Source organism: Oncorhynchus kisutch, linkage group LG5 (assembly GCF_002021735.2).
Source record: "Oncorhynchus kisutch isolate 150728-3 linkage group LG5, Okis_V2, whole genome shotgun sequence".
Lineage (NCBI taxonomy): Eukaryota > Metazoa > Chordata > Actinopteri > Salmoniformes > Salmonidae > Oncorhynchus > Oncorhynchus kisutch.
Window position 1 is genome coordinate 23,052,056 of NC_034178.2, and position 72,089 is coordinate 23,124,144.

The 72,089-nt window shown below is 42.2% G+C and overlaps 2 protein-coding genes across 2 annotated transcripts; both read right to left on the reverse strand.

Moving 5' to 3' along the window:
• Window positions 1-4,179: 4,179 nt before the first annotated feature.
• fam83c (family with sequence similarity 83 member C) lies at window positions 4,180-12,977 on the reverse strand. Its single transcript, XM_020482804.2, has 4 exons — window positions 12,103-12,977; window positions 10,718-10,885; window positions 10,269-10,393; window positions 4,180-7,204 (listed from the first exon to the last, which is right to left on the reverse strand). Exons 1-4 carry the CDS (start codon window positions 12,610-12,612, stop codon window positions 6,220-6,222), a joined length of 1,788 nt encoding a protein of 595 aa, XP_020338393.1. The 5' UTR covers window positions 12,613-12,977; the 3' UTR covers window positions 4,180-6,219.
• A 9,929-nt stretch (window positions 12,978-22,906) lies between these two features.
• uqcc1 (ubiquinol-cytochrome c reductase complex assembly factor 1) lies at window positions 22,907-59,214 on the reverse strand. Its single transcript, XM_020482805.1, has 9 exons — window positions 59,008-59,214; window positions 54,270-54,377; window positions 51,028-51,138; window positions 48,394-48,466; window positions 47,865-47,922; window positions 42,991-43,099; window positions 34,378-34,455; window positions 33,984-34,097; window positions 22,907-23,471 (listed from the first exon to the last, which is right to left on the reverse strand). The coding sequence occupies exons 1-9, from the start codon at window positions 59,080-59,082 to the stop codon at window positions 23,337-23,339; spliced, it is 861 nt and encodes a 286-aa protein (XP_020338394.1). The 5' UTR covers window positions 59,083-59,214; the 3' UTR covers window positions 22,907-23,336.
• Window positions 59,215-72,089: the final 12,875 nt, after the last annotated feature.

Below are 72,089 nucleotides of genomic sequence, written 5' to 3' on the forward strand. Positions count from 1 at the left end.
TACATACACTTAGGTTGGAGTCAATAAAACTTGTTTTCAACCACTCCACAAATTTCTTGTTAACTGTAGTTTTGGCAAGTCAGTTAGGACATCTACTTTGTGCATGACACAAGTAATTTTTCCAACAATTGTGTACAGACTGATTATTTCACTTATAATTCACTGTAGCACAATTCCAGAAGGTCAGAAGTTTACATACACTAAATTGACTGTGTCTTTAAACAGCTTGGAAAATTCCAGAAAATTATGTCATGGCTTTAGAAGATTCTGATAGGCTAATTGACATCATTTGAGTCAATTGGAGGTGTACCCGTGGATGTATTTCAAGGCCTACCTTCAAACTCACTGCCTCTTTGCTTGACATCATGAGAAAATCAAAAGAAATCAGCCAAGACCTCAGAAAAAAATGGTGGACCTCCACAAGTCTGGTTCATCCTTGGGAGCAATTCCCAAACGCCAAACTTCCAAAGTTGTGGCAAAATGGCTTAAGGACAACAAAGTCAAGGTATTGGAGTGGCCCTTACCTCAATCCCATAGAACATTTGTGGGCAGAACTGAAAAAGCGTGTGCGAGCAAGGAGGCCTACAAACCTGACTCAGTTACACCAGATCTGTCAGGAGGAATGGGCCAAATTCACCCAACTTATTGTGGGACACTTGTGGAAGGCTACCCGAAACGTTTGACCCAAGTTAAACAATGTAAAGGCAATGCTACCAATTACTAATTGAGTGTATGTAAACTTCTGACCCACTGGGAATGTGATAACAGAAATAAAAGCTGAAATAAATCATAATTTATAAGTCATCTCTATTATTCTGACATTTCATATTCATAAAATAAAGTGGTGATCCTAACTGGAAAAATTACTTGTGTCATGCACAAAGTAGATGTCCTAACAGACTTGCCAAAACTAAAGTTTGTTAACAAGAAATTTGTGGAGTGGTTGAAAAACAAGTTTTAATGACTCCAACCTAAGTGTATGTAAACTTCTGACTTCAACTGTATATTAAAAAATAAATAATGTATTTTTACTAAATGTGGACTAAATGTACAGCTGTTGGTGTACAGTCACACCGGTACACTTATATAATTGACATTGTGAAAACTTAAAGAACGACAGTCAGGTCTGAAACACGACCAGTAGAGATAGTTACCCATTCTGCCCTACAAAGGACCACTGAACCAGGTCAATGTTCCCCCAAAACTAGAGTAATCCCCTGACTGGTAGTGACGGGGTCACTCCTGGACAGCTTGCCAATTGGTAGTGGCCTTTGAAAATTATCCAAAGGGATGCAAGCCAGCAAATTCATGGGTAACAAGGACATACTGTAATTATATGTCAGGGCACACGGCTTGGACAAATTCAATTTCTGGCTCATGTCAATCGTGCATCAGAGGGTACCCTATCCAACTCTAGGGCCATTGTGGATCTTTATGTGGCACATTGTTAAATCCATGATGGGAAATGTACAAGTGCACACTTAAGTGCACACACTTAAGAGGGCAGAGAAGTGGGCAGAGAAGTGGGGCGCAATCTATATGTGAACAATAAATGTTTTACTGAGAGTATCTGGTCATCGTCATTACCATCATCATCATCATAGTAGTGGGGTAATATTTATCATATAGCCTAAGTATATATTATATAAACACACCTCACATGTGACCCGTGATAAGACTATGCAATTTCTATATTAACAAAGCCTGTTACATTTTTTATCTGACTCCATAAAGATGATTCAGCAATATGCCAGATAGTCTAGTTGAGTTACAGATCCTCTCATGTGGCACAGTTGGTAGAGCATGGCGCTTGCAATGCTAGAGTTGTGGGTTTGATTCCCATGTGGGATCAGTATGAAAAAGAACAAAAATGTATTCACTCACTACTGTAAGTCGCTCTGGATAAGAGTGTCTGCTAAGTGACTAAAATGTAAAAATGTACAGGAATAAGAAAAGGCAAATAGATATAATTACATTGTGAAATGAAGGATTACATTATGCTTAAGTTAGAAAGCATTAACAAGCACTGCAAGGCATTATTCTAGGGATGATCAGATAGGGAGAGAAAAACAAGGTGCTAAAATCAAATCAAATTTTATTTGTCACATACACATGGTTAGCGCGAGTGTAGCGAAATGCTTGTGCTTCTAGTTCCGACAATGCAGTAATAACCAACAAGTAATCTAGCTAACAATTCCAAAACTACTACCTTATAGACACAAGTGTAAGGGGATAAAGAATATGTACATAAAGATATATGAATGAGTGATGGTACAGAGCGGCATAGGCAAGATACAGTAGATGGTATTGAATGCAGTATATACATATGAGATGAGAATGTAAACAAAGTGGCATAGTTAAAGTGGCTAGTGATACATGTATTACATAAGGATGCAGTAGATGATATAGAGTACAGTATATACGTATACATATGAGATTAATAATGTAGGGTATGTAAACATTATATTAGGTAGCATTGTTTAAAGTGGCTAGTGATATATTTTACATCATTTCCCATCAATTCCCATTATTAAAGTGGCTGGAGTTGAGTCAGTGTGTTGGCAGCAGCCACTCAATGTTAGTGGTGGCTGTTTAACAGTCTGATGGCCTTGAGATAGAAGCTGTTTTTCAGTCTCTCAGGTCCCAGCTTTGATGCACCTGTACTGACCTCGCCTTCTGGATGATAGCGGGGTGAACAGGCAGTGGCTCGGGTGGTTGTTGTCCTTGATGATCTTTATGGCCTTCCTGTGACATCGAGTGGTGTAGGTGTCCTGGAGGGCAGGTTGTTTGCACCCGGTGATGCGTTGTGCAGACCTCACTACCCTCTGGAGAGCCTTACGGTTGTGGGCGGAGCAGTTGCCGTACCAGGCGGTGATACAGCCCGACAGGATGCTCTCGATTGTGCATCTGTAGAAGTTTGTGAGTCCTTTTGGTGACAAGACGAATTTCTTCAGCCTCCTGAGGTTGAAGAGGCGCTGCTGCGCCTTCTTCACGATGCTGTCTGTGTGGGTGGACCAATTCAGTTTGTCTGTGATGTGTACGCCGAGGAACTTAAAACTTACTACCCTCTCCACTACTGTTCCATCGATGTGGATAGGGGGGTGTTCCCTCTGCTGTTTCCTGAAGTCCACAATCATCTCCTTAGTTTTGTTGACGTTGAGTGTGAGGTTATTTTCCTGACACCACACTCCGAGGGCCCTCACCTCCTCCCTGTAGGCAGTCTCGTCGTTGTTAAACACTGTTGTGTCGTCCGCAAACTTGATGATTGAGTTGGAGGCGTGCGTGGCCACGCAGTCGTGGGTGAACAGGGCGTACAGGAGAGGGCTCAGAACGCACCCTTGTGGGGCCCCAGTGTTGAGGATCAGCGGGGTGGAGATGTTGTTGCTTACCCTCACCACCTGGGGGCGGCCCGTCAGGAAGTCCAGTACCCAGTTGCACAGGGCGGGGTCGAGACCCAGGGTCTCGAGCTTGATGACGAGCTTGGAGGGCACTATGGTGTTAAATGCCGAGCTGTAGTCGATGAACAGCATTCTCACATAGGTATTCCTCTTGTCCAGATGGGCTAGGGCAGTGTGCAGTGTGGTTGAGATTGCATCGTCTGTGGACCCATTTGGGCGGTAAGCAAATTCGAGTGGGTCTAGGGTGTCAGGTAGGGTGGAGGTGATATGGTCCTTGACTAGTCTCTCAAAGCACTTCATGATGACGGAAGTGAGTGCTACGGAGCGGTAGTCGTTTAGCTCAGTTACTTTAGCTTTCTTGGGAACAGGAACAATGGTGGCCCTCTTGAAGCATGTGGGAACAACAGACTGGGATAGGGATTGACCATAGCTCATGGGAGTGAGAGAGTATCTCAACAGCGCAGGTCAGGAGCAAAGGAGAGAGACAATGAATCTAAGACTTTTATAAGCATCTGAGTTAGTCGGATTCAAAATCTGAGTGGTTGACCAATTGCATAACTGTTGAGTTAACTTCCACTCAGACTTCAGATCTACAGGATGATATCACAATAGAACCTCTGCTACCCAGAGGTGTGACATAATGGGGGTTGGTGAGATAATGCAGCATTTCTAAGACAACAAAGAGGCATCCATGCATAGTTGATAAGGATCACTTTGTGGGCTGAGGCCACCCTACATCATCAGTATTTATATTTGGTGGCATACACAGAATTAGATTAGAACCCCAATCAAAAAGAGCTTTATTGCAAATTGTTATTTTCAGTAACACTGTAATCAGTTAATCTTAGCCCTTGTAACAGTTCTAACTCTAGTTCACATATTTAATTTGCAAACTCATCTCTTTAAGCTGCAATATATAACTTTTTGGGCGACCCGACCAAATTCACATAGAAAGGTGAGTTATAGATATGTCGTTCTCATTGAAAGCAAGTCCAGGAAGCGGTAGATCTGCTCTATGTGCGCTATTTCTACGCTTCCCGTTCACCAGCTTCAAAGTGCTGAAAATACAATATATTTGGTTCTGGAAAATATATTTGACAGTGGTTTAGATGGTACAATGATTCTATACATTATGCATTGCTTGTTTTGTCACATACAAATCTATTAGTTTGCCTAATTTCAGTTTAACAATCAGGAAATTGCAGAGAGATTTTTGCATATTGCACCTTTAAAGCTGGGCGTACACTACATGATTTTGGTGCGATTTAGCTGTCCAAAACAAGTTTTTGAGATAGGAGACAAAATCCCAATGTCGTTGCCGACTCGGGGAGCGCGGCCGCCTGAGGGCTACCGAAATCTGAGAGCTACTGATACTGATCCAGTCTTTGAGCCATCCCGATATTTTCAAACGTTTAATTTTATTCGCACAAAATCTGCAATGCTCTTGTAGTGTGAGATGTGCAACGACAAGTTGAGAACAGTAATCAGCAATAGCCAATGAGAGCTTGCCAGAGAAGATGCCAGTGAGATGAAGACGTGTCGCGTTAGTGACGACTACTACTAGTATGCGTTTATACTTACCTTTAACCAAAGTTAGTGTCAAATCATTATAGCTCTGAAGTTCACAGACAATGTAAATCAATTTAAAATGTATTGGCTAGATATTTCAACTTGTATGGCAAGCGTGAATATCTGACTGAAAATGTGTTGAGGCTGCTTTGAACCACAGCTCGTTCTAGTTACGTTAATCTAAACCACATCGTTTTCACGAGACAGCGTGGCAAGTGAAGAATATTGTAGTGTTTGACCCCTACTACCGTCTGTCCCACATAGTTTAGTGTGCATAACATTACGTTGGCAAGGCAAAAAACTAGAGGAAGGACAGTTGTTTAATGTGTGCGGCTCAGCAATGTTGGAAAGTCGTGTAAGGGCACAACACAAAAACATGCTATTCTACTTTTTACACATGATTGATGGTTAAAACTCACATTGTGCTCAACAACTACATCAGAACCACAGCTACCCTGTCTAAAACAGTATTCATTTTCTCAATCAAGTATATTATTTTAATGAAATAAATAAAATATTGGAACAAAATGTCATTGCACATCTCACTATTAATATCCTCACTTTGATGAAGTCCCTCTTTTCGCACCAAATCATCCTAAAGTATGTATATATATGTATATATATATATTATATATATATATATATATATATATATATAAAAAGACTAACTTAAACTTATCGATATACAGTACCAGTCAAAAGTTTGGACACACCAACTCATTCAAGGTTTTTTCTTTATTTGTACTATTTTCTACATTAGTAAAAATAGTACATTAGAAAATAGTAAAAATAAAGAACAACCCTGGAATGAGTAGGTGTGATCAAAAGTAAAAACATCTTAAAATACCCCAGTAAAACTCCATTTACAACTCATTTCATACAGTATTAAATCATTAAAGCCATACTGGCTAGTGAAAGACACAGAAATAAGAACACAATACACATTCATTGAATGAAGGGCCGGCCCTAGCATTTTGGGGACCCTAAGCAAAATGTGTCATGTCACTTATTGGCAGGACCGCCACAGCTTCAATGTCTACATGCAAATGCTAAAAAGCTAAAAACTACAACTCAGTGTAAACAGGCTAATTCAGGCTGTACTCTACCCTCCTCTAAACTCCTATCTGGGTATTAAGGTACAAAATGCCACTCCGCTATAATGTTCTCTACAAAAGGCAAAAAGGTGTGCTCTGCTTCCTGGAGGTCCAGTGCGATGGGGGTAGGGGAGGTAAAGTACTTTCTCAGCAGAGCCTCAGTTGTTATTCTTTAACTCAAACCTGCTGTACACCTGTTTGGACTTCATCTTGTTGTAGTGGTTGACCAGGTCAAGTTTGCTGTGGCCTAAGGTCATGCGTTTCTGGTCCTTCCGGTTTATCATGGGGGGCGGTGGCGGGGGAGTCTGCTCGCTCTCCGGCTCTGTCTGGGAGAGGTCTGGCACCCCAAAGGCTGTGCTGTGAGGAGAAGACCTCCTGAAGATGTAGGTGTCCTTCTCAGTTGGGGGGAGGAAGTCTTTCTTGGTTGGGGGGAGGAAGAGGTCGGTGAGCTTGTTGAGGACGGGGTTGGAGGTAGTCCTCTGCTTGGCAGAGAGTTTGCTGTCCGGCATTGGAGACTCTGTCTTGGGGCTAATGTTGAAGAGGCTTGACTTTTGGTCGTATAAACCAAGAGTCTGAAACTTGGACGTTGTTCCGCCAACTTTTGGTTGGCGGAACTCTGTGGGGATGGACTTGGACCACTCTATCCCGACGGATTGGCCGATCCCAGAGGAAGCGTGCTCTGTAACTGGGCTGTGATTGGTCCCATTGGGGGAGCCTCTTGTGCCTTGGGCAGTCTGATTATGAAGGGAGGGAGTTAGTGCCCCTCCTCTCCTCTCAGGGCTCAGGTGAGAGTTGCTGGTCTCTTTCTTGTCATGACCTTGAGTGACCTTGTAAACCGTATTGGTCATGCCAGGTGCTGCCTTGATGCTGGACATGCTGCAACTGGATTGGCTGCTGGAGTTCTCTGAACTCAGAACCCTCTCCCTATCCCGTGACCTCTCGGGGAAGAAGTCTAACCCCATGTTGGGCGCAGTAACAGGGTAGGGGTAGTAAGGGAGACCCTCCTCATCTGGGTTATGGAAACAGTCAATGATCTGAGAGTCAGCGTACAAGCAGCGGAATTCTCGGTCGAAGCTCTCAGTGATCTGCCCAGAGAAGTGCATCACCATGTTGCTGTGGACCTGCGCTGAGAGCCAGCTGAAACTACAGGAAAGGGAACATGATCGAGAACAATGACATCAACAACAAGTAGTTGTACAGTATGTACACACAAATGTACTCAGTACATAATGGGCTAAATATGCCATACAGCATCCCTACCCAGTAATGTTCTACTTAAAAACAAATGACCTGTAGTGCATAAAAACTTTTTCAACTCACAAATGGTTTGCACACTATTTATAAACCTTCAGAAAAAGATATAAGTACATCCTGTGCAACTGGTAACTAATTCTGGTGAGAAACCAACATATCTTTTGAACAGCTTTAGACGACAAGCAGCAAGCAATATGACAGTTTAGTAACACTTTACTTAGGGCATATAGTCATAAAACATTTGTTTTAAGCATGTCTGAGGCCTTATAAAGTTTTATAAATCAACTTAATGCTGTCTTTCTATGTGGCAATTTCCAACAGGCAAAAATGACTGATAACTCCGATTCATTATAGCATGACACACATTATAACTAGTTCAAAGATACTTATGACAAGTCTTATAATTAGTGATAGGGGAAAAATTGATGGTTACATATCGCAATATTATTTTGGATGATATTATATTGATACTTTGACTCCAAGTATCGATTTGAAAAATATATAAAAAAATATATGTATTTATTTATTTGCTAGGTAGGGTTAGCTTGCGTTAGTCGGCTGTACCTGCGCCACAACTCTGGTGTTTTTCATCCTATAGCTTGTTCTCCATCTTCTTTTTAAATAGTGAGCTAACATGTTTTTCGCACTTTTTTCTTTTTATTTCACCTTTATTTAACCAGGTAGGCCAGTTGAGAACATGTTCTCACAACTGCGACCTGGCCAAGATAAAGCAAAGCAGTACAACACAGAGTTACACATGGAATAAACAAACACAGTCAACACAATAGACAAGTCTATATACAGTGTTTTAAATGAAGTAAGAAAATAAATAGGCTATAGTGGCAAAACAATTTAAATTTAGAAAATAAACACGGGAGTGATAGATGTGCAGAAGATGAATGTGCAAGTAGAGATACTGGGGTGCAAAGGAGCAAAAATAAATAAATAACAATATGGGGATGAGGTAGTTGGGTGGGCTATTTACAGATGGGCTCTACACAGGTGCAATGATCTGTAAGCTGCTCTGACAGCTGATGCTTAAAGTTAAAGTTTTATTTCCATGACTGATCATAAAATGATATTGTCTCTCCGCAGCAGACATATAGTGAGCAATATGTTTGGGACAAATCACAATAACATCTCAGTAATGAATTGCAATAAATATAGAATCGTGAGAACCATGAGAATTGCAATACATATCGTATTGGCACTTAAGTATTGTGATAATATATTGTGAGGTCCCTACTTAGAATGCACTATGACCACATAATACGTTATGCCTGTATAATAATACCCGTGTTATCAACAGTTTCTTAGGGGAAGCATGTTTTCAAAACGACCAAACAAATATGAACAGGCTAACTTTGAATTCAATTTGAATACTTAACCAGAAGAACAACTTGGGTACATAGCATCTCAGTGTTCCTCTGTATGTGAGCAATTGTTTTTGTTTGAAGTACTACTGATTTCCCTTTCGTTGTAAAGCCTGTCATACGGATGTGCTTGATAGTCAAAATAGCTACCACTTCCAAATATAAAAGTGTTTTGTTTGAATTTCAAGATGAACATAAAATGGAACTACAAATATATTTCCAGTAAACTCTACAGGTAAATGCTTTTGCATTGACTGAGGGCTTGGCACATGCGTACAAACCTCATTGTTTGCACACTCACCCCCGAGTTAAACCCTTGTAGACCTCCCTACCCAGTAATGAATCATCATCAGCTGACACTTCTATCTTCCTGTCTGAACATGAAGGCAAAATCTAAACATACAAGCTACATATTGAGACATACACTTTTCTAAGGCCAAGGAAGAAATGTACACATTAATCTCAAGTTCCTCTACACACATTCCTCTAGGCATCATCAAGCCCATAAAACGCCCGAGGGCTCTCAAGAACAAGTTTGTTCAACTGATACTAGTTTTGTTGGCAGTTGACAAAACTGCCAACACATTGCTTTTCAAAATGGAGGGTGTACGAATGTTTTGCATGAGATTAAGTGACAAGAGCAATGAGCAATACAGTGTAGATAATAAGTGCATGTATGCACTTCTTCAATTATTAAAACACACTTACTGGGACTAATTTTATAACCACTTCTATCATGGTCAAGTATTATTTGCTTGTTTCAAATGCTTCCACTTCTATCAATCGTACAAGAAAAGCACTTTACTCCAATTAGGGGAGGGGTGCTATGGTTAGGGGAAAATAAAGGAAAATATATAGATTTTTAAATATATACAGTACCAGTCAAAAGTTTGGACACACCTACTCATTCCAGATCCCCCCCCAAAAATACAAACATTTAAATAAAAGCACCATAGGCCACTAGCTTTGGGAGACATTTAATCGGCATCAAAGATAGAGTTTAACACAGTGGTTATTTAGCTGTTATAACTATTAAATAGCAGAACATTTTATTTTTTTTGCCTCTAGAGTCCCCCTGATGCCGTTGTGATAACGTTTTCCTTATTAAACCATTTATCTGTAAAAACTGCTTACAGACAACCATCAAAGTCTGCTCTCCATCTAATGGGATCACAGCTACCCAGCCTTGCCTGACATGACAAACTCTTGCTGCACAAGGTGACCTTCCTCCTAGAAGACTTATCCCATCCACTCTCCAAAGAGTTTGACCAATTGGCTTCTGGATGCCGGTACAAGGTACCAAGGTTCAACTGAGGGAGAGCACAAAGCACTTAGGAATGGGATGTTTACCTAATGACTCAAATTACAGCTATGTTTGCCTGAGTCACCTTACTAGATAATTCAGAGTGCCACCCAATGTTGGTAGACAATGTCCAAAGCAAGGCTAGCGCTTAGCTGAAGCAGCATACTGTGCAATATAGGAATTCTCAGTTCACGCTTATTATGCTTTAGATTTACTGCAAATTAATAGATAAATAACTGATATGTATTTTCCCAGGAGACATGAGTACAATCCTTACCTGTATGACCCAGCAATGACTTCCTCACAGTCTATAATCATAAACTTTTCCTGGACCTGCCCGGCGAATTTTTTCCCACTTTTAGTGCAGTACGTATCTCCACACACACTGCGGATTCTCATGTTCTGGAAAGGTAATGAAAATGTCAAATTTTGTGGAAATAGTAACACCAATGAGATTAACAATATCTAATGAATCATGATGTATGTTTGCAGGTAATAAATGGTATCAACCCATCTTCCATTTTCACACTGAAAAAGTGTACCAATGCACATTGTATAATGAATGCATGCACATGCGTGCACACACACACACAGAATAAGAGAAAAAGGGAAGCAGAAACACAGCGAGAGAGAGGGGGAGAAAAGAGGGAGCGAAATACAGAGTAGAAATAGTACATTCTATTCAGCAATCCATCAACCCATGCACCCACCACATCCCATACTTACACCCAGGTGAGAGTTCTGGATATCCAGTGCTGCACACATTTCAACAAAGTAGTTGAGATTCTTCTCATCCAGGAGAATGTACACAGGGACCTTGCGTTTGTTCGAGGCCTCCATCAAGTCACACAGCAGATCAACATCTGTGAAGAGGTCCATGACCAACGCTATGACCTGCACACACAGGGAAAAGTTGATAAATACAAACATTTAATTTTCTATTTGGTAATTTTATCTATAGGCCTATAATAATACTTTTTTTTTATCACGTCTGTATTTTGTACCAGCCAAGTATGAACGATAATTAAAACGATCATACAATTTTAGAATCAGAATCACCAAGTACATGTTTGGTATGCAAGACAGCTAGGTGTATTAAAGCAGTGGTTTTCAAACCTCTCATCAGGGACCCCCAGCTGTTCTATGTATTTTATATATTCCAGAGCTAGCACACCTGATTCAACTTGCCAATTGATCATCAAGCCTTTGACTAAGTCAATCAGGCGAGCTAGTTCAGGGCTACAACAAAATTGTGAAATCTCTGGGGGTCCCAGAGGAGAGTTTTTTTTTTTAGAAACATTGTATTAGAGGGTGTGCAGGGGAATGGGAATATACCCTTTTTAGCCTATTGAAAAAAGAGGAATATACCCTTTGATGAGCACAATATAATGCTCTCTTAATGAGGTTTACATATAGGGCATTAAAACACTTTGCTTTTTAAGGCATTATATAGTATTGGTCATAATGCTACATGAATGTAGGGATATATGATTAATACACCTATGGTGTGCATTACAATGCATTATGCAGAGGGTATTCATAGGAGATGTTAACATTTTTATCTAACACAAGTCTACATGGCTTTTTGCCAAGGATAACTAGGCAAGAGCTGCAGGCCTGTATGCCTCTGTACATGCTTTAGTAAAAAGTATTGCTATTGCACTAGGCTATATTTTCTTCAAATGAATATGAGGCACACATTACATATTACAGGCTGAAATGAATGTATGAAATATTGATGACCCTAAGAAAATTATAGCCTGGGCCTATGGATTACTGTATGGGGAGGCCTCTTGCTCCAAAACGAAACCTTAAAGGCTTGTAAATGTTGTCCCCCAATTTCCTTTAAAATACATGGAGGTAAATGAATGTGTTTTAGCGACAACACACAACTTTTCCAGATAAGATTGCAAAATATACAGTACATGGGCATGTTTAGACATGTCAAGTAGTTCAATTGTTTGTATTAAAGCAAAATAAGCCCATAGCCATACCACAGGAGTGGACAGAGGTAGGAAAATAACCCAAGTGCTTTTTGGAGGACCATAGCCATTGGCCGTTACTCTCTCTCTCTCGCTCTGTGTATATATATACACAATTCAATGACTTACCCTTTTTGCTTTATTAATTAACGACCGAATGAGGTCTTTCACATTGTGAGTCTTGTCCCTTTGGAAATAGATCTGTGTTTCTGAGGGTCCGTATCGTTGGGGGTTTTCTGGCCACCCTAGTTCCAGAATAGGTGGCTCTTCGTCGGACATCATTGGGAAATAGGTCCCCGAGGTAAGCTCCGACACCGTATCCCCCTCCCCAATGTCCGCCTCGGTGCCATTTGAGCTGATTTCGGAGCTACAGTTCTTGGCTGCATTCTCCGTAATATAATGAATCTCAAGCGGCGAGAGAAAATTTAATTCCCTTTCCTCTGTCAGAACTCGTCTGTATTCCTTCTCCCCAGACTCCAACAGAGCGTCGGTTGCCAACCTGGCCGCCTCGTTGTGGCTGAGTTCGAGCGTCGAGCCTTGTCGCCATGGGTTCTTCACTTCTTCTAACCTGCTGGCGAGTTTACCAAGCGCTTTGCGCCCAGAGTTCTGTGTCGGCCGGAGCGCGTCGGAGCTCATCATTGTGCCTACGCAGCACTAAGGTAACAGATGGCGGTGTACTCTCCTGCACCACAGTACTCTTACAGGCATATAGCAAATGTAAATCTCTAAAAACTAGTAGTCTCTTTATGAAAACGGCCTGCGCTGAAATGGACTGAACTTCTCTAGTTGCCGATTATGACAGCGACTGTAGGCTATTCCCGCGGGGGCTTTCGTATTGTTGGTCTAATAGTCTGTTCAGAAGCACACCGCCTCTTCCTCACCAGGGTGTAACCATTAGTCCAAAAAGTTGCGTTTTGCAACAAAAACAAGAGTTTCTATTGGACACATTCAGGTAGGTCTCGCCCTCGTTGCGTTTTCTTCCATTTACGAAAAGTTTTGCAACAGAATCGGTGTAATGAATACACCCCTGTATATAGCGGTCGCGGTATCTAACGTCATCTGGCTCCACCTCTCGCTCACATGATATGAAATTGAAAACCTATCCCCAGCGTCTCTTTATGGTAGCCATCATACCGTGCATTTGGAAAGTATTCAGACCCCTTAACCTTTTCCACATTTTGTTACGTTACAGCCTTATTCTAAAACGGATAAATAATAATAATTCCGTAGCAATCTACAGACATTTTTGCAAAATTATTTTAAAAATACCTTATTTACATAACTATTCAGCTCAACATTGAGCTCAGGTGCATCCTTGAGATGTTTCTACAACTTGGAGTCCACCTGTGGTAAATTTAATTGAATGGACATGATTTGGAAAGGCACACAACTGTCTGTATAAGGTCCCATAGTTGACAGTGCATGTCAGTGCAAAAACCAAGCCATGAGGTTTTAGGAATTGTCCGTAGAGCTCAGAGACAGGATTGTGTCGAGGCACAGATCTGGGGAAGGGTATCAAAACATTTCTGCAGCCCTCCACCAATCAGGCCTTTATGTAGAGTGACCAGACAGAAGCCACTCCTCAGTAAAAAGGCATATGACAGCCCACTTGGAGTTTGACAAAAGGCACCTAAAGACTCTCAGACCATGAGAAACAAGACTATCTGGTCTGATGAAACCAAGATTGAACTATTTTGCCTGAATGCCAAGCGTCACATCTGGAGGAAACCTGGCACCACCCCTACAGTGAAGTATGGTGGTGGCAGCATCATGCTGTGGGATGTTTTTCAGTGGCAGGGCCTGGGAGACTAGTCAGGATCGAGGCAAAGATGAATGGAGCAAGTACAGAGAGATCCTTGATGAAAACCTTCTCCAGAGCAGTCAGGACCTCAGACTGGGGGCGAAGGTTCACCTTCCAAAAGTACAAACGACCCTAAGCACACAGCAAAGTCAACACAGGAGTGGCTTCGGGACAAGTCTCTGAATGTCCTTGAGTGGCCCAGCCAGAGCACAAACTTGAACCTGATCTAACATCTCTGGAGAGACCTGAAAATAGTTGTGCAGCAACCTGACAGAGCTTGAGAGGATCTGCAGAGGAGAATGTGAGACACTCCCCAAATACAGGTGTGCCAAGCTTGTAGGGTCATACCCAAGAAGACTTGAGGCTGTAATCGGTCTGAATACTTTGAGGCACTTTGTGTGTCATTCAAAAGTTTGTGCTCCCTTAGAAATGTCCTTGAAAAGCACATATTTTTGTCCATTAAAATACTAAAATACCAGCAAATTGATCAGATACAGTGATCAATACAGTGTAGTAATATTGTGATCAAATTGATCACAATTACAGTGTAGACATTGTTAATGTTGTAAATGACTATTGTAGCTGGAAACGGCAGATTTTTTATGGAATATCTACATAGGCGTTCAGAGGCCCATTTTCAGCAACCATCACTCCTTTGTTTCAATGGCACGTTGTGTTAGCTAATCCAAGTTTATCATTTAAAAAAAGGCAAATAATCATTAGAAAACCCTTTTGCAATTATGTTAACACAGCTGGCTCTAACCAGAATAAAAAGAGGAGTGGGAGGACCCGATGCACAGCTGAGCAAGAGGACAAGTACATCAGTGTGTCTAGTTTAAGAAACAGACACCTCACAAGTCCTCAACCAGTCTCAATGTCAACAGTGAAGAGGCAACTCTGGGATGCTGGCCTTCTAGGCAGAATTCCTCTGTCCAGTGTCTGTGTTCTTTTGGCCATCTTAATCTTTTATTTTTATTGGCCAGTCTGAGAAATGGCTTTTTCTTTGCAACTCTGCCTAGAAGGCCAGCATTCCAGTCGCCTCTTCACTGTTAACATTGAGACTGTTGTTTTGCGGGTCCTATTTTTAGGAAAAGGGTTTTCTAATGATCAATTAGCCTTTTAAAATGATAAAACTTGGATTAGCTATCATAATGTGCCATTGGAACACAGGAATGATTGTTGCCGATAATGGGCCTCTGTACGCCTGTAGATATTCCATAAAATAAATAAAAATCTGCTGTTTCTAGCTACAATAGTCATTTACAACATTAACAATGTCTACACTGTATTTCTGATCAATTTAAACGTTATTTTACATGGACAAAAAATGTGCTTTTCTTTCAAAAACAAGGACATTTCTAAGTGACCCCAAACATTTGAACAGTAGTGTGTATATATATGTGACATTGGTGGTATTGCGTTTCAGGGAGGCCTTTATGCCTGCTACGTTAGATTAAGGGCTCTACACAGTAATGTTCCACCTCAATTCGGCTGAGAGCTCTCTCAATTCCACCCCTCCCCGTGAGTGGGATGAAGTTATTAAGTGACAATCTAGGATTAGCACTCCATTGTTTGTTTTTTGTTGTAGTCTGCATACAACAAATTAATGCATGGCTGCAACTTCTCCTAATACGCTGTTACAAACCTATACCTGATGTCACCTTTCTATTTTATTACATAGGTTATAATTAGGCAATGTAGGCCTATTATACATTGTTTATAGGCCCACCCAATTTTGTATGTAATAGATAAATGGGTCTCAAGCAGTGGCAAAGATATGGCTTCTGAGTTGTGTGTCCACCTAAATTTGACAAACGGGTCCACAAGACAAGACTATCTGGTAGTAATTTACCTCTATTTTCAACCTGGTCTCAGAGCATTTAATATTATTCTGGATGTATTCATTTGTGGATGCCATCACTCATTTCGTATGATATGTTATTATTTACAATTCGTATTATATGGTACGAATTTGCAAAACGTATGATACATTATGAATTCTAGTTAGCCAGCTATCTAACGTTAGCCACCTAACATTAGCTAGACTAGGGGTTAGGAGTCATGTTCAAGGGTTATGGTTAGGGGATGTTTTAGCTAAGGGTAAAGTTAGGGGAAGGGTTAAGGTCAGGAGAAGGATTAGGCAACATGCTAAGTAGTTGCAAAGTAGGTAAAAAGTATTAAGTAGTTGAAAATGTGCTAATTAGCTAAAATGCTAAAGTTGACCCTACTTTTGACTTATATAACCATACCATACTAATTTGAGTGTCTCGGATTTACCTTTGTTACATCTAGTATTTTGCCTTCTAGCAATGTAAGCATTTAGATCTAATAGGCTTGCTTGATCAGGCACTCATATCATACCAGCTTGGCTATGGCTGCACTGCCACTGACTGAATAGTAAATATAGGAACTAGGGAAGAGTGCATGACATTGTAGAAGTTAATTTACATGTCATCTTGCACATAAAAGGCCACAAGGCAAATTATATTTAAAAAAGCATCCACACTCAAATTAAAAGTCCTCAACAGGAAGGAAATCAGTAGCCTACATCTCAGCATCTGAGGCGCAGATATTTGTCTTTTGTTTTGTATTTCCTTTATCTTTCAGGTCAAATTGATTGATACAAAATAATGATTGAATTTTCCACAATGTGGAGGTTCTATTTCAAAAGAAGGATATTTAAAAATTAAACTGACCAGCAGTTAATACTTTTGATCACATTCACTGAAGAGATCCTTACTGGGGTAAGGCAGATGTAGGCCCACCCATGGTGGAATCTTTCTTCCCACAAAAACTCAAAACTAGTAATTGAAGGCACAGGATGGGGTACTCCATTGTGAAGTGATGCGGCAGGATGTAGAGGTAATCAATACCCATGCTTGTAGTTACTATTTCATGTTAAGCAATATTATACCTGGTTGATATCATACATACAATGCCTGACATCAAGCCCTTATCTACAATAACTTATCTCCGAATCAACTAATCGTCTGTCACTGAAGTGTTAACAGTACAAGTAGGGTTATTCTTGTTGATCACATTCATATATGCTGATCTAAAAGCTGTCAAAACAGCTCAGATGTGTTCTTTCTCTAACCACCCATTATCATGAGACCGGAATTGTCATCAGTTTGCACTACGATCACCACTGCAACTACAGTGTGTTCCTTACAAAACTAACAAATCAGGTTTAACCAGATTCTTTCAACTGAGGTGCCCATAGAAGTAATGGTGACAGCTCATCGTGATACAACAGCAAACACTTGTGTTGTGAATAGCACATTATTTTAACATATAGGAATAATGAATGTTTAAAAAAAATAAAAAATTGACGCACATCCACAATAATAACAGGAGCTGGACAAAAGTAAGGTCCAATAAACAGAAAAATATTATGTTCGCTCACTGCTTTGCTGCTCCCATTACTTTTGGGACCAGCAAAATAGTAAACAGATATTCCCTTTTTAGATATGGGTTCTCAATTTCTTTTCAACGGATCATTTTGAAATCACAATCAATAATAAATACACAGCAGGATTATCTTGCTGAGTTTGAGTGGACATATACAGTGGGGCAAAAAAGTATTTAGTCAGCCACCAATTGTGCAAGTTCTCCCACTTAAAAAGATGAGAGAGGCCTGTAATTTTCACCATAGGTACACTTCAACTATGACAGACAAAATGAGAAAAAAATCCAGAAAATCACATTGTAGGATTTTTAATGAATGTATTTGCAAATTATGGTGGAAAGTAAGTATTTGGTCAATAACAAAAGTTTCTCAATACTTTGTGATATACCCTTTGTTGGTAATGACAGAGATCAAATGTTTTCTGTAAGTCTTCACAAGGTTATCACACACTGTTGCTGGTATTTTGGCCCATTCCTCCATGCAGATATCCTCTAGAGCAGTGATGTTTTGGGGCTGTTGCTGGGCAACATGGACTTTCAACTCCCTCCAAAGATTTTGATGGGGTTGAGATCTGGAGACTGGCTAGGCCACTCCAGGACCTTGAAATGCTTCTTACGAAGCCACTCCTTCGTTGCCCGGGCGGTGTGTTTGGGATCATTGTCATGCTGAAAGACCCGGCCACGTTTCATCTTCAATGCCCTTGCTGATGGGAGGTTTTCACTCAAAATCTCACGATACATGGCCCCATTCATTCTTTCCTTTACACGGATCAGTCGTCCTGGTCCCTTTGCAGAAAAACAGACCCAAAGCATGATGTTTCCACCCCCATGCTTCACACAGTAGGTATGGTGTCCTTTGGATGCAACACTGCATTCTTTGTCCTCCAAACACGACGAGTTGAGTTTTTACCCAAAAATTATATTTTGGTTTCATCTGAACATATGACATTCTCCCAATCTTCTTCTGGATCATCGAAATGCTCTCTAGCAAACTTCAGACGGGCCTGGACATGTACTGGATTAAGCAGGGGGACACATCTAGCACTGCAGGATTTAAGTCCCTGGCGGCGTAGTGTGTTACTGATGGTAGGCTTTGTTATTTTGGTCCCAGCTCTCTGCAGGTCATTCACTAGGTCCCCCCGTGTGGTTCTGGGATTCTTATGATCATTTTGACCGCACGGGGTGAGATCTTGCGTGGAGCCCCAGATCGAGGGAGATTATCAGTGGTCTTGTATGTGTTCCATTTCCTAATAATTGCTCCCACAGTTGATTTCTTCAAACCAAGCTGCTTACCTATTGGAGATTCAGTCTTCCCAGCCTGGTGCAGGTCTACACTTTTGTTTCTGGTGTCCTTTGACAGCTCTTTGGTCTTGGCCACAGTGGAGTTTGGAGTGTGACTGTTTGAGGTTGTGGACAGGTGTCTTTTATACTGATAACAAGTTCAAACAGGTGCCATTAATACAGGTAACGAGTGGAGGACAGAGGAGCCTCTTAAAGAAGTTACAGGTCTGTGAGAGCCAGAAATCTTGCTTGTTTGTAGGTGACCAAATACTTATTTTCCACCATAATTTGCAAATAAATTCATTAAAACCCTACAATGTGATTTTCAGGATTTTTTTTTCTCATTTTGTCTGTCATAGTTGAAGTGTACCTATGATGAAAATTACAGGTCTCTCATCTTTTTAAGTGGGAGAACTTGCACAATTGGTGGCTGACTAAATACTTTTTTGCCCCACTGTATTCTCAGAAATACAAATTGGACCTTTCAAATAGGTAAAATGGCAATCGTAATAATACATTGACTACGAGCTACGTGCCAGCCTTATTTATTAATTTTTACATAAATATCCCACCAATAGTAATATGCCACCACCCATTATTCCAGTAAAAACAAAAAAAATGGAAGATGGAGCACTGCCATAGAATTGTTGAACTACCCAGACATCTGGCATCTTCTTCCTCAGCTTTTCAGACGTTTCAAGATGGAGAACTCAAATAATGGTTTTGATCTGATTGTTTGTGAAGGGTGGTGCTAAGAGGTGCTGAAGTAATGCTTAAATAACAGGAGTTACATTATAAATGGAAATGACAGCCACAGCCCTGCAGGGAGGGCAAGTACAAATTTGCAAAATTCGATTTGATTAAAAAGATGTGACCTGACTCGAACTTGTCCCAGCAACCGCTCAGTAAAAGTTGATACAAGGATGCCCCATATGACATAAGGCCAACACTCTCCTAATGAATTCATTCTTTGTGGAGAAATACTTTTGCTAATAAAACCATCAAACATGCTGTAGGGTTTTGCATACTATACATATTCGGTAAGATGTGTCAGTCCTAAACATTTTCTCTTCTCAGCTAGGGAAACATGGAACGTTTCATCAGATAACCTTCTTAGCTAGCTGGTCTCACCCTGCTAATCCAGCTTCTCCTAGATCATGTTTAACCTCCTGGGAATTGCCTGTAAAGACTGGCTGAATAAAGTGTAGTTAGATTGACAGTAGCAGATAGAGGAACGGGTTCTTAAATGAAAGGATATAGCACAACAATTAAGTGCTTGGCTTACTCTGTAGTCCTTTTCATGATTGCCTCTGTCAATAAATAACTTTGTACATGTGACTGTCTACAAACTTAACATATCTAGATGATATATTTATGGCAAATCAAGCCAACGCATTTTGTAAAGCCTTTTTTCATCAGCAGTTGACACAAAGAGAGGCGACAGGTAGCCTAGTGGTTAGAGCATTGGGCCAGTAACCAAAAGGTTGCTGTAGGGAAAAACATCCGAGAAGGCAGGAACCTAGGAAAAAACCTAAAGGAACCAGGCTCCGAGGGGTGGCCAGTCCTCTTCTGGCTGTACCGGGTAGATTTAAGAGTACAAATGCTTAAAATGACCTAATTTCATTAATACAATGGAAAGGCATTATCCCTGCAAAATTGAGAGCATAAGTTAATTCAAATTGGAAGGGCCACCTCAGATTTTCACTGAGCACTTTGTAGGGTCATTTTTGATTGATTATATGACATCCCAATTAAAACAATTTCTCTGAAATCAACGTGGGCCAGAACCCTCGTAATGTTTTCCGAGCTAAGCGAAATCAACACTCTCTCCTTAAGGGAGGAAACAATTTTTTGCATTTAAGTTAACTGACAGTACTGCTTACACCTAGAGATTATACATATCACCTGAAGCGAGCTTAGCCGTGATACCACTGGGTTTGTGAAGCCAAACCTCCTCCACCCATAGGCATGCACTAAACACTCCCTTAACACAGCAGCAGGGTGAGCGCTCCTCCAGGACTCTCATGAAGAAAACAAATAGGAAAAAACAGGGCCGTGTTTGAACCAGTTGACTCCCTGGTGCGGTGCCAGGGCCTCCATCCAGCTCATGGTAATAAATTGCAGCCTGACAACATTGCTCTAAACAGCTTAACGTCGACCTTTTCCAAGGCGCTGTTTGTCACTCTCTGGTCTGGGCCTCGGGACATTTACAGTTTACTACCATGGGAACACTGACTAAGCCGACTTGAGCCATTTCCTGTTTAAAGTCTGTTTGAGATTTAATATTTTGGGTAGGTTGTTAAATGTAGTTTGGGGGAAGGGTGTTACACTGGGGCGGCAGGGTAGCCTAGTGGTTAGAGCGTTGGACTAGTAACCGGAAGGTTGCAAGTTCAAACCCCCGAGCTGACAAGGTACAAATCTGTCGTTCTGCCCCTGAACAGGCAGTTAACCCACTGTTCCTAGGCAGTCATTGAAAATAAGAATTTGTTCTTAACTGACTTGCCTGGTTAAATAAAAGGTAAAAAAATAATTATATATATTCCTGTGTTATATTATCCTTCAGGTGTGTCACCTGGTGTTTACTTACTACACCATGATCCACACAGTCTGCTCACAGGACCAGGCAGGATTCAGTGTGCCACTTCTGTTGTGTTGTTACGTCTTGCAGTACTGGGACCCTTTTGGGTTCAGATCAGTCATCCCATTTCCTCTACTTGTTTGTGTTCAGATCGGTGCGCCACCTTTCTACAAAGATTATTTTGTGATCTGAATAGTGCTGCGGTAATCTTATCAAAGATGACCTTTGAGTTTTCTTGACCTTGTGATTCGACCAGGAAAAACTTAGGGCTCTAACCAACACTGCTATATTTCCAGTTTGGGTAAAAGTTGAGGGAAGCCTTAGTGAATATTCCCAGTGAATTGTTGGATGAGGCAGTTATTCTCCTGTTGTGAAACAAATGTGGTATTGCCCATAGTTGAAGTACAGTAGTCTCATCTAGGTCTCAGATATATATATATATATCTATCTCTCTGAGACCTAGATGAGACTACTAATCACAAGGTCAAGAAAACTCAAAGGTCATCTTTGATAAGATTACCGCAGCACTATTCAGATCACAAAATAATCTTTGTAGAAAGGTGGCGCACCGATCTGAACACAAACAAGTAGAGGAAATGGGGTGACTGATCTGAACCCAAAAGGGTCCCAGTACTGGAAGACGTAACAACACAACAGAAGTGGCACACTGAATCCTGCCTGGTCATGTGAGCAGGCTGTGTGGATCATGGTGTAGTAAGTAAACACCAGGTGACACACCTGAAGGATAATATAACACAGGAAGACTGTTAGTTTTACTGCTGTCCTGTTGACTGCTCTAAAACCACCATGCTGTAAACCTGCACATGATCTCTGTGTTAGCAGTATAGGTCAGCGCCTGGCTGCCCGCAGAGCAAATGGACATGGCCTAGAAAGGTGCACCAAACAAGATTATATGACCATGTAGTACTAACCACTAGCAACCGTATATAAAGTCCTTTTTATATAGACCTGTGGCTTAAGTGAACAATGACTTGCTGATGACTCCATCTTTGTTTATATCACTTCCCAGCATCATAAAATGACCAATACATGTTTATACCCCATCGCTAGTTTTGGATTGTTGTCTTTCATAAGATGCGTTTTCTAAACTTTCATGGGAAATGTGAAATACATCTCCCATATGAGTTTGAAGCATAGGTGAAAGACTGCATGGATGGGGTGATTTTACTGAATGAGAACTCCTGCTGTGGAAAAAAAGCCCTCAAACAAATGCAGGAGGTGGGACCTAAAAGGGCCCACTCCCTCCCTCACAGTCACAGTCAGCTGAACAGCCACACGGATGGCCAGACACTTACACACATACCCAATTCCAAAGCAAAGGTGTAAAAAAAGGAAACATACAGCTCCAGAAAATATGTACCATTATACATTTCAGATGAATTTAACAAAAAAATGAATTTGCAATTGGACAACTGTTATTCCTGAGAGGAGTCTATGTCTCTTCTCCAGACCAGAGCATAAAACTTCCCTTTCTTAAACACCCTTTAGACCTGTTCTCACACACAGGACCCAGTAGACTCTTTCCCTCTCCCAGAGCCCCTTGTGGACCAACAAGACAGTGATCTGTCAGTCAGAGGGAAACCCAACACCACCGTTTCCATGGAGAAGCCTCCATTCACTGTCAAAGACCTAAAGCAATTGGCTGAGAGCAAATGGCAAACATGTATCAACTAGCACACCTGTTATGCAAAACTGGGCTACACTCATCAGGCACTTCATTACTGGTTTACAGTTTTATTTTAACGGAGGATTCATACAAACAAAAAGAAAATATTCCTTTGAGACTTATTTCAGTTAGGGCAAAAGTCCCATTTTATACATTGATGAGTCACCAGGCAACATGTATATGTTTCCCATAACATTCGGAGAGCATTGGAAGACGGAACCGCTGCACCAGAAAAACTTAAGACAGCGGGGCATGTAACCGCAAAGGCTATGAGGAACGCTTATAAATGTTATGGCATCAGAAAAAAATAGATAACTAGAAAGGATTTCTGTATAATTCTTTTAATTAAGTGCAACATTCCAAGCGGGCATCTTCTTACTCTCAAAACTTATAGGAAATGGCAGTGGATGGTATTCCCTGCCAGTCAGTTGGTTGTTGGGACACTGGTTAGGGGGTTGTTTTGGAGGGTGGGTGGGAAGGGAGTGTGTGTGTGTGTAGATCAGGTGTGAGAGTCCCTGCATGGCTATCCTGCCGAGAGTACAGTGTTTCTGGCCACAGAGGAGTATGGGTAGAGAAGGAGGTGGAGCAGGGTGATGGGGGTGGGCGTCTTAGAGCCCAGCGTCGTTGTAGGTGGGCGTGGGGACCTTCAGGATGCTCTGTGCATTATCCTCCAGAAGGGGGCGCCAATTGACCTCCCCAGTCAGCAGGAGGTCCTCCCCGTCCAGAGCATCAATAAACTGCATCTGTGTGGAACAAGTACAGATAAAGACAAAGAAAGCACCATTAAGACTGGCACAAGGACATCATTACAGAGGCAAATGGATGCTTCATACACTGCTCAAAAAAATAAAGGGAACACTTGAACAACACAATGTAACTCCAAGTCAATCACACTTCTGTGAAATCAAACTGTCCACTTAGGAAGCAACACTTATTGACAATAAATTTCACATGCTCTTGTGCAAATGGAATAGACAACAGGTGGAAATTATAGGCAATTAGCAAGACACCCCCAATAAAGGAGTGGTTCTGCAGGTGGTAACCACAGACCACTTCACAGTTCCTATGCTTCCTGGCTGATGTTTTGGTCACTTTTGAATGCTGGCGGTGCTTTCACTCTAGTGGTAGCATGAGACGGAGTCTACAACCCACACAAGTGGCTCAGGTAGTGCAGCTCATCCAGGATAGCACATCAATGTGAGCTGTGGCAAGAAGGTTTGCTGTGTCTGTCAGTGTAGTGTCCAGAGCATGGAGGCGCTACCAGGAGACAGGCCAGTACATCAGGAGACGTGGAGGAGGCCGTAGGAGCACTGCCAGAGCCCTGCAAAATGACCTCCAGCATGCCACAAATGTGCATGTGTCTGCTCAAATGGTCAGAAACAGACTCCATGAGGGTGGTATGAGGGCCCGACGTCCACAGGTGGGGGTTGTGCTTAGAGCCCAACACTGTGCAGGACGTTTGGCATTTGCCAGAGAACACCAACATTGGCAAATTCGCCACTGGCGCCCTGTGCTCTTCACAGATGAAAGCAGTTTCACACTGAGCACATGTGACAGACGTGACAGAGTCTGGAGACACCGTGGAGAACGTTCTGCTGCCTGCAACATCCTCCAGCATGACCGGTTTGGCGGTGGGTCAGTCATGGTGTGGGGTGGCATTTCTTTGGGGGGGCCGCACAGCCCTCCATGTGCTCGCCAGAGGTAGCCTGACTGCCATTAGGTACCGAGATGAGATCCTCAGACCCCTTGTGAGACCATATGCTGGTGCGGTTGGCCCTGGGTTCCTCCTAATGCAAGACAATGCTAGACCTCATGTGGCTGGAGTGTGTCAGCAGTTCCTGCAAGAGGAAGGCATTGATGCTATGGACTGGCCCGCCCGTTCCCCAGACCTGAATCCAATTGAACACATCTGGGACATCATGTCTCGCTCCATCCACCAACACCACGTTGCACCACAGACTGTCCAGGAGTTGGCGAATGCTTTAGTCCAGGTCTGGGAGGAGATCCCTCAGGAGACCATCCGCCACCTCATCAGGAGCATGCCCAGGCCTTGTAGGGAGGTCATACAGGCACGTGGAGGCCACACACACTACGGAGCCTCATTTTGACTTGTTTTAAGGACATTACATCAAAGTTGGATCAGCCTGTAGTGTGGTTTTCCACTTTAATTTTGTGTGACTCCAAATCCAGACCTCCATGGGTTGATAAATTTGATTTCCATGGATCATTTTTGTGTGATTTTGTTGTCGGCACATTCAACTATGTAAAGAAAAAAGTATTTAATAAGAATATTTCAATCATTCAGATCTAGGATGTGTTATTTTAGTGTTCCCTTTATTTTTTTGAGCAGTGTATTTGTATTATGTACTGAATAGTTTGTGGAATATTGACATGGTGAACCAAACCAAAGCAACCTACAAGTATTTTTCTCAACATTTGTGTGTTGGACAAAAACTTAACAAGTGCTGTAAATTGTGACCCGTTTCAAGAAGCTAGGCGTATGTCACACGTCACTACTTCACAGGAGAGGCATTTTATTATTTAAATATTATATATTTTTTTGCATAAATGTCTTCTGGAACATGTGAACTTTCATGTGCCTTAATAACAAACTAGTAGGCCATCTGTAAATACAATTGTTACATTAAGCCTAGTTGGTTTAGCCACGAAAAATGGCAAGAATCTTCCCACTAGCCATGATTGGCTGAGATAATGGATGGGCTGGACATGCCAAGAGAGATGAGTTCAGATTGGTGTACCACGCGTCAGTCTATAACATGAGCTGCTCAGTATTATTGATAATCCTTTCTACCACAGCTTTAGAAAGATATGAAGAACTGCAAAAGTGTTGCTACTGCTCTCAATGTTGCTGCCCCGAATTTGACGTGTTATCGACAAAGTCAAGATCAGAGGGAAAAAGGTTGTTATGATTACTTTCTGTAGGACAATCGTGCCATGCTGACTCTCTCGGACACTGCAAATGTATCAGATGAGGAAATCCCTGATATTGTAACTGAACCAGACATTGTAGTCTTCTGATGACAGTGATGGGGAAGAAACGGCGTGTTGTCACGGAAGAAGTTTTCAACCGAGGGAGTTGAAAAGAGTCAGAAGGCTGTTGTATAAAACACCTGTCTCCGGATTACATCTTCAAACTAACGGCAACTATGGCATCCATGACAGAGTGAGAAGCGTTCATCCATGTATACGGGTAAGAGTTTAACAAGCTACATTCTCAGATATTTGTTTTGTTTTCAATGCCAGTTAAAGCATACTGTTAGCTAGCTAGCTAATGTGTATGATCTGTGTAGTAATATTATTTGTATCTCAGAAATACATTTGCATTGCTAGCTAACATTGAACCTAGTTAGTTAGATTTAGCTACATACAGATTCATACATGGTACTCATGTTATGAGTTGGTATTATGGCTAATTGTTTAGCTAGCTAGCCACATGTCTAAAAAAAAATGACTCCACTATGCAAGTAACCATTTCATTGAACCGTTAACACCGTCTGTATCCTGCGCATGTGACAAATAAACTTTGATTTTATTTGATAGTATGTGTTTACCAGAGACAGTAATGTGAACAACATGACCTGCACCAAAGTCAAATTAGGATAACTATAGGCAAACGAGACAGTCCAAATACAACAATTCTCAGGTAGAATGCCCTGCTTTTATTTCGTCACACTCACAACCGTAAGCTATTTTCTGTAATTAGCGTGCCATTAACGAGCTCTGACTGGGGAAAGTACATTTGTAGTGTCATCCAACTCGGAATCACTGGCCTCTTTCTAGAGCTCCGACCTGAAGATCATTGACGTCATGATTTTACCTCATTTCCCCCATCCACACCGCTATGATATACCTTTTCAATTACCAGAAATATTTTTTTTTCAGCTTGTAATCAAACTAAGTAAAAGACGCAAAACCAAAACTTAAATGGGAAGTATAGAAATCGCACACAGAACTTATCTACCCCTTCTTGCCTTTAATGAGAATGACAGATCGACAGTTCATTCGGAAAGTATTGAGACCCCTTCCTTTTTCCACATTTTGTTACGTTACAGACGTATTTTAAAACAAATTCAATTACTTTTAGCGCAAAAACCAAGCTGAGGTTGAAGGAATGGTCTGTAAAGCTCAGATACAAGATTGCGTCGAGGCACAGATCTGGGGAGGGTATGTTCTGCAGCATTGAAGGTCCCCAAGAGCACAGCGGCCTCCATCATTGTTAAACGGAAGAAGTTTGGAAAGACCAATAATCTTTCTAGGGCTGGCCGCCCGACCAAACTGAGCAATCGGGGGAGAAGGGCCTTGGTCAGGGAGGTGATGGTCACTCTGACAGAGCTCCAGAGTTCCTCTGTGGAGATGGGAGACCCTTCCAAAAGGACAACCATTTCTGCAGCACTCCACCAAATCAGGCCTTTATGGTTAAGTGGCCACCAGACAAAAGCCACTCCTCAGTAAAAGGCACATGACAGCCTGCCAAAAGGCACCTAAAGGACTCTCAGACCATGAGAAACAAGATTCTCTGGTCTGATGAAATCAAGATTAAACTATTTTGCCTGAATGCCAAGCGTCATGTCTGGAGGAAACCTGGCACCATCCCTATGATGAAGCATGATGGTGGCAGCATCATGCAGTGGGGATGTTTTTCAGCGACAGGGACTGGGAAACTAGTCAGGATCGAGGGAAAGATGAACAGAGCAAAGTAGAGAGATCCTTGATGAAAACCTGCTCCAGTTCGCTTAGGACCTCGGAAGGTGAACCTTCACCCCAGTCTAACAGAACAACGACCCTAAGTACACAGCCAAGACCACGCAGGAGTGGCTTCGGGACAAGCCCCAATTCCTTGAGTGGCCCAGCCAGAGCCCAGACTTAAACCTGATCAAACATCTCTGGAGAGACCTTAAAAATAAAAGTTATGTTTTTGCTTTGTCATTATAGGGTAGTGTGTGTAAACTGAGGGAAAATAAACAATTTAATCTATTTTAGAATAAGGCTGTAACATAACAAAACCTGGAAAAAGTCAAGGGGTCTGAATACTTTCCGAATGCACTGTATAACTCAAATTTCAAATGTGAATTTGGTAGGGTCACCCAAAAAGTTACATATTGAATCTTTAATTAAGTGGCTTGAGCTCATGGAAGGAGCATTTGATGAAAGTAATTAGTGTGTGTAACAATGCAGTGGCAATGCCAGTGTAGCGAGCCACCACTGTACGTGACTTGGGGAAGGGGCCTAGGGCCTGCGATTACCTCTCCTGTAGTGTGTCATCAGGCATGGCCAGGTTTTATGTGCTGCACCTGTGATTTAACAGCTCTGGCCCACTTGATTAACATACCTGTTTTCTTTGCACTGCCTTTTCTCCGTCTCTCATTTCCTCTACCTTTCAAGAGCTCGACTACACTCTTGAAATCCCTACGAGCTCAGAAAAACAGTCTCTTTTGTTTTTTCCCCTCTTGAAAAGTCCCCCCTCGTCTCATAAATTCCTGGCAGTGCCTGTAATGTAGGCTAGCTAACTGCAACCTGTGGCATGGCCCTAGGGCAGGGCCCCGCATCACTGCACACAGAGACGAGGACACCTTTAATGCAAGCAGGCAGGAGTGGGTCAGGCCCTGGACAACGTACACACCAATAACTCAGGACTACAGGACCAAGGGGGGTGCCAGTGGAGTGGCCGTCACCGCAGTCACATGTTCCCAACGCCACTTTCATATGTTTTTGTACTAACATAAGTTTCACTGTCGCCATGCCGGCTTGGGTCGAGGAAACCGGTCAAACGCTAATCCTTTAAACTCGTAGAAATAGGCCTATATGGATATGGCCAAATTTAAATGTTTCTAAACAGAATAACTATAAAAAGCATTATGTATGACCATGGTAGCAATTGAAAGAAAACATTTAGGAGATTGTTAGACCAAAAGCTCACCTGATAAGACTTGAATCCAAACAGACTTGATTTTGTGCATTTTACCAGTGGTGGAAAAAGTACCCAAGTAAAATAAAGATACCTTAAAAGAAAATGACAAGTAAAAGTCACCCAGTAAAATACTACTTGAATAAAAGTATTGGGTTTTAAATATACTTATGCGTCAAAAGTAAACGCTAGAAATAATGACAAATCCCTTATCTCAAGCAACACCAAAGGCAGTAGTGATGACTGCGTTCTTTTGATAAGTGCGTGAATTGGACATTTCCTTGTCCTGCTAAAGCATTCGAAATGTGCCAGGGAAAATGTACATTTTCTTTAGGAACATAGTGGGGTAAAAGTGGTCAAAAATACAAATAGTACTGTAGACACCCCAAAACACAATTTAAGTAGTACTTCAAAGTATTATTTTACATTTACTGTAGTTTCCACAGCATTTGTCAACAACGAAATCTGAAAATACACTGGACATTTTGGAGTAGGTGCAAGATTGGAAAAAAGGTTTGAATGAGAGGTCTAACATGATGTCTCCAAGTTGCCACTAGGGAAGAAATAAAAATAAAAAAATATTTAAAAACTTGGTCGACAGACTTCTGTTCTCGCGACCAATCGATTGATTGAAAATGTATAAATGTTTTTTATTTTTTCATATAGAGACATGCTATATGTTTTAACCAAATCAGCTACAGTCCAGGGTTTTTCTTTATTGTAGAATAATATTGAATACATCAAAACTATGAAATAACTAGAAATGTGAGATTCTTCAAAGTAGCCACCCTTCGCCTTGCACACTTTTGGCTTTCTCTCAACCAGCTTCACCTGGAATGCTTTCCCAACAGTTGTTGTTGTTGGCTGATTTTCCTTCACTTTGCGGTCCAACTCATCCCAAACCATATCAATTGTGTTGAGGTCTGGTGATTTTGGAGGCCAGGTCGTCTGATGCAGCACTCCATCACTCTCCTCCTTGGTCAAATAGCCCTTACACAGCATGGAGGTTTTTTGGGTCATTGTCCTGTTGAGAAACAAATTATAGTGGGACTAAGCGCAAACCAGATGGGATGGCATGTCGCTGCAGAATGCGGTGGTAGCCATGCTGGTTAAGTGTGCCTTGAATTCTAAATAAAATCAGACAGTGCCACCAGCAAAACACCCCCGCACCACGTCCTCCATGCTTCACGTTGGGAACCACACACGCGGAGAACATCCGTTCACCTACTCTGCGTCAAAGAAACGGCGGTTGGAACCAAAAATCTCAAATTTGGACTCAAACCAAAGGACAGATTTCCACCGGACAAATGTCCACTGCTTACGTTTCTTGGCGCAATAAATTATTTTCTTCATATCGGTGTCCTTTCAGTGGTTTCTTTGCAGCAATTCGTCCATGAAGGCCTGATTCACACGCTCTCCTCTTAACAGTTGATGTTGAGATGTGTCTGTTACTTGAACTCCGTGAAGCATTTATTTGGGCTGAAATTTCTGAGGCTGGTAACTGAACTTATCCTCTGCAGCAGATGTAACTCTGGGTCTTCCTTTCCTGTGGCAGTCATCATGAGAGCCAGTTTCATCATAGCGCTTGATAGTTTTTGCAACTGCATTTGACATTTTTCCAGATAGACTGTCGTTTCTATTTTCTTATTTGAGCTGTTCTTGCCATAATAGACTTGGCCTGTACTCTGGAGCGAGAGCGATTTAGAGGTGGAGGGTCCGTCATGGTCTGGGGCAGTGTGTCACAGCATCATCGGACTGAGCTTGTTGTCAGTGCAGGCAATCTCAACACTGTGCATTACAGGGAAAACATCCTCCTCCCTCATGTGGTACCCTTCCTGTAGGCTCATCCTGACATGACCCTCCAGCATGACAATGTCACCAGCCATTTCGCTCATTCTGTGCGTGATTTCCTGAAAGAACGGAATGTCCATGTTCTGCCATGGCCAGCGAAGGGCCCAGATCTCAATCCAATTGCGGGCAGGGCACGTGGGAGACCGGTGTTCAATTGCCCGATGGGGAGGAAGTAGTAGGCTGTCCTTGTAAATTAGAATTTGTTTTTAACGGACTTGCCTAGTTAAATAAAAGATTACACTAAGAGCATAACATTTCTGCACCCTATTTTTTTATTTTTTTATTCTAGTCTAACCAATACCCAAAACAGAGATTAAGTGAAAATAGAAATCTCATTGATTTATCAAGACCAGCCCCCATGCTTGTCTCAGAGCAGTGCGAAACTGTGCTAAAAGAGAGTTGTAGGCTTTTGCTTCAAATCCTATTGCTTCTAACGTCAATATGCTCTTTAATTAAATAAGACCTACACCACTTGTAACAGCACATTACTCAACACTAGTGAGACTCATGTTGCCTACGGTAGGCCTACAGTATATCGAAAAATATGATGTGACTCTCCACCAATAATTAGAGGATTGGAGGATATTTCTGTAATTCAGTGATTTTTATTCCCATAGTAATTCGTTATGGATCCATAACTAAATCAACATTTGCATTTTGAAAGAGTATTTTTATAATGAAAGCATAAAGATGCCATTATTAGTTACATTGTTTTAGTTTGAACCTGCAGACTGACACTAAGAACAGAACAGTGGGAACATTTCCCTAGTCAGCGCCATTATTAGTGCAATGCCCCTTAAATATTTGAGATGATTTTGCTTTGAAATGTAAAATGAGCGAGAAAAAGGCCATTCTTGAACATGGGGTGAGACATTGTTACTAATTTGTTTTTAGAGGGAAAAAAAAAAACATGTCACCATGGGTCTCCCAGTCGAGGCAGGCATGGGTATTGAACCAGCAACTTTAGCAACACAGCTTGCACTGCTATACAGTGTCTTAGACCTTTGCGCCACCCAGGCAACGTACAACGTGACCGGTCAGGAGTGGCCTACAGTATGAGCAAAATAATAATAATCCTAACAAAATAAAACCCTGAGTGTAACAGTTTCAGTAAGTATTGCTGAAGTTGTGCACAATTATCAGTTTCTATTTAGGTTTATGCCATCCACTCATTGTTAGTAGGACCCAAAAGCATAAATCGGTGCTCTAACTCCCCCTTGCGCTGGTCTGGAGCAATGAAGTGGTGATACAGGGTATCGTACTAAACCACAAATGACCTCTAAATCCCATGGTGTAAACTCACAACTTTTAAAGGAGGAACCACTGTACACTAAGCCTACTAATGATAATGACATTACTTATAATAATAGTTAAATAAATGACACTGAATAAAAACAAATGCAACAATTTCAAAGATTTCATTGAGTTACAGTTAAGGAAGATCAGTCAATTTAAATAAATAAATTTGGCCCTAATCTATGGATTTCACATGACTGGGAATAACAGTCGGTCACAGACACCTTTAAACATTTTTTTTTTTAAGTCAGTGTCGGGTGTGACCACCATTTTCCTCATGCAGCTCGATACATCTCCTTCTCATAGAGTTGATCAGGCGGTTGATTGTGGCCTGTGGAATATTGTCTCACTAATGGCTGTGCAAAGTTTCTGGGTACTGGCGGGAACTGGAACATGCTGTCGTACACGACGATTCAGAGCATCCCAAACATAATCAACGCAGGTCATGAAAGAACTTGGACATTTTCAGCTTCCAGGAATTGTGTACAGGATCCTTGGGCCGTGCATTATCATGCTGAAACAGGAGGTGGTGGTGGATGAAAGGCACAACAATGAGCCTCAGGATCTCAACACGGTATCTGTGCATTCAATTTGCCATTGATTAAATTGCAATTGTGTTCGTTGCCTGCCCATACCATAACCCCACCACCATGGGGCACACCAAACTGCTCGCCCACACGACGCCATGGCTGTTTGAGTCTGCCATCTGCCGGTACAGTTGAAACCAGGATTCATCCATGAAGAGCACACTTCTCCAGCATGCCAGTGGCCATCCAAGGTGAGAATTTTCCCACTGAAGTTGGTTACGACGCCAAGCTGCAGTCGGGTCAAGACCCTGGTGAGGACGACGAGCATGCAGATGAGGTTCCCTGAGATGGTTTCTGACAGTTTCAGCAGTAATTCTCTGGTTGTGTAGACCCACAGTTATCAGCTGTCCAGGTGGCTCATCTCAGACCATCCCTCAGGTGAAGAAGCTGGGTGTGGAGGTCCTGGGCTGGCGTGGTTACACATGATCTGCAGTTGAGGCCAGTTGGACGTACTTCCAAATTCTCTAAAATGAAGTTGGAGGTGACTTGTGGTAGAGAGATTAACATAAAATTATCTAACAACAGCTCTGGTGGACATTCCTGCAGTCAGCATTCCAATTGCATGCTCCCTCAAAACTAGAGACATCTGTGGAATGATGTTGTGTGACAAAACTGCTTATTTTAGAGTGGCCTTTTATTGTCCCCAACACAAGGTGCACCTGTGTAATGATCACACCGTTTCATCAGCTTCTTCTATGCCACAGCTGTCAGGTGGATGGATTGTCTTGGCAAAGGAAAAATGCTCACTAACAGGGATGTAATATACTTATATTTCAGTTGATGAAACATGGGACCAACACTAAGGACCAAGACAACATGTTGCTTTTATATTTCTGTATAGTAACTAGGGTTGGGAAGATATCAGTGTCGCAATATTTTTCCATGGCAACTGTCACTCACAGATTACATTTAGAAAGTTTTTATTTTAATAAAACATTGGTGATGTAAGCCTACAGTACTGTGTGCCTCTGCTGTCAAAATCAATGCCATAACCAATCTCGTTCCCCATAAACCTGCTTTTGGTCAGTCTTAAATATCCTTAGTTGTGCATATTGGCACATGTTAAGGACACACCTATACTTACATCCCTCCCACCTCAGCACAAGCGAGCTGATGTTAGACAGGTAAATTGCCGAACCTGGCATAAGGTGTGGAACATGCCGGTGTCAGTTTTAACATGACGAAATGTTAATCTTTTTTTGTGAATAATTGTCTTCAAATTCCACTCTGGAGAGCCTAGTTTTCATTATTTTTTAGTTATTTAAACATTCAGCTTAAATATCTAAAATTAATATAAACTAGGCTCCCCAGAGTGCCCTTTTCAAATATTTCCTCAGGAATCCCAGCCATTCCATGTTTTTGAACTATTCCAGAACTAGCACACCTGATTGAACTTGTCAACTAATCATCAAACCCTTGAATAGGTGAATTAGGTGAGCTAGTTCAGGGCTACAACATTGTGAAACATCTGGTGGTCCCCACGTCTTTCCAAACCCCAAACCCAAACATTGGTTCTCTTTATTTGGGGAACCACTGAGGACTAGGGTCCAAGTATCCCATCTGTGGTGATATAGAGGGTCGTCTTCCTTTCTCACCTGTTTACGGACGTACTCCACCATGAGCTCCAGCTGCCTGGGGTCCTCGCACTGGCGGTTGAACATGTTCCTCCACAGGGCGGCCGCCAGCACCCCATCGTCCGAAAGGATTCCCTTCAAATGCAATTAACAGAGGAGGTGAATCATGGTTGTCACCTTCCATCACTGCGTTGTCAAATAGCACTGAGGACTGGACCAGACCGAACACAGTGGCTCCTGCAGGACCGTTCCGCTAGAACAGCACCACGAAATACTAGCTGCGGACCTGTTCCCAAGCAGGCTTGGTCTCTGGGGCCCTTCCATTCCCAGTCATCATTTCCAGTGTGTGTTGTGTTTTATACTATCTGCCACAGCTGAGGCAAAGATAACCCTAATGGTCAAAGTGGGGTCTTACCTCATCATATCCAAAAATAGCAGCATAGAAAGTCTCTGTCATAGCCCTCATGCTTTCCTTCCGGTGAATGGCATCAATCTAGACGGGCGAAAGAGAGAAGGGAAGGAGGATGGAGGGATGTGGGTTAGCCAGCTGGAAAGCAAGGACCTAAGTTGTTATTAACACTATTTTGGGTAAACAGTCCCAATACTACTTTTTTGCTTGAGTTCCTCAAATTTGGTCACATTTTCCACATCAAGCGCATGCACGCACGCACACACACACACACACACACACTTTCCCCTCCTGAAATATAAATAACTTTTTCCTTGAGCTGTTGGAGCCAGTTTATAGTTCTGGACTAGGTTGAGAGTAGGGGATCTTTATGGCCACTCACTGAGTGTGTCCAGCAGGTGGAGTAAACTATCCTTACATAAATACACAGGTACAGCACACATGCTTACATACAGTACTGTATTATGTACACTAAGGACAATAATAACACTCAGGGAGTTGAGATAATGAATGCATTGTAATAGACTAGGGGAGTAAAACACAGAACTCAATAGGCTATGACAAGATTGAAATCAGAGGTCGCATCAAGGATTCTTCCATACAAACTCAGCAGCTTGAAAAACGGTAACCTGGAAGCGGTTTGAGAACTCAATAGACGAGGACCTAGTTTTACCGGTTCAACAAGCCCAACTTCACATTTCAGGTGTGATGAGACACGCATTGAAAATAGGTCAATTTGAAGCAGGCGTGATAAGACCGGAGTAGAACTCCCACTTAGAACAATTACAACAAGGCCTAAAAGACATTTCAGGGGAGTCCCTTAACCTCTGCGCAATTCTCCACAGTAACATACATGCTGCAATCTCTGGTGTTTTTAGATTCATTTAATAAAAGTAATCTCATTTATTAAAAATCAGTTTAAGGGCTTCCACATTTTCTTCCCCTCATGCTTTAAACTGTGGAATACTGCTGGGCAGCCGCCTTGGGCCACTTCTTTACTAAACTCAGCAAAAGTTGTCACTGTCAACTGCATTTATTATCAGCAAACTTGTTCATAAATATTTGTATGAACATTAGATACAACAACTGATACATAAACTGAACAAGTTCCACAGACATGTGATTAATAGAAATGGAATAATGTGTCCCTGAACAAAGGGGGGGAGGGGGTCAAAACAAAAAGTAACAGTCAGTATCTGGTGTGGCCACCAGCTGCATTAAGTACTGCAGTGCATCTCCTTCTCGTGGACTGCACCAGATTTGCCAGCTCTTGCTGTGAGATGTTACCCCACTCCTCCACCAAGGCACCTGCAAGTTCCCGGACATTTCTGGGGGAATGGCCCTAGCCCTCACCCTCCAATCCAAGACGTGCTCAATGGGATTGAGACCCGGGCTCGTTGCTGGCCATAGCAGAACATTGACATTCCTGTCTTTCAGGAAATCAGCCACACTGTTTGTTTTGTGCGTGGTGGCATTGTCATGCTAGAGGGTCATGTCAGGATGAGCCTGCAGGAAGGGTAACACATGAGGGAGAAGGTCTTCCCTGTAACGCACAGCATTGAGATTGCCTGCAATGAGAAGCTCAGTCCGATGATGCTGTGACATAGCCACAGACCATGACAGACCCTCCACCTCCAAATGGATCCGGCTCCAGAGTACAGGCCTCGGTGCAACGCTCATTCCTTCGACGATAAACTCGAATCAGACCACCCCCCTAGTGAGACAAAACAGCGGCTTGTCAGTGAAGAGCACTTTTTGCCAGTCCTGTCTGGTCCAGCAACAGTGGGTTTGTGCCCATAGGCGACATTGTTGCCGGTGATGTCTGGTGAGGACCTGCCTTACAACAGGCCTACAAGCCCGCAGTCCAGACTCTCGCGGACAGTCTGATCACTGATAGAGGGATTGTGTGTTCCTGGTATAACTCAGGCTGTTGTTGCCATCCTGTACCTGTCCCGCAGGTGTGATGTTCAGATGTACCAATCCTGTGCAGGTGTTGGTAGACGTGGTCTGCCACTGCGAAGACGATCAGCTGTCCGTCCTGTCTCCCTGTAGCGCTGTCTTAGGCGTCTCACAGTACGGACATTGTAATTTATTGCCCTGGCCACATCTGCAGTCCTCATGCCTCCTTGCAGCATGCCTACATTTGGGAGAAGGTATACGATTCACACAAATGAGCAGGGACCCTGGGCATCTTCTTTTGGAGTCAGTAGAAAGGCCTCTTTAGTGTCCTAAGTTTTCATAACTGTGACCTTAATTGCCTTCCGTCTGTAAGCTGTTAGTGTCTTAACGACTGTTCCACAGGTGCATGTTCATTAATTGTTTATGGTTCATTGAGCATGGGAAACAGTGTTTAAACCCTTTACAATGAAGATCTGTTATCGTTGAAAGACAGGGTCCTGAAAAAGGGACGTTTCTTTTTTTGCTGAGTTTATATACCAATGACCTTCCTTATGCCTCATCTGAAACTTAAGCTACTATATTTGCAGATTTTTTTATTTAACTAGTCAGTTAAGAACAAATTCTTATTTACAATGACAGCCTACCAAAAGGCACACACCAGTTCAAAAGTTTGGGGTCACTTAGAAATGTCCATGTTTTTGAAAGAAAATAACATTTTTTTATCCATTAAAATAACATCAAATTGATCAGAAATACAGTGTAGACTTTGTTAATGTTGTAAATGACTATTGTAGCTGGAAACGGCAGATTTTTTATGAAATAGCTACATAGCCGTACAGAGGCCCATTATCAGCAACCATCACTCATGTTTCAATGGCACGTTGTGTTAGCTAATCCAAGTTTATAATTTTAAAAGGCTAATTGATCAGTAGAAAACCCTTTTGCAATTATGTTAGCACAGCTGAAAACTGTTGTGCCGATTAAAGAAGCAATAAAACTGGCCTTCTTTAGACTACTTAAGTATCTGGAGCGTCAGCATTTGTGGGTTCGATTACCGGCTCAAAATGGGCAGAAACAAAGAACTTTCTGAAACCTGTCAGTCTATTCTTCTTCTGAGAAATGAAGGCTATTCCATGAGAGAAACTGCCAAGAAACTGAAGATCTCGTACAGCGCTGTGTACTACTCCCTTCACAGAACAGTGCAAACTGGCACTAGCCAGAATAGAAAGAGTGGGAGGCCCCGGCGCACAACTGAGCAGAAGGACAATACATTACAATGTCTAGTTTGAGAACCAGACACCTCACAAGTCCTCAACTGGCAGCTTCATTAAATAGTACCCGCAAAACACCAGTCTCAATGTCAACAGTGAAGAGACGACTCCAGGATGCTGGCCTTCTAGGCAGAGTTGCAAAGAAAAAGCCATCTCTTAGATTGGCCAATAAAATTAAAAGATTAAGATGGGCAAAAGGACACTGGACAGAGGAACTCTGCCTAGGCCAGCATCCTGGAGTCGCCTCTTCACTGTTGACGTTGAGACTGGATGTTTGCGGGTACTATTTAATGAAACAGCCTGTGTATGTCAGCCTTGTACTGGTCTGTAGCTCCATTGTCCAGGTAAAGACAGAATATGCACTCGCAGAGCCATCTGCTCAGTGCCACGTTAATGCAGTGGGGAACAAGGGATCCCTTCATTTTAGTAACCCTCTCCTCTGAAGTTACATGGGCTTGCCCCGGTGGTGCCCTCAGGCCAGTTGGGTGGAGGAGCAGGAAAATGAGGCCAGGTTGAAGCAGTGCCAAGTGGGGCTTGAGCTGCCAGGGCACAGGAGTGGTTAAAATTTGGGAGAAGGTATACGACTGAGCTTACAGCGAGGGCCCCGCTACTGTAGTCATTATCAATCTTTACAGCTTGGGTTCTCATTCCCCCGCCACTGTCGAGAATGAGGTCACGCCAACGGATGCCCAAATTCTCCATGGAAAACCGGCTTTAACGAGGCATGTTTGGGTGACCGGAGCATGGAGAGCAGCGACCTTTGACTTCAGGTGTTCCTGGCGTGGTATGGAACTACAATGTACAATATTGTACTCCTATACACAGGACACACAAAGATGCTTCATGTTTCGGGATGGCTCTATCAGCTGATTCCAACTATTTAATAGGGGCATTTACAGTATGTCGTGGTGATTATTCAGGGCCCTGTAAAAGCTAGCCCACTCACAGAGGATTACTCTAAATAGCTGGCAGCAGCTCGCCCGCCCCAGTTGGGCTAAATAATACTGATAATGGCCAAATACATTTTCCCTAGACACCTGAAAATGTGAGGATATTCTTATAAAATCCAATGCTGAAACCTTTCCTTCTTGATTTACAGTCTGCTTGGAAGGAAATCATGAAAATGGGCGAAGATAGCGGCGGCCTCAGACGTTAGTGTGAGCGCAGTAAAAGATATACGAGGGCATGGCCTTTGAAAATGGAGACATTGACATTTGTTTTACAAGGAAGGCATTCTTTTGTCAGACATCTTTCTCTATTACAAGTTAACCATAAATACATTTTGAAGACTTCAACATGAAAGTTATAGAAAAGTATTACTTAAAGCTCCAAGGGGGAATCTTGACTTGATAACCAGGCAAATCATTCCTTAAAATGAATAGACGGTGGGGGACAGGACATTTGACTTTCCTACTGTGCATATAGCTGGTGAAACTGTTGGCCAACATCCAACTCTGTACATGTTGACATGACTGACAGCCAAAGCTGGTCTGGTTCAAGAGAACTGGTTCAGGGGTGATGCAATAACACTATGAAAGTAGGCTATACAGAAGTAATCTATCCCATAAAACAATGTATTGCATTTAAACAAGTTCACAGATAGATAAATGTAAATCAGGTATGAAATAAGAATTCTGTGTTTTTCTGGGTCTTGAGACACAAAGGGTTCAGAGATGAGGAATGACAGTCACGTTTAAAGTTTGTGGTGGGGGGCAGAGTAAGGCACCGACTGTTTTCACAGTTTATCATGACAGCGGAAACTTTAAAAAGCCCTTCAAACACTATTCAAGCCCCTGCTTTGGTAATGTTAATAGCGACACTACCGGGGGCTGCAACATCAGGACCCAATAGCATTTGACTTGGACATATACAGGTAACTGCAAAAATAAAGGAAACAAAGTGCTTAAATATGGCATTAGGCCACCACATTACATTTTAGTAATTTAGCAGACAATCTTACCCAGAGCAATTTACAGTGCATTCATCTTAAAATAGTAAGTACATTTTTCCTCAAATTATTTTATTTAAGCCTTATTTTACCAGGTAAGTTGACTGAGAACACATTTGAAGGCCAGATTGGGAATTTAGCCAGGACACCGGGATTAACACCCCTACTTACTACGATAAGTGCCATGAGATCTTTAGTGCCACAGAGAGTCAGGATACCCGTTTACCGTCCCATCCGAAAGACAGCACCCTACACAGGGCAATGTCCCCAATCACTGCCCAGGGGCATTGGGATATGTTTTTAGACCAGAGGAAAAAGGGTGCCTCTTACTGGCCCTCCAACACCACTTCCAGCAGCATCTGGTCTCCCATCCAGGGACTGACCCAGACCAACCCTGCTAAGCTTGAGAAGCAAGCCAGCAGTGGGATGCAGGGTGGCAGGGGTTTAGATGTTTTCAGAAGATTTGCAGGGACTCTGCCATCCTAGCTTCAGGGGGCTGGTCCCACCATTGGGGCTTTGACTGGGCTGAGTAGGAGCTACCCTCCTGTATGGGTAGAGAGAGACCAGAAATTACAGAACAGAGTACTCGGGTTGGAGTGTAGGGTTTGAGCATTGTCTGAAGGTAGGGAGGGGAAGTTCCTCTCGCTGCTCCTTAGGCAAGTACCATGGTGTTGTAGTGGATGCAAGGTTCAACTGGAAGCCAGTTGAGTATGAGGAGGAGCGGAGTGACATGGGAGAACTTGGGAAGGTTGAACACCAGTCGGCCTGCGGCGTTTTGGGTAAGTTGCAGGGGTTTGATGACACAAGCGGGGAGCCCAGCCAACAGCAAGTTGTAGTAGTCCAGACAGGAGATGACAAATGCCTGGATTAGGACCTGCACCGCTTCCTATGTGCGATAGGAGCTGTTGTAGAGCATGAACCTTCAGGAGCAAGTCACTGCTTTGATGTTTGCAGAGAACGGCAGGATGTTGTCCAGGGTCACACCAATGTTCTTTGCACTCTGGGAAGTGGACACTGGAGTAGTCACCATGATGGAGAGGGCAGGCTTTCTCCGGGAGGAAGAGCAGCGCAGTCTTGTCGAGGTTGAGCTTGAGGTGGTGGGCCTTAGACTGCTAAGCCACTCAGCAGTGGGTCTGCTGTTTCCAAGGGTTATAGGCAGAAGCTTGACATTTTGAGTGAAAGAAAGTGGCTGTACCAGCAGATAGAGGAAGAAAAGGTATAGAGCCAGAACAGTTCAATCTACACAATATCTCACCAATTGGATGAAAAAAGCAAAAACAGTAAAAAAAAAAAAAAAAAAAAATACCTTATTTACATAAGTATTCAGACCCTTTGCTATGAGACTCGAAATTGAGCTCAGGTACATCCTTGATATGTTTCTACAACTTGGAGTGAACCTGTGGTGAAATTCAATTGATTGGACATGATTTAGAAAGGCCCACACCTGTCTGTGTAAGGTCCCACAGTGCAAAAACCAAGCCTTGAGGATGAAGGAATTATCCGTAGAGCTCTGAGACAGGATTGTGTCAAGGCACAGATCTGGGGAATGGTACCAAAACATTTCTGCAGCATTGAAGGTCCCCAAGAACATAGTGGCCTCCATCATTCTTAAATGGAAGAAGCTAGGAACCACCAAGACTCGTCCCAGAGCTGCCCGCCTGGCCAAACTGAGCAATCGGGGGAGAAGGGCCTTGATCAGGGAGGTGACCAAGAACCCGATGGTCACTCTGACAGAGCTCCAGAATTCCTCTGTGGAGATGGGAGAATCTCCAGAAGGACTACCATCTCTGCAGCACTCCACCAAATCAGGCCTTCATGGTAGAGTGGCCAGACGGAAGTCGCTCCCCAGTAAAAGGCACATGACAGCCCACTTGGATTTAGCTAAAAGGCACCTAAAGGACACTGACTATGAGAAGCAAGAGTCTCTGGTCTGATGAAACCAAGATTGAACTATTTTGCCTGAATGCCAAGCATCACATCTAGAGGAAACCTGGCACCATACCTACATTGAAGCATGGTGGTGGCAGCATCATGCTGTGGGATGTTTTTCAGTGACAGGGAGACTAGTCAGGATTGAGGGAAAGCTGAATGGAGCAAGTACAGAGAGATCCTTGATGAAAACCTGCACCAGAGCACTCAGGAGCTCAGACTGGGGTGAAGGTTCACCTTCTAACAGGACAACGCCCTAAGCACACAGCCAAGACAATGCAGGAGTGGCTTCGGGACAAGTCTCAATGTCCTTCAGTGGCCGAGTCAAAGCCAGGACTTGAACCCGATCGATCATACACCTCGAGACCTGAAAATAGCTGTGTAGTTACGGTCCCTATCCAACGCGACAGCGCTAGAGGAACTGCAGAGAAGAATGGGAGAAACTCCTCCAAATACAGGTGTGCCAAGCTTATAGCATCATACCCAAGAAGACTCGAGGCTATAATCGCTGCCAAAGGTGCTTCAACTAAGTACTGAGTATAGGATCCGAATACTTATGTAAATGTAATCTCAGGTTTCTACTTGTATTAACTCTGCAAAAATGTCTAAAAACCTGTTTTTACTTTGTCATTATGGGGTAGTGTATAGATTGATTAAATTGATGAGGGAAAAAATAATAATTTTTAGAATAAGGCTGTAAAGTAACAAAATGTGGAAAAAGTCAAGGGGTCTGAATTACTTTCCAACGCAATGTATATTCTACAAGTGTCTGGAACTCTATTGGAGAGATGCAACAGCATTCAGGTGCCACTAGAGAAACTCATAAGTGTTCAATAATTGGGTTGAGATCTGGTGACAGAAGGCCATGGCATATTGTTTTCATGCTCATCAAACTATTCAGTGACCACTCGTGCCCCTGTGGAAGGGGGCATTGTCATCCTATGGGGGTATAGCCATGGTAGCCAAAATAATTTTGGCCTGCCTAGCATTTTTATACTTGAACCTAAGCATGATGGGAAGTTAATTACCTCAAACCACAACCTGCGTGGAAGCACCTGCTTTAAATATACTTTGTATCCCTAATTTACTCAAGTGTTCCCATTATTTTGGCAGTTCCCTATATCTGCCTATAGATAATACAGGATGCTTTGTTATTGCAACAGATGTGCATCTTGTAGAATTCATTGACATCTGAAAAGCAATACGCAGAAGTTTGTCCCTCCCAGTGGTACCCTTTGGGCACACTGATTCAATGGAGAAGTCCAATATGCAATGAATCCCAATTTTTTCTCTGCTACGAAAAACGTCATGTAACCTTGACCTGACATTACTGGATGGGTATTGAGAAAGCAAAATGGTAGAAACTACATCCATCCTATCAGAAGGTTAAGTTGAGCCATTATTAGCCGTCTGATCATAGGATCAGTTTTGCCTTTTAAGTCATTCTAAAAAAGATTACATGGACAGAGGGAACCTAATCCTAGACCAGCACTACTACTTTCAGATGCTTGATAGATGTGGTCCCAGGTTTTAGACTGGAAAAGACATGAGGTTGAAGTTTGAGGGACTTACCCCCATGATCTTGCTCCTCTGCTCCACGTCCTCCCACATTGAGTGGACGATGTAGCGGCACATGTACTTCCCCTCACGGCCTTCTTGCCTAATCCTCACCAGACAAATCCTACAGGGGAGAACAGAGTTAACACCTTATCTGACAGGGACGGACAGCCTCTTACCCTAAAGGGCCAATACCGAACTTGAGATACACTATACAGTACATTTGGAAAGTATTCAGATCCCTTCCCCACATTTTGTTACATTACAGCCACATTCAAAAATTGATTCAATCAATTTTATTCCCCCTCAATCTACAAACAATACCACATAATGACAAAGCGAAGACAGTTTTTTGGAAACAGCCAAAAAATAAATACAAATACATTAATACCTTATTTACATAAGTATTCAGACACTTTGCTATGAGACTCGAAATTGAGCTCAGGTGCATCCGGTTTCCCATGAACCATCCTTGAGATGTTTTGACAACTTGATCGGAGTCCACCTGTGGTATATTAAATTGATTGGACATGATTAGAAAATGCACACCTGTCTATATAAAAAGGTCCCACAGTTGACAGTGCATGTCAGACCAAAAACCAAGCCTCGAGATCTAAGGAATTGTCTGTAGAGCTCAGAGACAGGATTGTGTCGAGGCACAGATCTGGGGAAGGGTACCAAAACATTTCTGCAGCATTGAAGGTCCCCAAAAACACAGTGACCTCCATCATTCTTAAATGGAAGAAGTTCGGAACCAAAGCCTCTTCCTAGAGCTGGCCGCCCAGTCAAACTAAGCAATCGGGAGAGAAGGGTCAGGGAGGTGACCAAGAACCTGATGGTCACTCTGACAGAGCCCCAGAGTTCCTCTGTGGAGATGGGAGACCCTTCTAGAAGGACAGCCATCTCTGCAGCACTCCACCAATCGGGCCTTTATGGTAGAGTGGCCAGATGGAAGGCACATGACAGCTTGTCAAAAGGCACCTAAAGGACTCAGACCATGAGAAACAAGATTCTCTGGTTTGATGAAACCAAGATTGAACTCTTTGGACTGAATGCCAAGCGTCACGTCTGGAGGAAACCTGGCGCCATCCCTATGGTGAAGCATGGTGGTGGCATCAACATGCTGTGGAGATGTTTTTCAGCAGCAGGGACTGGGAGACTAGTCAAGATTGAGGGAAACATGAACGGAGCAAAGTAGAGAGATCCTTGATGAATTCCTGAGAGCTCTGGAACAGGTTCTCAGACTGGGACGAAGGTTCATCTTCCAACAGGACAACACTAAGCACACAGCCAAGACGACGCAGGAGTGGCTTCGGGACAAGTCTCTGAATGTCCTGGAGTGGCCCAGCCAGACTTGAACCAGACTTGAACCAGATCGAACGTCTCTGGAGAGACCTGAAAATAGCTGTGCAGCAACGTTCCCCAACCAACCTGACAGAGCTTGTGTGGATCTGCAAAGAAGAACGGGAGAAAGTCCCCAAATACAGGAGTACCAAGCTTGAAGCGTCATACCCAAGGCTGTAATCGCTGCCAAAGGTGCTTCAACAAAGTAATGAGTAAAGGGACTGAATACACATGTATGAGATATTTCAGTAACATGTTTTATACATTTACAAAAATGTCTAAAAACCTGTTATTGCATTGTCACTACGGAGTATGTGAAGATTGATGAGGGGAAAAAAACTAATTTTATCCATTTTAGAAAAAGGCTGTAACGTAACAAAAAAAGTCAAGTGGTCTTTATACTTTCCAAGTGCACTGTAAATACACAAAAGTATGTGGAACCCCCTTCAAATGAGTGGATTTGGATATTTCAGCCATAGCCGTCGCTGACAGGGGTATAAAGATCGAGCACACATCCATGCAATCGCCATAGACAAACATTGGCAGTAGAATGGCCTTACAGAAGAGATCAGTGATTTTCAACATTGCACCATCATAGGATGCCACCTCACTTCCTCAAATTAATAGGCTCCCCTATTAATTTCTCCCCTTCTAGAGATGCCCCAGTCAACTCAGCCGTGAAGTGGTACACCACACAAGCTCACAGAACGGGACCGCCACGTGCCGAAGTGCATAGCGCATAAAACTCAAACAGCCTCTAGAAGCAAAGTCAGCATAAGATCTATTAGTCGGGAGCTTCATGTACTGGGTTTCCATGGCCGAGCAGCCGCTCACCATACGCAATGCCAAGCGTCGGCTGGTGGTGTAAAGCTTGCCACCATTGGACACTGGAATGTGTTCACTGTAGTGATGAATCATACTTCCCAAACTGGCAGTCAGACAGACAAACGAGTTTGGCAGATGCCAGGAGAAAGCTACCTGCCCCCAATGCATAGTGGCAACTGTAAAGTTTGGTGGAGGAGAAATAATGGTCAGGGGCTGTTTTTCATGGTTCGGGCTAGGCCCCTTCATTCCAGTGAAGGGAAATATTAACACTAGAGCATATAATAACATTCTAGAAGATTCTGTGCTTCCAACTTTGTGGCAACAGTTTGGGGAAGGCCCTTTCCTGTTTCAGCATGACAATGCCTCCGTGCACAAAGCGAAGTCCATACAGAAATGGTTCGTCGAGATCGGCATGGAAGAACTTGACTGGCCTGCACAGAGCCCTGACAACAATCAAACATCTTTTGGATGAAACGTAACTTAGACTGCGAGTCAGGCCTAATCGCCCAACCACACTAATGCTTGTGGCTGAATGGAAGCAAGTCCCCGCAGCAATGTTCCCAACAGCTAGTGGAAAGCCTTCCAAGAAGAGTGGAGGCTGTTATAGCAGCAGGAGGAACAAACTCCATATTAATGCCCATGATTTTTGAATGAGCAGGTGTCCACATACTTTGTCATGTAGTGTACATGGCCATACCTAGGAAATCCTCTGACATCAATGCATGATTTATTTATGTTCAAGTCACACATGCTTGTATCAAGTTATAATTTGTCATTGTAACAATGCTACTTTTAAGTGGTTCATGTTTGATTCTGCGGTGTTGGGTTCACACATGTTTTTTCAACCCTTTCTTAAATGGGCTTTATTCTGAATAGTACTGTGCAATTTCTGAAACGGGTCGCTGATTAAGTCAATAAAACTGAATCTGTGGTTGTTCTACATTTTCACTCACTGGTTCTTAGATCCAAATGCAAATAACCTAAACCAGTGTGCGTATGAATCCGCATTCGTGTGCATTATTCCCACGACATGACACCCTTTTCATAGTGTGAAGATTGTTTAGCCTCATGCGCACAGCAGTTTTGATTGAGTCCAGGCCTGGCTTTTGGAGCTTATGTCATCCCGCGTGCCAAAGTCAACAGAATTAGTGGCAGGAAAGTAGCTTTGACAGGAAGTCAGAGGAGTGGTGGGCATATTTGATGAAGAGGTTCGTGGCAGCGCAATTTATCACCCAACACTGATGAGCTCATGCATGCATACCTTTTTTTCCCAGGTCTGGATCAAATACCAAGGCATGTGTTAACTCAAGGCATGTAACCTGAACTACCTGGGGCTTGAGAGTACAGATGCAAAAAGGGCAGTGAGGTTAGATTTTTCTCTTGGAAAATCAAGATGGCAAGATTTACCTCTAAACAATTCTTATCCAAATAGAAACATACCTAAACAATTAAGCCCTTAACACTGCACTCTATACATAGACAGGGAGGTGGTCAGGGCCCTGGCGGAGTGGTACCAGGAAAATAACCTCTCCCTCAACGTCAATAAAATGAAGGCGCTGATCGTGGACTTCAGGAAACAGCAGAGGGAGCACGCCCCTATCCACATTGACGGGACAGCAGTGGAGTAGGTGGAAAGCTTCAAGTTCTTCAGTGTACACATTACTGACAATCTGAAATCGTCCACACTGACAGTGTGGTGAAGGCGTAACAGCGCCTCTTCAACCTCAGAAGGCTGATTTTTTGGGGGCTTTTCACCAAAAACACTCTCAAACTTTTACAGATGCACAATTGAGAGCACCCTGTTGTGCTGTATCACCGCCTGGTACGGCAACTGCACCACCCGCAACCACAGGGCTCTCCAGAGGTGGTGCGGTCTGCCCAACGCATCACAGGGGGCACACTGCCTGCCCTGCAGGACACCTACAGCACCCGATGTCACAGGAAGGCAAAAAGATCAATCACCTGAGCCACAGCCTGTTCACTCTGCTACCATCCAGAAGGCGAGGTTAGTACAGATGCTTCAAAGCTGGGACTGAGAGACCGCTTCTATCTCAAGGCCACCAGACTGTTAAATAGTCATCATTAGCCAGCTACCACCCAGTCACTCAACCTGCACCTTAGAGGCTACTGCTCTATATACATAGAATCACTGGCCACTTGAATAATGGAACACTAGTCACTTTAATAATGTTTACATACTGCTTTACTCATTTCATATGTATTACTGTATTGTATTCTACTGTATTTTAGTCAAAGCCACTGCGACATTGCTCATCCTAATATTTATATAGTTCTTAATTCCATTATTTTACTTTTTGATGTGTGTATTGTTAGATACTACTCCACTGTTGGAGCTAGGAACACAAGCATTTCGCTACACCTGCAATAACATCTGCTAAATATGTGTATGTGACAAATAAAATTTTATTTAGCAGTCATTGGCGCTCATGCCTAGAATGTCTCCTATGGCAAATCCTTTTACCAGAAAATACAAAATCGAATGTCTAGATTTGACTTCAAAGGAATAGCGGATGGGAGACAAAACAGCCAAACTGAAATAACACAGAATTGAGGTCAAAGTAGAAAATAAGGCACAGTCACAGCTTCATCATGGGAACTTGAAGTTCCCAAAAGGGTTTCAAAATTAACAGAGGATGGCAAATGCTAAGTAAACCTGGCCTGAGGAGGGCCTGTAGAGGGGGTGTAACAGAGGTACTCGCCAGACATGGAGCTGTGCCACCAGGAACCAGGAGTTGAGCGTGTCGGGGAGGGAGCATTCTGTGGACGAAGAGATCAAGAGGGGGCGTGTTAGCCAAGACCGGCTTACATTCCATCCCCCCACCCGCTAAAGAAAACAGCCTAACCACCCGGTAAAGTGTCACATTAATCTTTCAGGATGCAGATGAAAGGGTCCATTTAGGCACTTGGGCAGGCTTGTTGATGTGAAGTTACTCTGGGACTTTGGGTCGATAAGCCCAAGCAGCCCTTCCCGCCATCCATTGGACTGGTAAGGTCCACACGGCCATTGTTCTCAAAGCTATGGAAATGTACTCAGACTAGCACAACTACATCTCAGTCATAGATTACCAACCTGTCAATGACTTATTAAATCAATTGCTTATGTTCAATTAATTATCAACAAAGACCTGTTGGCATCTGGGTAGAATAATAGGTTACCTCAGGTGATGAACTCTATAGAAGGAATTAACTACATAGAAGGAATCTGAATCTATACATGTAAATACTTACTTTCAAAAAATTCATCATAGTTGATTCTCTCCACACAGCATGTGTACATGCGCAAGGCAGCAATCTTGATTTTCTGCAAAAACAGATCGTAGCAATAAGTTGATAAGATAACAAAGACCTAAAGAGTATCCCACACAGTAACAACTTTCCTTTTAACTTCTCCAAAATGTAAACCAAAGTTCACACATAATAAAAGAAGAGGGCTTAGGCCCAGGGTGGGTGGTGGAATAAGAAGAGTGGATTGTGAATCATGGGTAAATCGCTCTCCGTCCGGGGATTCTGGGTAAGCTTGGCGGTGGCATGGGAGGCCCTCTTTGAGCGCAGCCTCAGCTGCTGTGCATGCGAGTCAAAATTCATATAGGAACTCTGCTGCTACCCACTCACAGCACAGCAGTGGCTATGGTTTGGAGTTGGTATGCCTTTGCATTCCCTAAGGCTTTTTGACACCAAACCAATTTAAACCGTAAGACACGGTTCAGAGAAAGGCTTTTCAAGCTGATCTAAATTAAGATACCTTCTGCTGTTCTAAGACCCTATAGCAGTGGTGACAAAGTACATGTGCAAATTGAGCAGCAGTGCAGAACAAAGAGGTAAGATGTGTTTTTAATTCTGGTGCCGCTCTGAACAAATAAGCTTATTAGCTAGCTAGCTCAAAGGACAGTCAAAGTTCCTCCATAGGTGAGGTGGGGCTATTACCATATTGCTAAGGCTATACCTTGTCAGATACACTTTTCTGTCCTTGTAACCTGGCCAGAAAAACATCCCAGGGACCCATTTAAAAAGTCTAGGCCCAGCCCAGAGTTACCAACATTAGGAACCAGACCTAGCTTAATTTGAAACCTTTCACATACTTTGAGTGTTTGCTTTAGTCCCAGATGGGCAGTGTTACCCATTTTCTATCAGTTCCATTGCAACAGCTGAAGCTCAATCAAGCATAGCTAAAGTATTTATAATGATTTCAAATGGTAGGCTATTTGAACCCAGGTCTGGGCCCAACCCATGAGAGGGTGGTTTTAGAATACATTGTCACCCCTAACCCATGGAGGTACTTGGCTCGTCCACAGAGGAGATTCCCGGTTCACCACAGGGTTAATGCTCCCCTGCTGGGGTTCATAAGCCTCATATCCACCTGTAACCAGGATGGAAATTTTTTAAGTGCCAGTCCTGTCTTTAGAGATGGGAATGTGTGCATTCAATGTGACACAGGCATTTGTGAAACATCACCGTTTTTAAATCAGAACTAAATTAACGATAGGTCTAAAACAAGAGAGTTGCAACAACTCCCATTTATGGGACACATACCTTTGGATGCATCTGTCCTAGAGGTCGGCCGATTAATCGGAATGACTGATTAATTGGGGCCGATTTCAAGTTTTCATAACAATCTTTTGGGAGCCGATTTGCCGATTTTTAAAATATTTTTTTATACCTTTATTTAACTAGGCAAGTCAGTTAAGAACACATTCTTATTTTCAATGACAGCCTAGTGCCTTGTTCAGGGGCAGAACAACAGATTTTCACCTTGTCAGCTCGGGGGATACAATCTTGCAACCTTACAGTTAACTAGTCCAACGCAATAACGACCTGCCTCTCTCTCATTGCACTCCACAAGGAGACTGACTGCCTGTTACGCGAATGCAGTAAGCCAAGGTAAGTTGCTAGCTAGCATTAAACTTAATCACTAGTTAACGACACATGGTTGATGATATTACTAGATATTATCTAGATATTATCTAGCGTGTCCTGCGTTGCATACAATCTGACTGAGCATACAAGTATCTGACTGAGCGGTGGTAGGCAGAAGCAGGCGCGTAAACATTCATTCAAGCGCCAGCAGCGCTTCGTTGTGCGTCAAGCATTGCGCTGTTTATGACTTCAAGCCTATCAACTTCCGAGATGAGGCTGGTGTAACCGAAGTGAAATGGCTAGCTAGTTAGCACGCGCTAACTAGAGGGACGGAAGCTATACTGTTACACTGGCAATACTAAAGTGCCTATAAGAACATCCAATAGTCAAAGGTTAATTAAATACAAATGGTATAGAAAGGGAAATAGTCCTATAATAACTACAACCTAAAACTTCTTACCTGGGAATATTGAAGACTCATGTTAAAAGGAACCACCAGCTTTCATATGTTCTCATGTTCTGAGCCAGGAACTGACATGTTAGCTTTCTTACATAGCACATATTGCACTTTCACTCTCTTCTCCAACACTTTGTTTTTGCATTATTTAAACCAAATTAACATGTCATTATTTACTTGAAATGGATTTTATTGATGTATTATATTAAGTTAAAACAAGTGTTCATTCAGTATTGTGTGTGTGTAATAATGACAATTACAACACACACACATATACATATACATACATACATACCCCGATGAATCGGTATCGGCTTTTTTGGTCCTCCAATAATCGGTATCGGCATTTAAAAAAAAACCATAATCGGTCGACCTCTAATCTGTGATTCACGACTGAACCTCAATACATTATTGAACATGACATCCTACATATAGATTAAAGTGTGAGGTGATAAATCACAGGTTACTTGTGAGAGACCTACAGTAATGCTGTATGAAGAACTGCAGTGGATGGACATTTGAATGGTTTGGTGAACGCTTGAGGCACTTACCCATTTGTTGTATTTGAGAGGCCCTGTGAAGCCCATGGCCTCGATGAGCTTGGTGAAGGCCCCTACCTCCTCTTCCATGGCCGTCTGTGGGGTTTCTTTCACATTAAAGAGCTGGGAATGGAGGGACAAGAGGGAAGAGCCTTGACGCATGATATCAGCTTGAAAAGGTAGCCCAGTAAGCCAACTACAGACACTGACTAGTGATGTGCAGATCAGCGGTTTTCAAAACCACAACTGTCCACAATTTCAAAAGAACTGATCCGGCAAATGCCCGTCTTGATGTGATACAGTAAGGGACCCGCAACCTGTAAATTCAAAACGCATCTGATTAAATATTTCTCAGAAACACATTTAAAAATTCAAACATGCAATAATGGCTTGTTATTTTAGCATGTAGGCTAAGCAATAACAGCTAACCAGTGCTAGGCTACTTTTTCCAAAAAAAGAAAGTCCTCACTGTCATGGGATTGAGATCTGGGCTCGTTGCTGGCCATAGCAGAACACTTACATTCCTGTCGTGCAGGAAATCACACACAGAATGAGCAGTATGGCTGGTGGCATTGTCATGCTGGAGGGTCATGTCAGGATGAGCCTGCAGGAAGGGTACCACATGAGGGAGGAGGATGTCTTCCCTGTAACGCACAGCATTGAGATTGCCTGCAATGACAACAAGATCAGTCGGATGATGTGGCACACCACCCCAGACCATGACGGACCCTCCACCTCCAAAATCGATCCCGCTCCAGAGTACAGGCCCCGGTGTAACGCGCATTCCTTTGACGATAAACTCAAATCCGACCCATCACCCCGGTGAGACAAAACCGCAACTCGTTTTGCCAGTCCTGTCTTGTCCAGCAACGGTGGGTTTGTGCCCATTGGCAAAGTTGTTGCCTGTGATGTCTGGTGAGGACCTGCCTTACAACAGGCCTACAAGCCAGCCTGTCTCAGCCTACTGCGGACAGTCTGAGCACTGATGGAGGGATTGTGCTTTCCTGGTGTAACTCGGGCAGTTGTTGGAATCCTGCATTTGTCCAGCAGGTGTGATGTTAGGATGTACCGATCCTGTGCAGGTGTTGTTATACATGGTATGCCACTGCGAGGACGATCAGCTGTCCATCCTGTATCCTTGTAGTGCCATCTTAAGCATCTCACAGTATAGACATTACAATTTATTGCCCTGGCCACATCGGCAGTCCTCATGCCTCCTTGCAGCATACCTAAGGTAGATGAGCAGGGACCCTGGGCATCTTTCTTTTGGTGATTTTCAGAGTCAGTAGAAAGGACTCTTTAGTGTCCTAAGTTTTCATAACTGTGATCTTAATTGCCTACCGTCTGCAAGCTGTTAGTGTCTTAATGACTGTTCCACAGGTGCATGTTCATTAATTGTTTATGGTTCATTGAACAAGCATGGGAAAGTGTTTAACTTAAGGTCTAGGGGGCAGCATTTTCACTTTTGGATAAATAGCGTGCCCAATTTCAACTTCCTGCTACTCATGCCAAGAATATAAGATATATATATTATTAGTAGATTGGGGTGGAAAACACTTAACACTTAAACTCTTAAGAACTTGTTTTCAGTTCCTACCGCTTCCACTGGATGTCACCAGTCTTTGAAATTTGGTTGAGGTTATTCATTTGTGCAATGAAGAAGTAGGGCCAACTAGGAACTGCGTAACACTGTTGAGAGTTGAGCAAGACTTGAAAAGTAGCTTGGTTTGGGTCTTCCTGTATTGAACACAGATAGACCCGTCTTCAATTTGATCAATTATTAACGTTTCAAAAATACCTAAAGTTGTATTACAAAAGTAGTTTGAAATATTTTGGCAAAGTTTATAGGCAACCTTTGAAATATATATATTTTTTTTTCTGGATCAAACGTGCCAAATAAATTGACATTTTGGATATATATGGACGGAATTAATCGAGCAAAAAGGACCAATTGTGATGTTTATGGGACATATTGGAGTGCCAAGAAAAGAAGCTTGTCAAAGGTAAGGCATATTTTATATTTTATTTCTGCGTTTTGTGTAGTGCCTGCAGGGTTGAAATATGCTACCCTCTGTTTACTGTTGGTCTATCATCAGATAATAGCTTCTTATGCTTTCGCCGAAAAGCCTTTTTAAAATCTGACATGTTGGCTCGATTCACAACGAGTGTAGCTTTAATTGAGTATCTTACATGTGTGATTTAATGAAAGTTAGATTTTTATAACAATTTATTTGAATTTGCCACGCTGCATTTTCCCTGGTTTTTGGCCAAGTGGGACGCAAGCGTCCCCTTATACCATAAGAAGTCAAACCCTTTACAATTAAGATATTTTGATTTTTTCTTTCAAAGATAATTAGTCAGGGTCCTGAAAAAGGGACATTTCATTTTTTGCTGAGTTTAGCATTGAAAAAGTTCATACATTCTTCTCTAGCTAATATTTTTTTTTATATCTTCTGAATCACACTTGTAATGTCAGTACAGTAGCCTATGCTTCAGAGTGAGGAGGGGCAGGAAGACTAAACACATACACACTATGGCAAAGATTTCAGCCAGACACTAGAATAAGTCTGAGTGGCAGAGAGGGATTTGCATAGGCGCTTTTTTGCTGGGGCGGCAGAGTAGCCAAGTGGTTAGAGTTGGACTAGTAACCGAAAGGTTGTTCAAATCCCGAGCTGACAAGGTACAAATCTGTCGTTCTGCCCCTGAACAGGCAGTTAACCCACTGTTCCTATGCAGTCATTGAAAATAAGAATTTGTTCTTAACTGACTTGCCTAGTTAAATAAAATAACTAACGCATGGAACGTAAAAATAACATTAACCGGAACGCATGCTTTTAAAATAACATCTGTATATGTATAGTATGGATCACTTTTGTTCTTAGTTCTGTTTCTGTTCTTTCAAAAATGTATTTATTAGTTCGGTGCAAAATAATTTATTGTGATATTTTATTTAAATTTTACCTTTACTTAGCTGCCGCCCAATGCAAGTGGAGAGATTTATGTTTCTAGAACAGTAACGCAATTCAGAATCGATTCACGTTTTTATGGAGTATTTGGCTGTTTTGCCTCCCGGAGCCAATTAGTCTTTTAAACAGAACATGTTACTCCTTAGTCCAAGGACCGTACATTAATATTAGGCTCCTTTAGTTCAATATTGGGCTAAATTAGGCTTAGGCTAGACTGAAAATACCATCAGCGAAGGCACATTTGCTGTTGTTCCAGCCTTGATGCGAGTCATGGTGGTTAGCACATACCTGTGAAGTGCTGTGAAGGGTCCGGCATTGTGTCTGGGACGGAGAGGTTGAGGCTAACAACCGGCAAGCAATTAAAGCTCTTCCAAGACAGGCCTCTTGCTCTAATGCCTAAAAGAATGACAGAAAAATATGGCATTAGGTAAAATCCAATAAAAGGACTGTCAGATACAGTTAGGCCTACTTACCAACATATTTGGGAGTGTATGTACCATGCAATTAGACAATTAGTAGTAGCACTAGTAAAGTCTGATTATATACATTTTATAAAGAGAAAAAATATGTGCATGTGTCCATGGTAGGCTAAATGTTCTCAAAGCTTTTAAGTTTTGCTGAACTATCATAGCTACCTGCAGAGACGTCGCTAGGCCTATTTTAGGGGGGCTTCAGGGGAGGCTGCTGCATGCGCTAGTGACTGTTAGGTCTACTTGTATATAACATTTTGGGTAACGTTAGCTACTGCTGTAGCTTGAGACTGCTAGCTAACAGTAAACTGACAGGAATAGGCTCTGACAGGACGGATTCATGCAGATAGGATACGATGTGAATTTGTGGTAAGTTAGAACAGAGAGCATTCACTACTATAGACTTTGGTCATAATCAAAGCTTTGTTAACGAACACGTTTTAATGTGAGGCTGCCTGTAAATTAACAGTGTAACAAACGCTGCGAGCTAGTTAACGGTATCTTTTAAATTCGACATAACTAGGTATCGTCGCCACCTAATTATAAGTAGGTCATGTGTAGAAAAGGTGGCATAGTGTTGATCACAATGTGATTGTATTATCCTCAATTTCTCAACTGTAGGCTAGCTAACGACTAACGTTAGATGGGTATACGGAAATTCTTCAAGAGAGGCAGTGCCATCAGCTCTGCCGAAGGCCAATCCGGTGAGAAATTAAGATTTTACCAGTTCAAACAAGCAAATTAAAACTTAAACTGATTAATCACCTATTAAGCCTTCAGTTATTGTAAATATGAGTTTAATAACAATACATGTCAAAACACAGCAGACAAGAATGAGAGAAAGAAGCTGGAGGCTGACAGGGCTGAGGGAGCATGTCTGATGAAGGTTGTTAATTTTTTTTTAAAGCAAGTAGATGTTTAAGCTTTCAGTTAAATTTGTACAGCATGTCTTACTTTTGTTAGGCATAAATAAATTATGTTCATGATATCTTAAATGGGTCATGCAGAAAGAGAGGCTTCTATGCAAGGCAGAGATCAACATGCGAGCTGTATAAGTGAGAGAGAGCGAACAGATCCAGAGAGGCAGGGACAACAAACAGATCCAGAGAGGCAGGGACAACAAACAGATCCAGAGAGGCAGGGACAACAAACAGATCCAGAGAGGCAGGGACAACAAACAGATCCAGAGAGGCAGGGACAACAAACAGATCCAGAGAGGCAGGGACAACAAACAGATCCAGAGAGGCAGGGACAACAAACAGATCCAGAGAGGCAGGGACAACAAACAGATCCAGAGAAAGAAAGTAATCAAGCCGCTGCAGCAACTCCTTCCAGAAATTAGAGCAATTTAGGTGCCAAAGACACTGGGCCCAGACAAGTGAAGCTGAATAGCTACCCACACTAATGTTTTGGTACAGAGAAAAGGGCATTTCAGCACTGCTGGTTTGAGAAATACAATTGGGTAGAGTACTCTGTCCACAAAAACGCAGCTTTCTGCTTTCCATGTAGAGTTTTTGGCAAAAACATTACATTTGATTATTTTGTCAGTAATGGCTACAAATGTATTTTTTTAAAGCTTTGTTTATATTCGGTAAACATGAAATGGCACAGAGACAGTGTTGTGGCATGGCAAAGCTATGGGAACATTACTCAGATTTTAATATCTGCCCATGCTAGTGATATTGCAGAGAGAAGGGAGTATCTGAGGAGAATTGTTGCAGTCACCTCAATGTTAGGAAGACAGGGACTCTTTCCGTGCCAATGATGAATCTAGTGAAAGCACAAATAGAGGGAAATTTCTTGAATGTATGGAGCTTATGAAGGAGTTTGACCCTTTCCTGCAAAGGTACAATACGCCATCAAATGCAACATCTCTCTCCAGAATCTCAGAATGACATGATCGAATAATATGTGCTCAAGAGATTATGGACACCATGGTCTCTGAGATGTCAAAATCTGGAATGTATGCCATTATGGCAGATGAGGCCAGGGATGGGCAGACTGAACAGTTGGCTCTGTGTGTTAGGTATGTAACAGAGGGGACAGTTAAGGAGCTTACTAGCACTAGCAGAAATCAAGTCAGTTGATGCCCAATCGATATGAGTTGCGACAGCTACAACAAATTAGGGGTAGCAGGCCTAAAGTGCATTGCACAGACCTATGATGGTGCAGCTGTCATAAGCGGATCCAAAGGAGGTGTGCAAGCACATTTCAGAGTGCTGCATCCAGAGGCAATTTATGTACATTGCTATGCTCATGAGCATCATTTGGTGTTGTGTCATACTTGCAGGGCGATTTCAGAAGCTGCTGAGTTTCTCAGTTTCTCTGGGGAATGTGTATTCATTTTTCAGTACATCCCTAGTTAACCACCACAAGTTCAAAGAAGCTCAGTCCAAACTTGGAATAGCATCAGCTGAACTTGTACAGCTCTCAAACACTTGCTGGGCATGACACCGTAACTGCTATTTTTGATTGTCCATCTACTATTGGATCCCCCATGGCTGTTGGTCTGAGAGCAAAGCTTCATAATTTCTCCACCGTGTATTTGCTATTGATGTTTCAGTCCCTTCTTTCTGTAACTGAGGGACGACACAAGTTCCTCCAGAAAGAGACCTGGCAGAAGCTTGTTTCAGCAAACAAGCCTGTATTTGACACACTGATATGTATCTGTGAGTTTGCCTTCGGCAAAAAACTTCATGATAGAACCAAAGCACTCTGTGAAATTCACAACATTCCAGAGGCAGATGCATCAAGAAAGCACAAACAAAGGAAAATGGGAGATTTTGTGGTGGAGACCTCCTTGGGTTTAGGCACAGAATGTTCATGTTCCCAAACAATGAAAACAGAGTTGTTGCTCCCCTGCTTGGAGAGGATGGTTTGTGAGCTTGACCAGCAATTCTCGACTGTAGATGCAGGTCTACTCAAAAGGCATACAGGCATGCTGCCCAGCTCAAAAAAACTTCCTTGGTACATCATGCTTAACTGAGTTTGCCAAGCACTTCTGTTAAAACAGAAGAGATTTTGGTGGCCAGAAACCTCCTTGCCCGGAAAAGAAAGGCTGGATGTCCTCCCAAAGATATGCTTGCTGTGCATAACCTCCTGGATGATGATATGTTTCCTTCTCTGAAGGAAATCATTCAGGTTGCCCTCACAATTCCTGTGAGCAGCTGCTCCTGTGAAAGGTCCTTTAGTGCACTGCGCCAGATGCACTCCTGGTTGCATAAGACAATGGGCCAGAAAAGGCTTGCAAGTCTTGCAGCCATGTCCATTGAGGGTGAAGTGCTTTTGGCCACAATAATGTTGTTGACCTCCACCTTTAAAAATTGGAGGTACACTTTGATGCATCCAACCACAAAATAAGCATCAAGAGAGAGAAGCAGGAGAAGTTCTTTAATATAGGTTGTAATATTTCTTTGGGATCTTACTTTATCAGATTTTATTCCTAATTATTTTTCCGTTTTTAAAATTATATTTAGCTCATTAGTTTAATTTAGTTTTTCCCCCATTGTGGATGATACTGTTTAAGATGTTCCATGTGTCTGAATTACTGGGTTAATTTTGAGCAACAAATTTAAATAAAGATTTTTTCTAATATGACCTGCATGTCTTCACATTTCCCCCTCTCTCTCTCTCTCAAAATAACATCCCAAAAGTATTTTGGCTAGATAGTACAGGCATTTTTGGACCTTTTGTTGGTGTTGGATGGATGGGGACAGAGTGGACTTAAATTCTATTCAAATAAAGTAATTATATATCAGTTTCTAACACAAACCCTGAGACGGGTATACTTTTAGCCAACCTTATTATAAAAATAACCTTATTTTGATCGATTTTACACCCGTTGTTACTCTAAAAATACATTGCTTGCTGTTTGGGGTTTTAGGCTGGGTTTCTGTACAGCACTTTGAGATATCAGCTGATGTACGAAGGGCAATATAAATACATTTAATTTGATTGATGAAAACGTTTTGGGGGCTTTAAAACAAATGCTGGGGGAGTATACCCAGACCCTCCTAAAAGAGGCTTAGCCCCCCTATCCATGAAATCTCTAGTGATGTCCCTGGCTACCTGATTGCCTTTCTGACTCCAACACATTTGATTCTCGAGAGCTAAGCTACCTGTACACCAATAACATTTTGTATTGCTGTCGTTGTGATCTTATAACCCTGACTTGGCCTCTGGTTTAGTGAAGTGTATAATAGAGTTAGTCACTGCGGACTGTTCAACTGCAGCAAAAAGATGAAGCAGCCTACCACGTCATAGTGTGTAAGGAGAGTGCAATTTAGGAAGAATATTGAAATAAGTTAGTGACACCCTAGTTCTCCTGGGTTGAAGGTAATGCTAGCTGACATTGGCTAACGTTAGCTCATGTTTTTGGAACATTCAATAGAGTAAGGCTACGATCTATGATTCATGTTCCAATCCAACAAGGGCGAGAGATTTGGTTGGCACTGAAGTTATTTCATTTGGCAACCAATACAGAAAATGTTGCGACTTGACTGTTAGCTAAGCTAGCTGGCTAGCTATAGCCTTCATGTGAGCAAGCCTTACATTACCTTGCCGAAGGTGACTCTGGATGCTGACGTATTTATTATGTTCCTCACAGCGGACTGCAATAGTCGCCGATACATGACTCCGACAAAAGTTACAATATTTAACCTACGTATTGAAACCAAGAAGCGGGTAACAGAATGTTTTTCAATTAAATCTTCACGTTTTGTAACACTGGCCCTCCTTCTTCTTTTTGATTTGGTTTTTGGTTGGTTGATCGCATCCAACTTTTAGGTACATACACTGCCACCTACTGTACTGGCGTGTGAGGGCATTCACGGCCTACCTGGGTAACTGCAATTTCGGGCACTTCGGCGTTGCAGGCTTTCATAAATTAAACTTATTGAAACACAATTATACAAGTATTATAATCGTCTTTGATTTGTATTGAAGCAATATCTGATCATGGCTGCGATCATACTATTCAGGCATGTATATATTTTAGATTATGTTTCTCAGACAGCCATAGACAAATGTCATTTCTGTCAAGGCATTAAACATCATTGTACAATTAATTTATAACACATTTCTTATACGTGTACATGAACTTGTATTGGATATTATTTTAAGTGATTTTTAAGGTTTTCCTAATATTAATAAATCAACACGACGCCTGAATGTATAAACTTGCCTTCGTGACGACTGAAAACATTTATCATGAAAAATAAGATATTTCCACCCAACTTTTTGTGAGATTATAATAACAACCATATACTTTCCTTATCTAAAACAAATCAATCAATGTAAATTATATACGAATTTACCTCAAAAATATCGGTGTGGTGGAAATGACCAGGTGTGGTGGAAATGACATCTATGAAAAAAAATATTTTATTGCAAATATTTTGAACAACAACCATTTTAAAACATGTAATTAACATAACACAAAGTAAGATTCCAAAAGTAGCCGATGGGCAGAGCTCAAGGAAGTAGGCCAGTGTTTTTGAGAGATCATCTGCATAGAAGAGCTCAGTGAGCAAAGTGAAACTGTATCCTTTGTGGTATATCCAACACAGGTGTGGAGGTTCACCTGCTTATGAGAATCACCAAAGTGAACTGCCGTGATATCTCTGGTTAATTTACACAGGTAGTTCTCTGCAAAGCAATATGCACGATGATCTCTTTCCGCAGATTCTCTTTTAATTCTCTCAGTTTGGAGTATTTGTTGTCGAATGGTGTACACGTGTTGACCCAACTTCTCTTTCAATCCTTTGGAGAAGTCCTCCAGTAGAATATGCAGTGTGCCACACACACACACACATTTTATTTTACTGTACAGTGAACTTCACCATGTTTCCCTCTGTCTTTCTTCTCTCTCTCTTCTGGTTTTTCTCACAGCACAAAGACTCAATAAGGTTTGTGGTATTTTAGTTTGTCCTCTATGATCTGAAGGTTGGCGTGGGATTTGCAAAAGCATGTGTCCCTATCCTGGACTGCTGGCTTGACAAAACAAAAAAGGCTGTGTTTTTCAGAATTCATAGTGGACATTTCAATCTCTGAGAAAAGGTTCTGAATTGTGCCATTCAAGATGCGCTTCTGCTTTTTTTCTTGTTCCTCATTAGTGAATCCTTTTCCCCTTTTGTTGCTCTATTGTTGTCATCACGTTCATATCATCTAGTGATATTCTCTTCTGTGGCTATGCTAATTCTGCTACACTGCTTTTTCCTGGAGTATTGAAGACTTCTTGGCCTGTATTGATTTGCCCTAATTGCTTTTGCTGAAAACCCAAATTCTCTGTTTGCGGCTTTGCCCAGACCATACCTTCTCAGGATGTTGCCTCTGAACAATTTTGAAGCCACTTGTTTGTCCTTGGCACTGCACATTTGTTTTTACTTTTCAGCAATGATGGCATTTTGATACAATAAAATACTTCTCAAGTTCTTCGGAGTTCCCTTCATTTGCTGTTTTGTCTTTGGGGAATCTTGTAATGACCGATGCTGGAGATGAGAAGCAGGTACGGGGAGTCAACATTTAATCAAGAACAGACAGGTAACAAAACAGGAACAGGGTCAGCACACGGGTAAACAACAAACGACAAACGACAGTTAATGTTGAAGTAGGGAACAGAGCAGGGAACCAGATAGAAAAGGGGGATGTAATGACAGAGGTGACTGAGTCCAGGTGAGTCCAATAATCGCTGATGCGCATGACGGGGGGAGGCAGGTGTGCGTAATGATAGTGGCAGGAGTGCATAATGCTGGGGAGCCTGGCGCCTCCGAGTGCCAGGGAGCTGGAGCAGGCATGACAGTACCCCCCCCCCCTTCTAGGGGTGCCACCCTCGTCCCACCTGGGCAAGCCTGACGGGCCGGCCGAGGCGCGGCCACTGGACAAGGAAGAGCAGGAACAGCGTAAGCACACGGGTAAGCAACGACAAACGACAATTAATGCTGAAACAGGGAACAGAGCGGAGAGGTGGTTGAGTCCAGGTGGGTCCAAAATTCACTGATGCGCATGAAAGGGGTAGGCAGGTGTGCGTAATGATGGTAGCAGGAGTGCATAATGCTGGGGAGCCTGGCACCTTCAAGTGCCAGGCAAGGGGAGCGGGAGCAGGCGTGACAAATCTTGTCTCTCCATTTTCTTCATCAGTGGAACGTTTTTTGTATTTCTCAGCTTTCCGTAAAGCTTTATCAAGTTTTTTTATCATCTTTTTTTCTCTGTTATTTTACCAGGTAAAGTTGACTGAGAACACATTCTCATTTGCAGCAATGACCTGGGGAATAGTTACAGGGGAGAGGAGGGGGGATGAATGAGCCAATTTAAACTAGGGATTATTAGGTGACTGTGATGGTTTGAGGGCCAGATTGGGAATTTAGCCCATCCAGGGACTGACCAGGACCAACCCTGCTTAGCTTCAGAAGCAAGCCAGCAGTGGTATGCAGAGTGGTATGCTGTTCTGGCTGCAAGTCATCTGGTGCCTGATAGGTACGTCTCCATTTCAACTGTGGTCTTTGAAGTCTGTCTTCTATTCCATTGGTTGCATTTCCATTGCCTTCTCTTGCCTCTTTGTTCTCGCTTTGTAAGCTCAGAGATAGATTTCACTTCTCCCTTCTCTTTTTTCTTCCAGTATCTCTCCCATTATTTTTGCAGATGTTCCTGGTATCGTATATATTTCTATGTCTGTGACCTCTGTTTTATGTAGCATATTCTAAAAACATACTTGAAAAAACATTATTAATGAGGAATTTGCCCTCAGTGGTAGAAATGAAGTGTAAAAAAATTACGGGCAAACTCACAATAAATATTGATATAGCTTTTATTTAATTGACTCTCTCAAGTGGATACATTATATAAGGGTTAATTCATGTTTTCTCATAGAAAAACATAGTAGAAGCTCAAAAGTATGAGTCAGGGACCAGGGCAATTGAAATATAAAATGCATCTGAAAGTAGCTAAAATACTTGATACTTGAACTTAACATATAAAGAATAAAAGCGTTTTTTTTTTATCCCTTAAATTAACCCAGAGGACATAGAAGTGCACATAGTTGCAGAATCACCCACCTACATTATTTTCTTTGATACAATAATACAAAATTGGGGAAAAGGAAAATTACCCAACCATCTATTCCCGTACACACACCGTACACACACCGTACACACACACACACACACACACACACACACGCACGCACACACACACACACCGTATACACATACAAACACACACTGTACACATACACACACACACCGTACACACACACTCCATCTCATACACGTTAGAATGTTAGTATATAAATTGGGGAAAAGGAGAATGACCCTACCACCTATTACCGTACACACATACACACACACCGTACACACATACACACACACACCGTACACACACACACCGTACACACATACCATACACACACACACACACCGTACACACTTTTGACTCACTTCTGCTGTACAATTAACAACCATGGCTATAAATGCTAAACATCCCAGTTTACTGAAGCACATATTCTTCACGTCACTCTCTCTCGTTCTCTGCCTACTCACAGGAATCCTTGGGGTGGCAGGTAGCCTAGTGGTTAGAGCGTTGGGCCAGTAACCGAAAGGTTGTTAGATCAAATCCCTGAGGTGAAAATCTGTCATTCTGCCCCTGAACAAGGCAGTTAACCCAGTGTTCCTAAGCTGTCATTGTAAATAAGAATTTGTTCTAAAAACTTCTTATGGCTGGGGGGCAGAGTAAACTTCCTGCTCCTCAGTCCCAGTTGCTAATATATGCATATTATTAGTGCATTCGGATAGAAAACACTCTGACATTTCTAAACTGTTTGAATGATGTCTGTGAGGATAACAGAACTCATATGGCAGGCAAACACCTGAGAAAAAAATCCAACCAGGAAGTGGGAAATCTGAGGTTGGTCGATTTTCAACTTAGCCCCTATAGAAGATACAAGAAAATCGACCATTGGTCATCTTGCACTTCCTAAGGCTTCCACTAGATGTCAACCTCGTTTAGAAACTTGTTTGAGGATTCTACTATGAAGGGGGGCTGAATGAGTCAGAGGTCTGGCAGCAGTCACGCGCATTTCACATGAGAGGCATCTCCCGTTCCTTTGCTTTTCTGAAGACAAAGGAATTCTCTGGTTGGAATATTATTGAAGATTTATCTTAAAAACATCCTAAAGATTGATTCCATACATCATTTGACTAGTTTCTATGGACTGTCACGGACATTTTGTCTGCAACTAGTGAACGCGCTTCGTGAGTTTTGATTTGTTTACCAAACGCGCTAATAAAAGTAGCTATTTGGACATAAATTATGGACATTATCGAACAAATCAAACGTTTATTGTGGAACTGGGATACCTGGTAGTACCTTATAATGTTATTTCTGACTTCTGTTGACTCAAACATGGCGGATATATGTATTTGTTCTCTGAGCGCCGTACTCAGATTATTGCATGGTTTGCTTTTTCCGTAAATCTTTTTTGAAATCTGACACAGCGGTTGCATTAAGGAGAAGTATATTTTTAATTCCATGCATAACACTTGTATTTTAACATAATAATTGTATCAACATTTATAATGAGTATTTCTGTAAATTGATGTGGCTCTCTGCAAAATCACCGGATGTTTTTGGAACTACTGAACATACTGAGATTTTTTTTATATAAATATGAACTTTATCAAACAAAACATACATGCATTGTGTAACATGAAGTCCTATGAGTGTCATCTGATGAAGAGCATCAAAGGTTAGTGATTCATTTTCTCTATTTCTGATTTTTGTGACCCCTCTCTTTGGCTGGAAAAATGGCTGTGTTTTTCTGTGGCTTGGCTCTGACCTAACATAATCGTTTGTGGTGCTTTCGCTGTAAAGCCTATTTGAAATCGGACACTGTGGTGGGATTAACAACAAGATGACCTTTAAAATGGTATAAGATACATGTATGTTTGAGGAATTTTAATTATGAGATTTCTGTTGTTTTGAATTTGGCTGCTGTCATATCGATCCCGTTAACGGGATTTCAGCCCTAAGTTAACTGACTTGCCTAGTTAAATAAAGGTAAAACAATTAATAATATCAGGTGGTGTGAAAGGAAGGCCCATAAAATTGCTAAAGACTCCAACCACCCAACCCATAGACTGATTTCTCTGCTTCTGCATGGCAAGGTGTACTGGAGCATCAAGTCTGACACCAACAGGCTCCTGAACAGCTTCTATCCCCAAGCCATAAGACTGCTAAATGGCTGCACAGATTATCTGCATAGACCCTTGTATTTTATTTTTGCACTGTCTCTATGCACATTCACAGGACTCTACACGCATTTATACTGACTCTACGCACATAGAATCATCAAATATGGGCTTTAGGCGAGAACTCTGCCATAGTCTTGGCCCCCTTACGTGGCGCCTTTGGATCGGCGACCCTCGCCGCCGACCTCTGACTGGGGACCCTTGCAGCGGGCCCCGAATCGACGGGAGACTCCGACAGCGCCGGACAGGCGGGCGGCTCCGGCAGCTCCTGACTGACGGGCGGCTCCGGCAGGTCCTGACTGACGGGCGGCTCCGGCAGCTCCGGACAGGAGGGAGGCCCCGGCAGCTCCGGACAGGAGGGAGGCTCTGGAAGCGCCGGACAGGAGGGAGGCTCTGGAAGCGCTGGACAGGAGGGAGGCTCTGGAAGCGCAGGACAGGAGGGAGGCTCTGGAAGTGCAGGACAGGGGGGAGGCTCTGGAAGCGCAGGACAGGGGGGAGGCTCTGGAAGCGCAGGACAGGAGGGAGGCTCTGGAAGCGCAGGAAAGGAGGGAGGCTCTGGAAGCGCTGGAAAGGAGGGAGGCTCTGGAAGCTCTGGAAAGGAGGGAGACTCTGGAAGCGCTGGACAGGAGGGAGCACCTGGAGGGAGGAGACGGAGAGACAGTCTGGTGCGTGGGGCTGCCACCGGAGGCCTGTTGCGTGGAGGAGGCACCGGATGGACCGGACCGTGGAGGCGCACTGGAGGTGCCGGAGTGACGGGCGGCTCCGGCAGCTCCTGACTGACGGGCGGCTCCGGCAGCTCCGGACAGGAGGGAGGCCCCGGCAGCTCCGGACAGGAGAGAGGCTCTGGAAGCGCTGTACAGGAGGGAGGCTCTGGAAGCGCTGGACAGGAGGGAGGCTCTGGAAGCGCAGGACAGGAGGGAGGCTCTGGAAGCGCAGGACAGGAGGGAGGCTCTGGAAGCGCAGGACAGGAGGGAGGCTCTGGAAGCGCTGGAAAGGAGGGAGACTCTGGAAGCGCTGGTCAGGAGGGAGCACCTGGAGCAATCTAAAACAAAAATCCAGAAAATCACATTGTATGATTTTTAAGTAATTCATTTTATAGCATGACATAAGTATTTGATCACCTACCAACCAGTAAGAATTCTGGCTCTCACAGACCTGTTAGTTTTTCTTTAACCTCTTGAAACTAGGGGGCACTATTTTCATTTTTGGAAAAATAACGTTCCCAAAGTAAACGGGCTATTTCTCAGGACCAGATGCTAGAATATGCATATAATTGACAGCTTGGGATAGAAAACACTCTAAAGGTTCCAAAATTGTAAAAAAATATTGTCTGTGAGTATTACAGAACTGATATTGCAGGCGAAAGCCTGAGAAAAATCCAATCAGGAAGTGAGTCTTATTTTGAAACCCCTGTGTTCCTATGCATCCCTATTGCCCAGATTCCCTTTTCTATGGCTTCCCTAATGTGTCTACAGCCACTAGACATAGTTTCAGGCTTTTATTTTGAAAAATGAGCGTGAATGACAACATTGCGTCAGTGGTCAGGTGGTGGCTCTCAGAGTGATTTGTGCGTAATAGACAAAGGTGGCCATTGTTCCTCTCACTCCTACTTAAAAGCCAAATGTCTCGGTTGATATATTATCGAAGAGATATTTGAAAAACTCCTTGAGGATTGATTATAAACCACTTTTGCCATGTTTCTGTTGATATTATGGATCTAATTTGGAGTTTTTTTCAGCGTTGTCGTGACCGCAATTTCTGGTGGATTTATAAACAAAACGTGGACAAGAAACGGAGGTATTCCTTTTTCTACGTAGTCCCCAAGGTGTCTACAGCATTATGACGTAGTTTCACAACCTTTATGTTGAAGAAAGAGCGTAAGCGACTACATTGCGTAAGTGTCCGGCTGAGGGCTCTCAGAGTAATTATTGCGTAATAGACAGAGGTAGCTATTTTTCCTCCCGGGCTTACTGAAAATACAGTTGTCCCGGTGGATATATTATCGAATAGATATTTGAAAAACACCTTGAGGATTGATTATAAACAACGTTTGCCATGTTTCTGTCAATATTATGGAGCTAATTTAGAATATTTTTCAGCATTGTCGTGACCGCAATTTCCGGTCAAATTCTCAGCCAAACGTGAAGAACTAACAGAGTTATTTCGGCTACAAAAATAATATTTTGGGAAAAAAGGAACCTTTGCTATCAAACTGGGAGTCTCGTGAGTGAAAACATCTGAAGCTCATCAAAGGTAAACGATTTAATTTGATTGCTTTTCTGATTTTCGTGACCAGATTGCCTGCTGCTAGCTAGGCATAATGCTATGCTAGGCTATCGATAAACTTACACAAATGCTTGTCTTGCTTTGGCTGTAAAGCATAATTTCAAAATCTGAGATGACAGGGTGATTAACAAAAGGCTAAGCTGTGTTTCACTATATTTCATGAATAAGAATATTTTCTAGAAAATAGTTTTTGTCCGTTGCGTTTTGCTAATGACTGTAGTTGATGACAACGCTCCCGGACCCGGGATGGGTAGTTACAAGAAGTTTTAAGCCAATCCAATTTGTGGGAGGTGCCTCAGGAAGCATGGGGTCAGATCTCTTCAGAAAACCTCAACAAATTGACACATAGAATACCAAAGGTCCTCAAGGCTGTAATTGCTGCAAATGGAGGATTCTTTGACGAAATCAAAGTTTGAAGGAGACAATTCTTATTTAAATTAAAAATCATTATTTATAACTTTGTCAACGCCTTGACTATATTTCCTATTCATTTTGCAACTAATTTCATGTATGTTTTCATGGAAAACAAGGACATTTCTAAGTGACTCCAAACTTTTGAACGGTAGTGTTTAATTAATTAAATGATTTTTTCCAAGAACATTAACCATGTGTGTTCTCTTGTTTTGTACTGTTCTGTAGTTTTGACCAAATGATTTGCGTGCTGCAGGCCCTGGCATGGATCAAAGTTTGCGAGACATTCAATGTTTTTAGAACCACATCATGTCTATTGTCCTGCTAATAGCCCTTGTGAAAAATAAGTATTTGAAAACATCTCAGCAAGGTTTTACCTGTGGTCGTGGAGCTCGGGGGAAGTGCAACTAAAATGTAGCTGAAATGTACTGTACAGTAGTTGAAATAAACATTTATTAATGAATAAAGATCTTGATGAACAGATACTGTGTAAAACTTTAGAGTATATAAGCATCAAATACGGCTGATTCTATCTTTAAATGCATTAAATGCCACGTCACAAATAATTGAACACACACATGACATGAGCAGATGAATCTGGTCAAAACAGTCAAAACATGTATTTATTAAAGACTATCATAAATAATGTTGGTGCTTATTTATTTTGATCCAAAGCCATTAATGAGTGAGTAATCCAATCATTTTGATTGGCTTGCCATTCCAAATAAAATTTAAGATTTTTTGCTCATATAATTTAAACAGGTTGCTAGGTGTAGGCAAAACCATAATTGAACCTTTATTTAACTAGGCAAATCAGTTAAGAACATTCTTATTTACAATGACGGCCTACACCAGCCAAACCCTAACCCAGACGACGCTGGGCCAATTGTGCGCCGGCCTTTGGGACTCTCAATGACGGACGGTTGTGATACAGATTGGAATCAAACCAGGGTCTGTAGTGATGCCTCTAGCACTAGGATGCAGTGCCTTAGACAGCTGCACCATTCGGGAGCCCATGTCATGCCTAAACGTGTTTAGCTAGTTAATCTCAGCTAGTTTGCCAGGGGTGGTGTGGGGTCAGTGGCCAAGAATCTCCTCTGCAGTCCTTTGAAATAAAACTCTTAGGTGCTTTTTTTTCTCTCTGGTGGCACATCTGTTGCTAACTTGCTATATGATGACGACTAAGACAGTGATTGTGCAAGTACTTCTGTAGCTAGCAAATATTATTGGCTTCAAAACATTCACTATCAGTTTTTCACACATCCAAAGCTACCCAGCATTAGCTAGTTAGATAAAACCTGACACAGCTAAAAATGACTACACTGTAAATGTAACTAGCTACTAGCCAGGAGAAAGTTTATAGTTGCTCACATTCGTTCTAACATTTCAATCTTTATTCACATTCATACATTTTTACTTAAACGTACTATGTTGTTGCCAACAAAAATAGGATATTCCGACTTTTATTTTGAACCACAAATTCCACTATTGTGTCTAATCCTTATTGTGGCTAGCTAGCCTCACTCATGTTGTTGATGACATTAGTGACTGTGTTCAGCTAGTAGCTTCAAGCTAGCTAGCCAACTGACATGTCAATGTCTCACTTTGCATTCACCTTGTGCGGTGAGAAATGATGCTTGTGCTGCACAGTGCTTTTTCTCTCACTCACACACTGTCACACTGCTTGTAACAACCGAGAGTGAGAAGGAAGCAGTCAGTGAAGGCGGGGGAAGTGACTCATATTCCAGCCGCAGAGGCCTTTTCAAAATAAAGAGGTCTCAGTCTCCCTGGCTCCTACGTCCTTGCTAATACCTTTATTCAAGCCTGCAACAGGATACTCTGGGGCAGTTGTTCTGTGCTCTGTGCAGAACCTTTCATAATCATTTCTAGTAAAATAAACGAAGTGAATCACATTGAGTTCACCACACCACAAGGAAAATATGAACTATTCACCATTTGTGCCGGGGAGAAGAAGACATCATTTGAAATTTGAAAGATATTTAGCTGTCATCACTAATTTTGTCCACTAGAGTGTGAAAAGCGTTCATCAGGCTCTTGATTCCTACAGCCTACATTTTCATTTTAAAAGTGAGAAACAATTCTCTCCATCAGTATTTTAATAAATTCTGGCACTGCTCCTAAAATAAAAAAGACTAGGAGCCTGTAAATTGTATGTTTGAGGCATGGTCTCATTAAGCAAAATATAGCCTAGTCCTACCGTTGATACAGCATTATAGGACTGAATAATTGAATACGTTTGGAGGAGCATGTCTTTCGTATCCAGATGAGAGGTGCTCTTTGGAGATGGGCACGTATACTTGAACAAGCAAAATGAAGGATGCAGGTACGCAAATGTGTGTATGTTTTAGGGTGTGCAGAATATTTTTAATTCAAGGCACTCTTAAGTGATAATGCCCGAGAATCCAGTGTTTGGAGTATTTATTGGCACGGGTGTTGTTAGGCCCGAGAAGAAGTTTCTTCAGGACAAATAATGAAATGCAAAAAACGAATTCTATATATCTATTCTAAATCGGTCCTTTTAGGTGGATTAAACACCGATGCAAATACATCCATAAAAGGCTAATATCGGTGATAATATCAGTCAAACAATAAATCAGTCAAGCTCTAATGACAACTAATGAAAAGACACGTGCCAAATTAATTCCACAAAATTATGCAAATTAACCTATTGACCGATAAGCATAACCATTAACAGCCCTAGCCCAAATATATTATGGGCATCGTCATTAAACTGGCAAAAAAAGTGAATTTCCTCTCTTAGTTTAAAACTGCAAAACATGTATCTTCACCCATGGCAAAATGGGTAGAATTACAGGAAATTAGTTGTAAAATGACACATTTTGTTCTCTCTGCCCCATGGTAAAATTTGTAGAATTGCATAAAATGCATTATAAAATGTCTCTATTTTCTCTTCACCCCATTACAAAATGTGTAGAATCGCAGGTAATTAACTTAACTTTGTTTTCTCTCCGACGTCAAGTGACAGGCCACAAAAATATTTTAGGTGGGGGGGCCCTCAACCAAATCTCACGAAATCTCACGAATATATCCACCAAACACCGGCTTCGAGGGCATCATCACTTTTATACAACGCTTACCAACATATTCAAATAATGATTGACATATTTTAATAAAAAATGTTATTTTAATCAATTTATTCATACTTTTTCATCCTTCCACAAGATATAGTCTTGAAAGAAATCTTGAGTTGCTACCCAAGCTGGCAGGATGTTCGGTTGCCAGAGACATGACCCAGTCAGTCAGTCTTTTTGTTCTGCAGCTATGGACACGACCCAGTCATTCATTCTACATGTTCCATTGCCATACTGGCTTGCTAGCTATCCAACTATGACTAACTTACAGTCACGTCAAACAGTGCATCCAGAATAACAGCAAAGTAGCTGCATTTGCAAATGTTTATACTGTTTTCTAGTGACATTTATTTGGATACATTCATAACAATAAGCTAATGCTCCGCAATTTCGCCTGGCTCTCTCGTCAGGACACTGTTGTTCAGAAGAGCTAGCCAACAACACAGCTAACACAATAATTTCAAACTGAAGCTGGAAAGACCGCAAACTAGCCACATTTAGATTCATTTGAACTGTTTTCTATGGACATTTCTTTGTATATATCCACAAACATGATGCCAGCTGATTCATAATTTCAACTGGCTGAGAAATGCTGCCTGCATGTGTCTCGTTCCGACTCCCATCATGTTCATTACTATGGGACAGCTGGAGATCGAATTTCAAGTTCAGAAATTCCCTGGCTATAATGATGAGACAGTGGATTGTGCAGTGAGATGGAACAGAGTAAATATACATTTAAAATCAAATCAAAATCAAATCAAATTGTATTTGTCACATGCGCCGAAATGCTTACATTCAAGCCCTTAACCAACAATGCAGTTCAATAAATAGATTTAAGAAAATATTTACAAAATAAACTCAAGTAAAAAAAAAAAAGTAACCACTCCACAAATTTCTTGTTGACAAACCATAGTCTGTTAGGACATGTACTTTATGCATGACACAAGTCATTTTTCCAACATTTGTTGACAGACAGATTATTTCACTTATAATTCACTGTATCACAATTTCAGTGGGTCACCTTTAAAAATCTTGGAAAATTCCAGAAAATTATGTCATGGCTTTAGAAGCTTCTGATAGGCTAATTGACATAATTTCAGTCAATTGGAGGCATACCTGTGGATATATTTCAAGGCCTACCATCACTCAGTGCCTCTTTGCTTGACATCATGAGAAAATCCAAATAAATCAGCCAAGATCTCAGGAAAAATTGTAGACCTCTCCACAAGTCTGGTTCATCCTTGGGAGCAATTTCCAAATGCCTGAAGGTATCACGTTCATCTGTACAAACAATTAGTACGCAAGTATAAACACCATGGGACCACGCAGCTGTCATACCGCTCAAGAAGGAGATACATTCTGTCTCCTAGAGATGAACTTACTTTGGTGCGAAAAGTGCACATCGGTCCCAGAACAACAGCAAAGGACCTTGTGAAGATGCTGGAGGAAAAAGGTACAAAGGTATCTACATCCACAGTAAAACGAGTCCTATATCGTCATAACCTGAAAGGCCGCTCAGCAAGGAAGAAGCCACTGCTCCAAAATCGCCATAAAAAAGCCAGACTACGGTTTGCAACTGCACATGGG

Coding starts and splice junctions, on each gene's coding strand:
- uqcc1 (XM_020482805.1), bottom strand. CDS start 59,082: ATGTATCGGCGACTATTGCAGTCCGCTGTGAGGAACATAATAAATACG. Junction 48,467..51,027: donor CTCTCAAATACAACAAATGG/GTAAGTGCCTCA, acceptor CTGTTTTTGCAG/AAAATCAAGATTGCTGCCTT. Junction 34,456..42,990: donor AGAGGAGCAAGATCATGGGG/GTAAGTCCCTCA, acceptor TCGCCCGTCTAG/ATTGATGCCATTCACCGGAA.
- fam83c (XM_020482804.2), bottom strand. CDS start 12,612: ATGATGAGCTCCGACGCGCTCCGGCCGACACAGAACTCTGGGCGCAAA. Junction 10,394..10,717: donor TCCAGAACTCTCACCTGGGT/GTAAGTATGGGA, acceptor TTACCTTTCCAG/AACATGAGAATCCGCAGTGT. Junction 7,205..10,268: donor GTCATTGCTGGGTCATACAG/GTAAGGATTGTA, acceptor CCTTTCCTGTAG/TTTCAGCTGGCTCTCAGCGC.